This window comes from Jaculus jaculus, unplaced genomic scaffold, assembly GCF_020740685.1.
Source record: "Jaculus jaculus isolate mJacJac1 unplaced genomic scaffold, mJacJac1.mat.Y.cur mat_scaffold_53_1_689399_arrow_ctg1, whole genome shotgun sequence".
Lineage (NCBI taxonomy): Eukaryota > Metazoa > Chordata > Mammalia > Rodentia > Dipodidae > Jaculus > Jaculus jaculus.
In genome coordinates this window covers 8743-80831 of record NW_025423503.1, presented here as the reverse complement: position 1 = coordinate 80831, position 72089 = coordinate 8743, and positions in this window count along the sequence as shown.

Here is a 72089-nt window from a genome sequence, read left to right as displayed (position 1 = left end):
GAGGAGGGAACACAATTAATCCAATGGGAAATGACCACGTTGCAATATGCTTATATATTAAAGAGTTCAATTAAAAATATGAAAAGAGAGTCAGGAATGGGATGGAAGAGAGGAGGGGTGGGAGAATTCTTAATCAAATTTTTTAATATATTTTGAGGGCTGGAGAGGTCTCTTAGTGGTTAAAGCATTTGCCTGTAAGCCAAAGAACTCATGTTTGAATTTCCATGTGCCACATAGCCAGATACAGTGCCTCAGTTGTGCAATGTTGCACATGCACACAAGAGGGTGCATGTGTCTGGATTTGTTCACAGTGGCTGAAAGCACTGACACACCCATTCACACTGTCTCTCTCTCTCTCCAACTTTCTCTCTGTCTCTCTCAACAAATTTAAAAAGGTTATGAATAAGTTATATATAAACCTACTTCTTCACTAGCACATCTATATATGAACAATTTGGTTGGGTCAGAAGTTTCCTATGAAGGTACACAATGGTGTGCTGAAAAGCCAAAGATTACTATTAGAAACGCTTCAGTACCTGGAGTTGGATAATTTCTAGTGAGGTTTTTTTTTTTTTTTTTTTTTTTTTTTTTTTTTTTGCCAGGGAAGTGTCTGATGACTCCCCCGCCCCCACCGCCAGCACGGCAGGCTATGGCCAAGGTCTGTGGTTGCCCACCAGAATTAGGAGGCAAGATCCTACTGCTGAAGGCTCGATAAGCCTGTGCTGCACATAACTGAGAAATGCAGCTGCAGCTGACGTGAAAGACTTTTCTCTGTAGACTAGCTGTCAGGATGCTGGAAAGAGCTATGCACCTTGTTGGCGGAGAACTCATCAATGGTCTTATTCAACAGTGGACTCTGCAATCTTGATGACTGGCCAGGCAGGGCAAATGTACAACTGGTGCAATGGTGGCATATCTATTATGGGTGAGCCAATTGGTCTCTAATTGGACTTGAAAATTGTTCTAAGAGAAAGAATTCATGGCTAGTACTGAAAACTTAGTAAAAATCTACTGCTGGGAAGGACACAAACGCTCGAGGCAAAATTACTACTATTATCAGGTTAAATAGATATATTTTACTACCTTATGGTCTCTAGATATGTACCTTTATGTCCACATATTAGTGCTACTCTCACTTTTGGTTAGAGACACTTTTCTTTTCAGAGGGTGGTGACCACTGGGATGACTCAAATCTTACCAACATGATGAGAAGAAGTGACATTGGGGAGTTCAGTACTAAATGAAACATCTCTACCTCACCCTCCAAGGCTCAGGGACCACTGCACAAAGTATGGCAGAAAGAATTTAAGAGCCAACTGCCTACTATGCGGCCTTCCAGAATTAAAGTGGTTGTAATGTTCATGGCCTCACAGTGGTTGATGCTACCTGCATAAGACCTGCATAATAGGAGGAAAAAATTACTACATTAAAATAGCAGAGAGACTTGTTGGAAAAGAGATTCAGTGGAAGGGATATTTGGAAATGTGAATAGAAGGGTTTGTGAGAGGAAGCTGTGACCATATTGTCTACTTGTATGGTAGCTGTTAATAAAAAATTTAAAAAGACAAAAAAATAGGCAGCATACATAATGGAAGAAAATGCCATCCTATTGAAAATATGACTATGATATGTAAAGAACTCAAAAAAAGAAATAGAAAAACAATGAATATAAATGGGATAGGGAACTGAATAGAGAGATCTTAAAATAAATACAAATGGGCCATAAATATTTCAAAAAGCATTGCACATTTAGCCATCAGGGAAATGCAAATTAAAATGACTTGTGGTCTGGAGAGAGTTGTAAATGATTGCTCTCTGACTTGAGGTTTACTACATGAGAGTGAATCTATGCCTAACAATAAAAATCTATGCAAAACATCTATGATTTGGGGCTAGAGAGATAGGTTAGTGGTTAAGGTACTTGCATGTGAAGCCTAGGGATTCAAGTTTGAATCCCCATTACCCATGTAAGCCAAATTCACTAGGTTATCTCTTTGTCTGGTGCTAACTTTACACTCTGTTGGAGAACCTGCTTCTCTTTTTCAATAGATGCAGATCCTAAGGAGAGAGCCACCCCATCATACCTCAAAAGAGCTCCAGCTGAAACTAAGAACAATTGGCGGTGGCTGCGGGCTGGGACATGTTGACATCTGGCGAGTCCGAGGGCCACCAAGGGATCCCCGCGCGAGTCGCAGCGAGGGCTCGGTGGCTGCGGTGCACCCGGGGCTCGCCAGCCGCTCGGGCTCCGCCATGGTAGTGCACCCGGTTGTCGCCGGGGTGTCCGAGCGCCGCAGCCAGCTCCCCCGAGCGCGGTGCGTGGGTAGAGGCGCCCCGCCGCCCACGAACCCCCGCGCAGCGCCCAACATGTGGCACAACGTGGGCCTGACCCTGCTGGTGTTCACGGCCACGCTGCTCATCCTCCTGCTGCTGATGGTGTGTGGCTGGTATTTGGTATGGCATCTAATTTTGTCTAAATTCAAGTTCCTATGGGAGTTGGTGGGAGACACAGGATCCCAGGAAGGAGACCATGAGCCGGCAGGGTCTGAGGTGGAGGAGGACAACTCGGGGTCTCCGCGCAGGATGAGGCCCACCCAGAATGGCCTGTCCTGTTGGGGTGTGAGCAAGCCTTTGTCTGCAGAGATGTGGCTTTGGAATTGAGGAACGTTTGTGATTGGATTTATATCCAGTTCAGAAACAAAAGATTTCCATGTAAGCCATATAAAAACAAAGGGAATTCAAACCAAATCTGACCATTGCAAACTTCATCTTGAAGGGAGTGTCACCTTGCTGGGTCTCTAGTTTGTGCAGTTAATTTTTGGCTCTTGGTCTTATTTTGTCAGTTCAAGTTCTGTATGTTTTTAACCTTTGGTTCTCAAGACCTGGCCATCGCTCGTGCTCTGGAGGTGTGGGAGTATGTTTGATACCTCATTCTTCATGTTAACAGGTTTTGTTTGTTAGTGGTCCCCTGGCTCCGTCCCATGCTCTCTTCTCAATGAACTCCTCCACAGCCCGTGGGGCCCTCTGGAAATACTGAAAGGGAAGTTACAGGACAGAGCGTTTGTTGATGTGTTTGCTGGGAGAAGTTGCCCAGCAGTTGAGAGTTGGCACAATCCTGTCTTGCTTTCCTTATGGGATACAGTGTGATGACCGGGCATAAGAACCGGTGACATCATTTCTAGCATTGAACTCATGTGCTGCCCAAATACCTCTTTCAGATGGTCAGGATCAAAGCATCCCAGTACTGAGGGCGTTCACATTCAGTTTTTCCATAGTCCAATGTTTTGAGCTCTTTATTTGTGTTTATGGTGATACTTAACGTTTAGATGATAGTAGTTTTTGTGTTTTTAAACTGAGTTGCAGGTGAGCTTCCTGTTGTCAGTATTAAAGAATGTGGCTAATACAGCTCTCCCCTGAAATCCTTAGCCACACCCTTGCAGACCCCTGTAAAGCTGTATGTGTTGGACATTATTTACCGGCATTTGTTTCTGGCACGTCTAATTTGATAGAGCTTTAACGTTCTGCTGATGCTGGGAAGCCTTGCCCAGAAGCGTTAGTGACTCACCCATCATTGCTTCGCTCCTGGAAAGAGCACAGTTCCTCCTTCCTGGTCTATTGTAGTGCTTTGTAGCTGAGCTCACCAGCAGCACATCACGGCCACATTCAGCCTCAGTGGGAAGCGGGCTTTCCTGCAGTGAGTTGTTCAAGTTTAAAAGGCTCTGAGTATTAAGAGAGACAAATATGAGAATCTAGTCTGAGCTCTTCCAGCCGTGATTAATGGTGACCAGGTATGCCATCTCTTTGAGGACTGTTTCTGAGACTGAGGACCCAGCTAAGTAGATGGTCATTTCCTCCAGCCAGCTGCTCTCAAGCACATCTTTTCTTTTCTTTTCTCTTCTTTTCTTTTCTTTTCTCTTCTTTTCTTTTTTCTTTTCTTTTCTTTTTTGTGACCTCTGAAACTTTTTGTAAAAATTGTCGATGTGGTAGCACAGATTTAAAAGCCAGAAACATGACATATTTGTATAACACTGTGAGGTGTAAGTTATTTACTGGAAGACAGCTTTAGAATGGCATGGGTGTTCTTAATGGAGACAAATACTGTTTTTGTATAAGGTAGCCACTTCACAGATACACTGATCTGTTTCTTTAGGCCTTAGAAATATTTCAAAATGATATTTTGCTGAGAGTTTTGAATTATCTAAAGAAGTAGATTCACAAAATTTACATCTAAAGTGTGTTGGAAGATCTGAAAGTATTTTTTTCTTTTAAAAGCAACAATTTCTGAATTTATTGTAAGTCCATAATGTAATCTTTGTAAGTTTTTCTCAAAAGATATGTTTTACTGTAACCTGTCACTGATGTAAGTTGATTTTGGTAAACTAAGTGCTTTTACATTTGAAGTCGACGTCATAAAGCCAGTGAGCGGCCCTCAATGTTGTCGACTCTCAGGCAGCTACTAGAATAGGTTACGGCATCTAGAATTAGAGCACCTTGTATTGTCTGCTTTTAAAGTGCCCTGGAGTTTTAAACTTGAAATGTAGGTAACACATTATCTTGTCAGTAGAAGTGATGTTCTCCGTCTGTCAGTGTGTGTCTGGTCTATAGGACTATTGCAGTGTGAGCCTTCAAGTCAGTTCTATGCACAACCATTCACCAACCACTGCTGGGGTGGTTCCCCGGGGTCGCCCTGCTGTGCTCCGATGCAAGCTCACGCTGACCAGACAGGCCGCAAGGACAAACTAACTGCGCTCACAGACCCTCTGCCACCAGGGTCACATAGAGATGACCGCGCGGGGATCCGTGTTTGCTGCAAAACTGCTCCGTACTGCAAAGCTTCTGTGGCTGTGTGTTTAACTCTCAAACTTACAGAATACAGTAAAGTCAAAAAAGAAAAAAGAATAACTGGCAAAACAAGCAAGGGTGCTGTTTTCTTGGTGAAGCTGGTATCAGCAAAAGGGTGAAGGAGATCAACACAGAGAAAAATCAACTCCTACCAAATCAGGGATCCAGAGACACAGAGACTCCCAATACCTCATCACCGAAGCAGACCAAAAATGAAACCAACATGGCTCAGGGAAATTTTGCGGAAGAGGGGCAGAAAGACTGTCAGAGCCACACGTTGGGTCATGATATGCAGAGACATTTCTCCTACCCATAACTATGGGCTAAGTCCACAATGCATGAACCCGTATACCTCAACAAGGAGGGACCAGAGGGAGGAGGTAGGACATGGACGAGCCTAACAATGGTACCAACTTGACTATATTCACTGAGTACAAAACTAATTTAAAAAAATTAAAAAAAGAAAGTAACTACAAGAAACTTACTCAAGAACATGACTTATTATGGTGGTAGAAGCAGTAATTGTGCAACATTTAAGCTTAATTTTTAGAGGTTCAAATCTTCTCGTTGAATGAATAGATCTAATTAATGCCACAGCACTATCTGTCCTCGCCTCAATCACCGACATGAGCTACTGAAGTACACACAACTACAAACAGGGTCCGGTGTTGTCACAGATCATGTGCGCTTCTCCAACCATATTCTGAGCCATAAATTATTTATTAAGAATTCCTTCGCCCAAACTCCCTATTATGTCTCTTATTTATACTAGTTATGACCCTAGCTATAATTCTAGTACTTAGTTTATTGATCCCACTACCAATGCCCCAGCCACTTTCAGACATCAGTCTAGGAACTGTATTGATCTTGGCTACATCAAGTCTATCACTGTGTTCCATTCTATCAGTATCAAACTCTACATGTGCAAGATCACTTCAGCTGTAGCCCTGTCAATCTCATGTGAAGCGTCACTAGAGATCACCCTACTCTGTTCTCTTGTTGAATGGGTCATTTACTCTGTCCTCACTAATTCATACACAAGTTAAACATGCCTGATTTTACCTAACCGATCCTTAGCTATAATGTCTTTGGCAGAAACCAACCATGCCCTACATGATATGAGGGATGTCTGATGTAGTGTCTGGTTTTGATGTAGAATGAACTTCAGGCCCATTAAGAGCATTTTTATTGTTGAATATATAAATATTATTCTTATAAATATCCTAGTACTATCTTGTTAAGTACTTTTTTAACTCCCTTATTCAAGAATCATTAATCCTAGATTTTATAATTAAATGTTAAACTTGTCATTTATATATTTATGAATTTCAGCATCATACCCAAGGTTCCAATATACTCAATTAAGGAAGGAATTATTTTTAAAAATTTCTGCCCCTAGTACTAACTCTTTGAATATGATATATATAAATACTTATTATAACATTTTATAATACCCTTTATATACAGAAATATGTTTGAAAAAGAAGAGTCACTTTAATCAGGCCATGGAGGCACATGCATTTAGCCCCGGCACTATGGAGGTTTAACCTGGTTGGTCACCATGAGTTTAAGGCCAGCCTGAGCTACAGTGAGACTCTGCCTCAATAACAAAAACAGAGTTACTTTCATAGAAGAAATCAAAGAGGATTTTGACTTTTTATTTCTAGAATGTTAAGATTTGAACCTATTCTTAAATATATCTATACTACAAAGTCTGCTATAAGTGGAATCAGATAACTAAGCTGGCAGGCCCATCCACTGAAACTGTTGGTTTATATCCTTCCTGTACACAGAAAAAATCTGAGTAATGTCTACTATAACAACAGTAACCTAAGGGTCCCTATTCACCATCCTTAGCTATCATGCTATAGTTGTATGAGCAGGCTTTGAAAAGCACAAGTTAGTAATTACCACAATTCTAATTATAATATAAAATTCCATCCCCACATAAGTAGCAGGGGAATATTTTCTGATACATGCAACCACCTCAATCCTCTTACCAGCCACTTGAATCAACTTTAAACATTCAAGGCCATGGACTTTTGCATAAATCAGACAATGAAATTATACCCGTGATCACAATATTCACTATTGATGAAACTAGGCCTGTCACCATTCCACTTCTGAAAAGCAGAAGTTCTCAAGAGATATCACTAACAGATGTTAAAACTATTGCCAGCAGAAACTAATACCCTCTAAGCCCTACAATTTATCTAAATTTATTGGTGGCTGAAGAGGATTAAATCAAACACAATAATGAAAAATGCCATTTTTGGGGTTTTGTGTTTTTGTTTTGTTTTGTTTTCTTTTTGAGGGAAGATTTCACTCTAGCCTAGGCAGAGCTGGATTTCACTATGAACTCAGGGTGATCCTCCTACCTCTGCCTCCCAAGTGCTCAGATTAAAGGCGTGTGCCACCACACCCTGCTTGATAAATCCTAGTATTTATATCTAACACTCATATATAATGAATAATAGTCATCATTATTTGTGACATATCAATTATACTCTGACTTATTTATTTATAGTAACATCAGTAATATTTAAACTTACCATTAATTTCACTTTTACAACTGTATCTCCATTCCATACCCATACGTGCAATAAATCAGAAACTACAGTAATCTCTTCATTAATTTTATCAGTAGGTATATTAAAACCATTGACATGATGACAGAAAAATCTCATATCACCATTAACTAATCTTATGTTAATAATTATCCTTGTATCTGTAGCATTCCGATTTCTCCAAGGCTCTGACTGCATACTCATCAGGAAGTGGCACAGCCTAGTTATTGCAGTTACAATGCAAGTTCCATTAAGGTCCCTAGGACACAGCACAAACACCAGCTCTAATAATGTCCCCAAATACATTCACCACTTTACCTGGCCTGGCCCTCACTTCCCAGGGCGCTGAATGGACACAGAAGAGCGCAGACCTGTGCTGGCCCCCTCCAGGTATCCAGAGAACCTGGGGGTCCTCACCCAGGAGGCTCTGGACCGCCGCGGACGGACGGGGCGGCCCCAGCGGGTCCAGCCCAGGGGGCTGCGCGCACCTGTGAGGAGACGAAGGTCCGCCGTGTCCAGCCCCTGTCCATCCGTCCATCTGGTGTCTCCTGAGGGCAAAGGCCACGGACGTCGCAGGGCTCCAGTCCTCAGCCTCCTTCCCCTGCATCAGGCGGCAGCCTAGCTGGCTCGGGTTCTGGGTCCACAGGCGCAGGTCCCGCCCTGGGCGCGACCCCGTCTCCAGAGAGACCTAAAGACCAGGAGCAGTCGCGCCTCCCACTGCGCTGACCTCACAGTGCAGCCGTAAGCTGTGCGCATGCGCGCCCACCCTTCTAATAGCCCCGCCCTCCAAATCCGGCCTTCCCCCCCCCTGCATCCTCCGCGCATGAGCAGGACACTTTTTGAAACTTTTTTTTTTTTTTGAGAATGTTGAGAATGTTGGGGCTGGATAGATGGCTCAGGGCTTAAATAAGTTGCCTGTAAGGCTCAGCCACACAAGTATGGTTGCAACTTTACCAGCTCTAGCCCGGCTTACCTGGAATTCACCATGTTCGCTCAGGGTGGCCTCAAATTCACGGAGACTCTCCTATCTCTGCCTTCTGTCTGCTGGGATTAAAGGCATGCATCACCATGCCTCGCCTTAGCTTACAATTTTTAAATCATGACGTTTACATTGCATAAAACATTCAAGTATTGAGTGTAAAATATTTGTCATCTGTGTATATTTATTGTCATCAAGCACTTTTGCAGAAATGAAAACAATGAGAAATCAAAAGTGTATTCATAAGTGTGCAGGTGAAATAGTTGTGATGCTTTACCTATCTTGAAAAACCTCCAAGTCATCATCAGTGAGCCTTCCTTGGGAAGTGTATGTTTTATTTCCTTGGTTGCCTAAATTACTCCGAGGAGAAAATTGATAATGCATGTATTTTTTCTGAAATTATCAGCTTAGTGATTCATAGATGAGTAGAAAATATTACCTTGTGTTGTTGATATCCATGAGGTTCTTCTAAAAATGGAAAGGAAGTGATTATATATGCAAAATGATACAACATACTGAGTATTCCTTAGTTGTAAAATAGCTTTTAAGTCGCATGAGGTCCTACTTGTCAGTTGCCTGCTTTCCTGGCAACTGGGGTCCTATTCAGGAAGTCCTTCTCTACAGCTGCATCTGGAAGTATTTTTACATATATGGTTATGGGATTCAAGTCTTACATCAAGGTCTTTGATCCATTTGAAGTCTGTGATCTCCCTTGCTTCAGCATGGGTTGCCCCAGCCAAATTTGAACATGCATTCCTTCTGGTCTTGCCCGACTGTGCCTTGCCCCAGGCCTGGTCTGGTTTGCCCTGCCCATGCCCCCTTGTCTCTCTCGGCCTTGCTGAATTCCTTGCCTTGAATTGTACCTGGCATGAATCACAACCCATCACGCATGACCTATTCCGTGTTGCCGTCTGCCTGCTCTGCCTTGCCTTCCTCATCATCTTCCCCTCTGCCTGTCCTGTCCTGGCATTCCCCATTGCCTGTCCGGGTTTGCCATCTGCCTGTCCTTATTTTCTTCATTGATGTGAATTCCACCTTGCCTGACCATGCCTTTCCCTGACCTTAGCTGGCCCTCATCTTCCCTTAACTAGCCTCCTTGCTTTCCCCTGAATGCACCTAGTGCCTGACTTCACTCACCTGCTTGCCTTCCACCCTGCCTGGCCTTGTGTCACCCCTGGCTTGGCCTGGCCTTCCATGAGGCCTTGCCTTGCTGTCCTTCCCTTCAATCCCTTTGCCTTACACCTTGTCTGTTCTTGCCCAGCCTTGTCTTACCTCTATCCTTGCCTGGACTTGGCTTCTTCCTGTTCTTCCCTGCTGTGACTTGCCCCTTGGCCTTACCTGTTACTTATCCTAGCTTTGCAACCACCCCTTCCCCTACTCCCAACATGGCCTTGTTTTCCCCTTGCTTGGTGACCTAGTGTTGCCATACCCTTCTGCACTTGACTGGCTCCTGGCCTGGCCTGTCTTGGCTTCCCTTCCCTTTTGCCTGCCTGCCCTTTCTTTCCCTCTGGACTATCAGCCTAGCCTGACCTTGCCTTCCTCCCTTCCTTGCCTGGCCATGCCTTCCCCTTGCTGGCCTCGTCTTATCTTCCCCAGCCCTAGCCTGCCTTCTCCTCTTACTCTCCCTTGGGTCTGTGTTGCTTTACCCCGGCCTTCTGTCTGGATTTCATTCTCTTGGCATTCCACATCGCCTGGTCTTGGGACCTCTGTTTCTGTGCTTTGTCTCAAGTGTGGCCTTGTCTTCTCCTGAATGGATTTGCCTTCTGCCTTTCCTTTTCTTGTCTGGCCTGCTCTCATGTCCCTTCATCTTTGCACTTGCCCGTTCTTCTCCCTTGTCTGACCATGCCTTCCTCCTGTCTTTCTTGGGCCTCCTTCCACCTGCCCTTGCCTTCCTTGTGTCTTGGTTTAGCCTTGGTTCCCCCTGTCCTGGATTCTCCTTTGTCTTCCTCCTGGCCTGGCTTTTTGTGGCTCCTGTTTTAATTTTCATGTTCCTTGTCTACTTTTCTACCTTCTTGCCTACCTTTCTCATTGCCTGTTCTCGTTTGGACTTCTCTTCTCCCTTGCCATGTCCAGCATTGCTTTTTCCCCTTTTGTTGCATTTCACCTGTCCTGTTCTCACATTCTCAGGTCCTAGACTGACTGTGTTTTCACCCTTGCCTGGCACTCCATATTTCCTGGCCTTTGCTGGCTGCAGCTTGCCTGACGTTATTTGCTGTCCATCTTGCCTGGTCTCTCTTTTCCTTCCTGTGGCCTGGCCTGGCCTGGTTATTCATACAGACTGGGCCTGGCCTTGCCCATTCCTTTCCTCCCTCCTTTGCCAGGCCTAGCTTGCCTTCCTTTTGCCTGTCTTGGCCCATCCTTCTCGCTTGCCTGATCAGCTTTGTTTTCTCATGGCCATCATACTTGGCCTTGGCCTGTTTTCACTTTTGCTTTGCCTGGCATTTTCCTTTCCCCTAAGTTTGCCTGGTCTGTCTTCCTCTTTGCCTCGCTTCTCTTCCCCTGCCTGGGCTAGCCTTCTTCCTTGACCTCTTCCTGGCTTCCCCTCTGGCCATGACTGACTTCAATCCTGCCCTCACTGTGGATTTTCAACTTTTCTCATGACCTTGACTTCTCTCTTGACTTCACACTTGCCCATCTTCCCTGACAATTCACCCTTCTTTTTTCTTGGATTTGATTGCATCTTGTCTTATCTTAGGCTTCAAAAGTCATTGCTTTCTCCTTGGTCACATGCCACCATACCTAGCCTTGCCATTTCCCTAGCCTTCCTTACCCTTGCCTGCCCTAGCCTTCTACCTTGGCTTCCCCTGTATGTGGCCTACCCTTGCTTTCTCCTCGCCTGGCCTAGACTTGCCTTCAATTTTTCATGCCTGATCTGGAAATTGGTCTGTCCTCTGTCTCCTTCCCCCTTGCTTGGCTTGCCTGTTGCCATGCCTTTCCTTCTACCTGGCCCAGCCTTGTTTTCTACTTGAATGGATTAGGCTTCCAGCTTTCCCTGCCTTCCTTTTCCTATTTCTTGATCTGGCCTTCTTTCTCCCTGCCTTCGGCCATGACTGGTGTGTCTTCTCTTTTGCCACAAGTGAACATCATCTCCCCTGTTTAGTGGCCATAGTTTCTCTTTCCCTGAATGCTGTCGGCCCTTGCCCATCACTTGTACTTGCTTGGATTTGTCCTGGTTATTCATGGTGATTCTTTGTAGATAATAATTCTATGTGTTGCTGATGACTTCTCCAAGCATGTTGAGGAAGGTTTCTTCTGAGAATAGTGGTCTATACAACTTCCAAATCACTATTGCTTTGTAATGATCTTGGATGAATGGGAGATCAATTCTACTTGCTACTTTAGAGGTGTTTGATCCTTACTGCTTTTTTTTTAATGGCCTACCCTGGTTTTGCTTTACTCCCTGCCTCCCTTTGGCCTGGCGAGGCATGGCCTTACTCTACTGCCTACATGGCTGTTCTGTTCCCTAACTTTGATCCCCTCATGTTTCACTTAGCCTTGTCTTCCTCTAGGTCTGCATTTCCAACCCTCTTGCCTTCTTCCTGTCTTTGTCTTCACTTACATGGAATAGCCTTCCACCTTGCCTGGCCTTGTCCCTCCCTTATCTTTCTGCTTAGCTGGGCTTCAGATTCCATCTGGGTATTCATGCATGCTGAAGAATTGACCCTAAGCAGGTTTTGCAAGCAAGTACACTTCATTTCCCCAGCAACTGTTTGTTTTAACCAGGGTTTTAATCTGTAGGTCAAGTTGACATGTAACTCTGGGTGTAGGCTAGACTAGCCTCACAGCTGCCAGAATATTCCTACCCTAGGCTCCTGTAGCATGGGTTTACAAGCTTGATCTAGTATGCCCCATTTACTCTATCTCTTTCAGTCCTTTGTGTGTAAGAATATAAACTTGACATTGCCGCCTCATGTTAAAATGATTTTGATATCTTCTTTGTCTTTTGGAGACATGTAGCAATACCCACCTTATTTTTGGTTGTGACACATTGCTGGGGCAGTGTCTGGATGGTACATTGTAAGATATCAGGATACTACCAAGCTTATCCTATTCTGTGCAGCACAATCAAGATCAAAGTATTATCGAGGCCTAAATACCAGTACTAATGTGACTGAGAAAGGCCAACAGAAAATTTTAAAGCAGCTTATGTGAGTTGGTAAGAAAAACAACAAAAAAACTCCGAATTCTTTTTAGAAATTTTGTCAGAAAACACACTAGATTGTTTGAATGTCTGAATCCTTTGCACATTTTAAACTAGTGAATTACATGTAGTAAAAGACTTAGAGTAATATTTCTCCATCCTACCATTTTGTTGACACTAATTTACAATTAATTCTACTTTTTTAAATTTATTCTGTCTGTTTTATAACTTTATTTTTGAACAGTTATATATTTAAAAGTATACACTTTCTTATTTTCCATTTAGGTATATAGAGCTATAAGTGCTAAGTTACAAAGAATTATGGATACCAAAGTATTTATTTATTTTTGTTTTCTGACTCTAAATACAATCCTACAATGTTTTTCCCTTTTCCTAGCCTATCTGCTACACATGTTTTTGTTTGTTTATTTATTCATTTATTTATTATCTTATTTATTTGAGAGACTGATAAAGAGGCAGATAGAGAAAGAGAATAGGCAAGCCAGGGTCTTCCACCACTGCAAATGAATTCTAGAACCATGAGTTACCTTGTCCATATGGGTTACATGCTACCCGTGTTTTTGAGTATCCACGTTTTCATCTGTCAGGCTGCTGAGTGTTTCTTTAAAGGTGAGGAATATTTCATTTTTATGATGATTCATGCTTATGAAAATAGGTTGTTCATTTTTTAATAAAAAGATTTTGGCTTTGAAAACAAAAATGTTATCTTCATTCTCATTCTGAAAGATCTCATGATTTTCCTCAGAAAGTCATGACTTAACAGAGGTGAAATCAAATGGAATCATATGATTATTTAACTTAGGAACTGTGCTCATTCACAGTTTTGCTTTAGGAGTACCATATAAGTCATCCCCCATCCACATCTTTTTGAGACTAGTTCTTCATTCGCGCTAGAGCTCACCAACTCACCAAGTAGTAGGCTGGCTAGCCAGTGACTACCAGAGATCCTCCTGTCTTCTCATACCTGTGTGTTACACAAAAGCTTTTCTTCTATATCCCTATTCATGTACACAGAAATGCACGTACTACTTCAAATATGCACCCATGCATGAACACACACACACACGCGCACACACACACACACACACACATTCTCTCACTCTCTCTCTCTCTCTCTCTCTCTCTCAAGCTCACATCACACAAACACATTCCTCTTTCTCTTGTTCCTCTCATGCACCTGTTCCACCTTCTCCTATTTCTCTTTCTCTCCTTCTTCTTTCTGTTCCTTCTCCTGGTCCTTTGTATTTTCTTCCTTCTCATGTTTCTTCACTTCCTGTTATTCATCCATCCTTCTTTCTTCTTCCTCTGCTGATGCTACTGACCTGTGTCCACCTGTCCCCCTCTTCAGCTGCAGTCCCATACCCAACACTGCCACACCCATATCTCTACTCAGTATCTCTTGGGAAGTATATCATCATCCTGTCCTTTCTCCCCTCTCTCAGCCTGCCCTTCCTTCAAGACCTCCTCTTGGGTCCACATTGCCTTTGATTCTACTACAATGACACTACCTGCACTCAGCCCTATGCACTTATTCTGAGTTCACAGGGCCCCCACCCTGGTGATGATGGTATGAAAATCTTTTGTTAATAGTTTATTTTTATTTTTTACTAGTTATGTACATAGTGTGTATATAGCCATTATGGTGCCATTATTAGCATGGTCTCTGTTGTTCCTCCCCATGCAGATTGTGGGGGTGGCCATCAATTATGGGGGTGAGGCAATCAATGACTCTGTGCATAGTGACCCAACTTATGGCTCTAGCAATCTTTCTGCCCACTCTTCCTCGAATTTACCTGAGCCATGTTGGGTTTGTTTTAGGTCTATTTCAGTGATGGGGTGTGTTAGGAGTCTCTGATATCTGATTTGGTAGGAGTTTAGTGTTCTCTGTTTCTGTCTCCTTCACCCTTGTGCTGATACCAAGTTCACAGAGAAAGCATCTCTTGATTATTAACCCACTAACTCTGTGGCTTCAGCTGGTGCCATAGTGGGGTGTGATGGGCTGATTCTCTCCTCAGGTTCTATGTCCATCTGAAAAAGAGAAGCAAATTCTCCAATGAAGAATGAGATCAGTGCAAGATACATGAATACCCATTTTTATTTTAGAGAGAATTTAAGAAACCTCTTGAGGACTGGACTATAGGGATGTGGGGCAGGAGGGGAGGGTAAGGGTGGAGGGTACAAAAAACTAGACCCAAATGGAAATGGTGTAGGCTCTCTTGTAGCCCACTATTGGTGGGAGCTTGATGTTGGAGTACAGGCTTGCTTTTGGATATGGTTCTGACTTGTTGCCCCATTCCAGGTATGGGTTCCTTTCCAGTGAGCAGATCTGTTAGCCAAATCTAGAGCAGTTGGTAACCCACCATGGCTGTGTGCCACTATTACACTTGTGTGAGCATCATGTGAGATTGATTGCTGTTGAGTAGCTTAGATCCTGAGTTGCTTAGACAGATGTTGGTCATTTCCTCCCAGTCACTCATGTAACACCTTCTGGCCCTAGACAAGTTAACTGTCTGGGGATTGACTCTCTTCCAGCTTCTAGCCAGGTCACTCCATGTTCCATCCCAACAGCATATGGTGTCTTTGGCAGTAGGGTCTTACCATTAACCTTGGGTGGGTCATCAAGTACTCTGAAAGAATTTTGTCTTCTTTTTGGAAACCTTGTAGGTCTCTCTAATCAACAGGTAATTGTGATGTTACCCACATGCTGGCACTGGGAGTTACAGGTCAGTGCCAAGGGAGAAGAAGGAAGAAAAATATAGATATTATAAAAGAGAAAGAGAAGAAGAAAGAGAAAGAAACAGGAGAGGCTTGAAGATAGTTTTTATCATACCATCTCCAGGCCCCTGTGAATCAGGTGTTCTCTCTTAGTGCCTGATGCAGGCTTGACATTTTAGCATGTCTTTCAGGATGTGGGATTTTATGGTACCATTTCCATTTGGGTCTAGTTTTTTGTACCCTCCACCCTTACCCTCCCCTCCTGCCCCACATCCCTATAGTCCAGTCCTCAAGAGGTTAATTAGGTATGTCAGCCTCACAGGCAGATTCACGCTACAGGCCACAGGTGAGTAAGACCATGCGACAATTATCTTTCTGTGATTGGCTGAGTTTGCTGAGAATGATCTGTTACAAGTTTGACCATTTTTCCTTAAATTACATCATGTCATTTTTCTTTACTGCTGTGTAGAATTCCATCGTGTAAATATGCCACATCTTATTTATCCATTTGTCTACTGATGGACATCTGGGTTGATTCCAGCTCTTAGCTATTCTGAATTGAGCAGCTATAAACATGGTTGACCAAATATCTCTGAGCTGAGGTTTGGAGCTTTTAGGGTAAAGGCCCTGTAAGGGAATAACTGGGTCTGTTGATACTTTTATAGTCATCATTTTAGGGGTCTCCGTATTGCTATCCATAGTGGTTATACAAGCTTACATTCCCACCAACAATGAATGAAGGTTTCTATTTCTCCACAACCTCACCAGCATTTTCTGTCATTAGATTTTTAATGTCTGCTATCCTTACTAGGGTAAGGTGGAATCTTATACTTGTTTTAACTTGCATTTCCCTGATGATTAGGGATGTTGAACTTTTTCTTAAGTGTGTGGTTGCCATTTGTATTTCTTCCTCTGAGAACTCCCAGTGCAGTTCTCTGCCCCATTTTGTGAGTGGGTTGTTTGACTTTTTATTGTTTAGGTTTTTGAGTTCTTTGTAGATTCTAGAAATTAGTCCTCTGTCCTAAGTGTAATTGGCATAGATTTTCTCCCATTCTGTGGAAAAATCTATTGGCTCTGCTTATTGTTTGTTTGTCTGCAAAAAAAACTTTTGGCTTCCTGAGCTACTGGGGTCTTATTCAGGAAGACTTTTCCCATTTCTACATCATGAAAAGTTCCTCCTATTTTTTCTTCCAGTACTAGCAGAGTTTCCAGTCTTATATTGAGGCCTTTGATCCGTTTGGACTTGATTTTTCTGCATGGTGAAATAGCCATGCATTCTCTGCAATCAATACAGTGATTATCATGTACTATATGTAATTATTAAATCATATATTCATGGAGGATTGCATGGAAATTATACTTCATTCATCATATTATCATCATTTTATATACTGTATCATGAACAAATATATAACTTGTTATTTCTTTAATACTAATTTAAGTTTACAGAGTAGTGTTAGAAATATTCTTCCATTACTTTGTTTGTTAGTATTGGGCAGGGGCCTGATTTTCTATATCCTAGCTCCAAACTAATACTTACATAGCTAAGGGGATACCAGGGTCTGGTGCTAATGTGGACTCCCAGTGTTTACATTCCAATACTTTCTCCTTTTGAATCATCAGTTAATTAGCTCCAGGACTCCCTGAGTTCTAGAGCTATGAGGATGGTCTGGGGAATGGCAAGTTCTCAGTGCATATGCGTAGGTGGAGGCAGTCAGGAGCTACACACTGTGATCATGCCTGTATTATCTGCTTTGCCTTGAGCGTAGTCCAAAGGAACAATTGCTTGAGTGCGGCCAATGCCTTCACCCTGGATGACACCTGCAGGAAGAACAACATGGCCTATGTCAGCATGTGCATCATCAGTATGTCTCAGGACATCTGCAACCACCACAAATGCTACAAGGCCCTGAGGCAGTTCTGTGACCAGGACACAGCCATGCTCAGGTGTGAAATGCTCTTCTGCTCCTGCCAGGACACTGACTGCATGGAGCAGCAGCCACAGTCCATTGTGCCTGTGTGCTGCTGTGAAGAGTGTAAGAAACACAACTGCTTGACTTCATGGGACTCCTGCAAGAGGAAATTCATATGCAAGTAAGTGTGCTCGCAATGCTGAGGAAGAGGTTCGGGGGATCCATTGCCTGCTGCTCAGCTGCCAGGCTCCATGTTTCTGTGTGCTCTCAGAGGCAGCTAGACCAGTGATGATTCTGTGAAAGAGTTGATGACAGTTTGGCCTCTTCATCTGTAACATGCCTTTCCTAGCTGGCGTGTTCCTATACTTAACTAAAGGAATTTTGTGTCTATTGTTGGAAGGAGAAAATCCTATGACATACATAGGGTGGTACTTGATTGAGGCAGGTTTGTAGACATGAGTCTCCTCTTCAAGTCTTGGGAACTGCCAAGCCATGTCAAGTATTGGTAGGAGATGAGGGATTTTGTTCTTCAGAAATTTTGAAGAGTTGGTCAGTGGGTGTGCACTGTGTCTAGGACAGAGGACAACTTTGAGAATGCCCGGGTCTGTTCTGGTCAGTTCTATTGCCCTTCTTCTTGACCTCTGCCTTCATCAGAAATCCTGCAGAGCATGAGTGATGTTGAAAACACTTGCTTACTTGTCCTTTTTGGCCATTCATTGGTTTATTTTAATGTTTGAAAGAGTCTATGACACATTCTCCATGTTTAAAAAAAATCATAGGAAAAGAGGTGTAGATAGGTTTGATGGTATAGAGAAAATTTCCTTTACTCCCACTCAGCCTTAGCCTCCCAGTAATTACTGACAATTTGATAAATATGAGTTGTGAGAAAGACAGAGGAAGGGGAGTGACAGGAGTTATACACACATAAGGGTCAGATAGAGAACATTGGTAGGAAGGTCAAAAGAGTCCAGTGAATGTTTTTGTCCCTTTGTAGATATCAAGTGACTATGCATGTGTACTTTTATTTCTGGCTTCTCTATTCTGTTCCATATAACTATATGCTTTTTGCCAATACCATGCTATCATTGTCCAAATGTCTATAGCATACTTTAAAGTCACAAATTATGATACTGCTAGGAGTATTCTTTTGGCATATGCTTGGTTTGCCTATAGGAGGTCTTTTGTGACTTTATATGTATTGCTCAAATTTTGTCTTTGGAACTTTCATTGGAGTTGCATTGAATTTTTGTAATACTTTTTGTGGTGGTTTGATTCAGGGGTCTCCGATAAACAGGAATTCTGAATGGTAGGTTCACAGGTGATGATGGTAGTTTGGGAATGAAAGACTCTTGGAGGCAGTGTATTATTGGGGAAGGGTCTAGCAACTTCCTCTAGCCAATGTTTGTCACACTCTCCTGTTGCTGTTGTCCATCTGATGTTGGTCAGGGGGTGATCTACACCTTCTGCTCATGTCATTATTTTTGCCTGCACTCAAGGAGTTTCCCCTTGACTCTATAAACCAAAACAAGCTCTTTTTTTCCCCCATGATTTGCTTTTGGTAGGGTGTTTTCTGCCAGAAATGTAAACCTGATTGCAAAATTTTTTTGTAATATATCCATTTCAAAATATTTTTAGCAATCAAGAAGCTTAGAGTGTTTCCTTATAATCTGGTGTTTTGTCCATTTTTTTCAGTGCCTTGAAGTTTTCTGTATAAATAACTTTTATATCATTAATGAGGCTTTTTGATAGATACTTTTGATATTGGCTAGCTTCATAAAATAAATTAGGAGGTGTCCCTTCCATTTTCATTTGTAGAAGAGATTGAGAAATGTTGGCATTAGACTTTTCTCAAAAGTTTCATAGCTGAAGCTGGGGAAATGGTTCTATGAATAAACTGTCTGCCACAAAAACAGGAGTAACCAAGTTGGGGTTCACAGACTCCACATACAAACCAGAAGTCATGACTGGTTTCCATAATCACAGTGTGCTTTTGAGGAGGTCAAAGACCAGACAGGAGAATTTCCTGGAAGTTCTAATCTAGCAGATATAGCAGTGAACAATAATGGGTACAAGACTGAGTCCCTCAAAAGGAAGTAGAAGTTGAAGGTGAGCACCCGAATGTTTTCCTTAGACCTAAACACGTATGCAGTGGCACGCCCATGCCCACACTCCCACACACCAACACCCGTGCACACAAATGCACATTATGCAAATACAAGCACATCAAAAACTTTGATAGATTTCAACAGTGATTTGTTATGTCTTGGACTTGCCTTTCTGGGAGACATTGATTACTTTTTCCGTATCTGTTCAGTAGGGTTCTGTTTATGTTGTTTATCTTCATGCTTAATTTTGGTAGGTCATATGCATTTAGACACTTGCCATTTAATCTAGGTATTCCAGGATTTTTGTCATGTAAGTTTTCTGAGTATTTCCTAATGGTCTCTTAAATTTTATAGGGATCTATTTTAGCAACTCCTTTTCCTGTCTCTAATTTTCTTTTTTGGGCCCTCTATGTCTGTCTACCTGCGCCTCTCTGTCTCTCTTTCTTCCGTATTAGTTTGCATACGGATTTGTCAATGTTGTTAATTGTTTTGGAGAACCAACATTTTGACTGAATCTGTGTATTGCTCTGTTTTCTCTATTTTATGTATTGGTATTGTCTCTGTTTTGTTAATCTCTGATATAATTTTTACACCTCCTTGCAGCCTGGTTTGGTGTTGGTTTCATAATCATTTAATTTGCATTATTTTATTGCTACTCAAGTCAGTCTGAATGGTCAGTGTGCATTCTTATGAGTATACACTTTCCTGTTAGGATGACTGTGTAAATCCCAAAGGTCTGATAGGATCATTTTCATTCATTTCTAGGAACGTTTAAAATTTCCTTCCTTATGCCTTCTGTTATTTACCATTAATTCAAAGGTGCAGTTCAAAAATATCTATTGGGGTAGAGAGACTGCTTAGTGGTTAAGACCTGCAAATCCTAAGGACCCAGGTTCAATTCTTCAGGTCCCAAGTAAGCCAGATATGTTGGAGATGGCAAGCATGCTGTTTCAGGATCATGATGAATCGAGTGCCAAAGAGCTGCATGACACAGTTCCGGCCCAGCTATCTTTTCCTTGGAGTCCAATGTGGCCCTTCTATAGAAACATCTTTTGCTCTCTGTGCTCCAGATATCTATGGCTTTCTGTACCACATTTGTCTTCTTCTGTCTTTCACTTGGTGCACCAATATCTATGTTGACTTTTCCAGCAATAATTGATGTTAGTGAAGTGTTGGTCAATGTATCTGTGTTGGGAGTTATGAATCAAACCTTGGCCATGTTAACAGAAACTGCCACTTAGCAAGTTAAGTTTCTACTTCCTCACCTAATATTCAACTACCAGGGTATCGTACACTTGGCTGAATACTCTCCCATGCTGTCAGTAGCTGATGAAGAAACAAAGGCATTGCAGCCCACCGCTGAATAGCAGGCCTCCCCCTCTTTTGTATAAAAGAAGGCAGGAGATGTTGGAAGCCATAGAGCAAAAGCCTTTCCATTTTGCCTGGGCCTGCTCATAAGCTGACGCATTACTCAGAAAGCTGGTCCATCCAGCTTTCTGTTAGGTACTTCTGGAACGTCAGTCAGCAGACTGCTTACAGAATCTTATCTTTTGCAAAAGGCCAGTTTATGGTCAGGATGTGAAGCCTGGTGCAGTCAGGATGTTAAGCCAGTGAGGCAAGATTAGATGAACACCTAATTACATCCCCTCTAGGTTTCCTGACAACCACTTGCCCTGGCCTCGTCCCCTTCCCCCTACAACTCCTTGGCCTGGCCACGTCCCCTTCCCCCTACAACTCCTTGCCTTGACCACGTCCCCTTCCCCCTACAACCCTATATAAACCTACATGTAAGAATAAACTCTTGAGGCCGTGACAAACACCTAGCATGGTCTCCTTCTTGTGACTGTTTGCTTTCTTTCATTCAGGTTAATTTTCCCCTCATTTCCTTGTTTGACTCCCCGCTGGCCGGGGCATATCTGAAAGAAGCTCTGGCAAAGAACTGGAAAAATAAGAAAATGGGTCAAAAATAATTGTTTTCTTTAAAGGCCTTAAAGAAAGTCAGGCATGGAGTACAGTACACTTAGGAGGAAACAATGAACCTCTTGGAACAATGTAAAACTTGTTCTATGGCTAATTTTTCTGAATGGTGGCAATTGCAGCAAACTATGACTCTTTACCAAGAATCCTTATAGGAAAAACAACTGAGGTCAGAAAGAGTTCAATTGGTGTGTGTGTGGGGGGATCTCTAAGTATTGGGGAGACATCGGAAAGGAAAATTCAAAATAAATGGTTGGGGGATAAATGGGTTTATTGGATCAGTGATTAATGGAGGAAGCTCCCATTTTGTGGTTGTTTTGTCTCTTGTCTTTAACATAGTTATTGAGAGTAGGAGCTCAGGAAACTGCAAGTGCTTGACCGCACATACATGGGGAAAATGTGAAAATAGTTAATCATTATAGAGGCCTGACGACTGTACTTGAGGTAAATAATTATGGGATTGTTTGATGTAAAGAAATACCAAAAAATTTCTATGAATTCTGTGGAACTGTACCTTTCTTGAAGTTTGTTCTTGCATGACATGATAAGAAAGTAAAAGACTGAGTCTTCGAGCTGTGGCAGCAGAGCAGAGAACCAGAGAGAGAGACATGGAGAAACTCAGCTGCCTTCAGCACTAGCCTGTCAGCTTGCACCAGAACTTGACTTTGAGTGGTTATTGTGCCGTTCCCTTTACACCTCCCTTCACGGCCCTCCTTCAAGCCAGGGCTGGACCTCCACACAGATGCACCAGGTGGCACAGGTGTCTGGAGTTCATATGCAGTGGGAAGAGGTCCTGGCATGCCGTTATCTCTCTCTCTCCCTCTTTCTCTCTCTGTTTCTCATCTCTAATAATAAATAAACATTATAAAAATTATATATTTTCTCTCTCTCTCTCTCTCACTCTGTTGTGTGTGTGTGTGTGTGTGTGTGTGTAGCTCTTTTGCTGGTCCATTCAAATACCTCTACTGCACATGAAGTGAGTAGCTAAGAAATTGAATCTGAGCTAGAAGGCTTTACATGCAAGCACCTTTAACCACTCAATCGTCTCTGAAGGATCAGATGTATATTTTTAAAATATTTATTTACTTGTATATATATGCATATTTTTGTGTGCATGACAGGGCTTCTTTTTATTTTATTTATTTATTTTTATTTTTTATTTGAGAGCGACATAGAGAGAAAGATGATGGGGGGGGGGCAGAGAATATGGGCGCACCAGGGCCTCCAGCCACTGTAAATGAACTCCAGATGCATGCGCCCCCTTGTGCATCTGGCTAATGTGGGTCCTGGGGAATTGAGCCTCCAACCAGGGTCCTCAGGCTTCGCAGGAAAGCACTTAACCACTAAGCCATCTCTCCAGCCCTATGACAGGGTTTCTTGTTGCTGCAAACCAAGGTGAGATGCTTGTGTGAGGATGGTTGGGAATTGAATCTGGGTCAGAACTGCTGAATCAACCTCTCAGCTCCTCAAAGGTGTATTTTACAATGTCCATGTATTTGTGTGTTTTCTGAAGATTTTCTTGCTTTTGAGTTTTATCTTTATTCTTATGTGGTCTAATATGATGTAACATGACATGTATTGCTTTTACATTTGGAAGGCTTGCTGTGTGTTCTATGATGGGGTCATTCTCAGAGAAATTCCATGGTCTACCAAGAAGAAGGTTTATACTCCATCTCTCTGGTAGAATGTTCTGTAAATGTCTGTTAAATTCAGTTGGATTATGGTAGATTGCCCTTTTTAGTGAGTTTTTTTTTTTTTATTTTTTAGTAGAGTCTTGCTCTATCACAGGCTTACTGAGAATTCACTGGGTAGTCTCACACAACCTCCAGAGTGCTAGGATTAAAGGTGTATGCCACAACATCTGACAGAATGTCTTTGTCTTTGAAAAAAGAAAAAAATATATGTGTATTTAGATATGTATAGGCATGCAAGAGTCTCTTGCCACTAAAAATGCAACAGTGGACACTTGTATCATGTTTTTGGTCCATGTTTTATGTGGGTAACCTGGGAATTGAACCCTTTAATTCCTGCGAACCTGTCATTGGTGAGCCATATCCCCAGTTTCTATGTCACAATTTTACACATAAATATCTTCTTTAACTTCTTTTTAGTTTAGAGGACTTAGCTGAATTCATATCATGTGCTCCCTATAAAGGTCAACTGGTAAAGCATAGTCACTTTACTAATGGTAGGAGTTTAGTTATTATACATGCAATAGTTTGGTAGGAACCTTGTCACTTTTAATGAGTAAACCAAACACAGCCTAAAAATAAAGTGCTTTTTGAATGTATTTAACGTTTCATTTATTTATTGCAATTAGAGAGAGAGAGAGAGAAGGAGGGAGGGAGGATGCATCAGAGCATATAGCCACGGCAAACAAAATCGAGATGCATGTGCCATTTTCTGCATGTGACTTATGTGGATATTGGGACCTTAAGCTTTGCAAGCAAGTGCCTTAACTGCTAAGCTATCTCTCCAGCCCAAGAAGTGGCTTTTGAATAAAATGCTTTTCTAGTGAAGCACAGAGGTAAATGTGTGCATTACTAGTCCTCTATAGGCTGATAGATGAAGATTGCCATGAGTTAGAGGCCAGCCTGGGGCGGTTAGTGAGTTCCACTCTAACCCGAGGTAAAAGCTGAGATACAAAGACACACACACACACACACACACACACACACACACACACACAAAATAGTGCTACAGAGATGGCTTTGCAGTTAAGGAAGTTGACTGCAAAGCCTAAAGACTCAATTTCTATTCCCCAGTACCGAAGTAGGCCAGATGCACAAGATGGCACATGTGTCTGGAAGTTTGCAGTGGCCAGACAGTCTCGCACATCCATTCTCTCACTACTTCCTTTCCCTCTATATGATAAATAAGTAAATGAAATTTCTTAACTATGTATGTTTTTAAAGGTCCAAAATAAAGTATTTTGGGGGAGAGACTTCTAACTTGCAAGCCTCCTGATTGGCTGGGATTGAAGGCACAGTTACCCCACCTGACTTGAATATAAGTAATTGCCTGTCAGCAAATACAGCCAGAGTGACCGTATCAATGAAGCCTTGGACAGAATGCACTAAACGTGAACCTGTAATTTGTACAGAGAGGTATAACAGTGAAACTGGATGAGACAGAGCACCTGTACAGGCAACACTGGCAATACTCAGGTGAGAGATGACTGTGGGAGTCCAGGTGTTGGCGACAGCCTGGGCTAGTGAGAGAAAACAACCACACAACAACGTGGTGCACAGTGAGGAGTGAAGCGTGTCTCATTGTCTGCTGTGGTCCTTTACATCTTCTGAACAATACCACCGTGTGGCAGTTAGCAGTCCTACTAGGAAGACAGTTCAGCTCACATAGGCACATCCCAAGCAGATAAGGCATTTAGAGAGGATTTTTAAACACTTATTCTCAACATCAAGTTCATGAGTGAATGTTGACATTGAGGGACTCTCACACCAAAGTCCTAAAAGTCACTATAGGCAGAACATGATTGAAAAGTTTAGAAGTTTAAAATCATTTGTTATCATGTAATTATTTATTTTGATCTGGGGTTTAAGCTAGGAGCTTTCTCCTGAGCTGTTCCCTGAGGCTAAATAATTCTGTGAAAAAAAACAAAGAAATATATACAGTTGTTTTAGATATGTGGAATTAGACATGTAACCTTTGCCATTTTTTCATTCCTAGGAAGGTTTTTTTTTCTTTTCATCTCAGGTCTGAAATGCATTAATGGTTCTGACTGAGTATGTACTCTGAAAGCATATGAGTAGTCTTAGGAAGAATATGATTGCAAAGCCCAAAAGCCACTTTTACTTAAAACCTACTTCTGATGCAAAATAAGACATATCATTTTTGTTGAAAACCTTTTATTTTCAAGCAGAGAGAAAAAAAGGAGAGAGAATAAAAGAGCCATTGAGCTTAAACCTCCTGCTGAGGCAAATGCACATGCCACTTTGTGCATAGGTTTTATGTGGGTACTGTCAAGCTTTGCAAGGAAGCATCCTTAACACTGAGCCATGTCTCTGGCTCTTTGATATTTATATCAAAATCCATATACTTTAAAATTCAGAATGAATAATAGACTCAAAATTATGTGCCCAGCACTGTCTGTAACAACTTTTAATAGCATGGATATAACAAGAATACATTTTTTTAAATTTAATTTATTAGTTTTCATTTCAGCGAATACAGGCAGTTTGGTACCATTATTTAGGCTCATCTGTGATCTACTCCCTCCCATTAGACCATTCTTGTTAATGAAAATGGGTCGTGCATTGTGGAGTTAGCCCCCAGTTATTAGTATGATAAATGTCTCTGCAAATCATGACCCAACATGTAACTCTGACATTCTTTCCGCCCCCTCTTCCGCAAGATTTCCCTGAGCCATGTTGGGTTCATTTTTGGTCTGCTTCAGTGCTGAGGTGTTGGGGGCCTCTGAGGCTTTGGCTCTCTGATTTGGTAGGAGTTGATTTTTCTCTGTGTTGATCTCCTTCCCCTTTGTGATGGTATCAGGTTCACAGGAAAACATCACCCTTGCTAATTTCGCCAGTTGTCCTTAGTTTCAGTTGGGCCCCTTTTGAGGTATGTTGGGGCAGCTCTCTTCTTAGGATCTGCATGTATCTGGAAAAGAGAAGCAGATTCTCCAACGGAGAGTAAGTTAGCACCCGGAAAATTGAGATAACACTTACTTTTTTGATAGACAGTTTGATAGGTGTAGGCCCTCTTATACCCCGTGATTGATGGTAGCTTGATATTGTAGAGTGGGCTTGTGTTTGGGTATGGTTCTGACTTGTTTCCCAGCTCCAGCTAAGGGTCTAGTACCACTGAGTGGATCAGTTAGCCAAATCAAGAGCAATTGATTCCTCACCATGGCTGTGTACCACTATTGCACTTGTGTGGGCATCACATCAGGTTATTTGTTGCTAATTAGGTTAAACAATGTGTTGCTTGGACAGATCTTGGTCATTTCCCCCAGTCGCCTATGTAGCGCCTTCTGGCACTAGACATGCTGACTGTCTGGGGACTGACTCTCTCCTGACTTCCAGCCATGTCATTCCATTTTACACGTCAGCTGTGTATGGAGTCTTCAGCAATAGGGTCTTATCACTGGCCTTTGGTGGGTCATCAAGTACTCTGACAGAAGTCTGTCATTGTTTTTGGAAACCTTGTAGGTTTCTCTGATCAAAAGCTTATTGTGGATGGTAGGCCCAAGCTGGAAGTGGGGGTTACAGGTCAATGTCCACTAAGAAATTGAGGAAAAAGATAACTAATATACAAGAGTTAGAGAGGAGAGAGATAGAGGGGAGCGGGGGAGAAAGAATACATTTCTTTAAAATAAAAGGGTCTCATTTTGCAGCCCAGGCTGGCCTTATCACTACACACCCTAACTTGGGCTTGAACTCATGAGAGGCCTCCTGTCCAGGCCTCTATTGGAGTGCAATAACACATGTGAACCAGTACACTGCCCTAAGTATGATTTCTAAACTCTATTTCTAAAATGTATCCATTAAAACTGTTAGGAATCAATGGTTTTCACATTCAATAGAGAAAACACTGGGCCACAAAAGACTTCTCAGAGAAGCTACCTTTTTGAGTCATACCCTGCCTTAGCTACCTTCCTACTCCATTAATGTAATGTAAACAGTCACCAAATTCTGTCTTGTTTGTCTTACTGGGAGCAGATTTGACACTTGGGCCTTTATGTGTAGGCTTGAAATCTCAGGCTCCCTCCCCACTGTGCTCCATCTCCCTGTTTAGTTCCTAGAGCATCTTGATGCTCTCCATTTCTTTCATGTTTAAACCCACTTCTCCCTCATTTTAGGTTTCTTCTCCCTGTTTCTGTGGTCTGTGCTTCATGAAATCAGTCCCCAATTCCTCTTACAATCTTTGACTTTCTAGAGCCTAGTCCTTTCCTCTCTTTACCATCTTTCTCTTTTCATCTAGATGAAAGAAAATGTGCCAAAATATAAGAAAAACTACTACTTTTTTATACTTTACTTTGATATGTTTTTGAGAAAGAGTTTCCCATGTAAACCTAGGCTAGCCTGAAACACAGTATAGCCAGTGCTGGCCTTGAAAGCCTGCTTCTCCTGACTCCACCTTCCAATGCTTGGATTTAGTTCAGTTTGCCATGACCCCTGTGAAATTATTCTTATTATTATTATTATTTTTAATAGAATGAAATTCAAAACGCCAAAGTAGAAAGATCAGTGGCAGGAAACATCTAGGCAAATAATAATGGTTTTTTATTACTGTTTAACAGTCTCAAGAAGTCTGAGTTCATTCTGTACACACATGCCCTTCAAGCCTCGATACTAAAAAGAGCCCAGAGCTTTCTTCGTCTGTCAGGTTCTTGTGGCAGATAAAGCAACACAGTGTGAGAGAGTAAATGATATGTCCAAAATTACAAACCTAGTGAAAATAAAAGCAAAATCTAAGTCAGGACTCCAGATTTCTAGTTAAATACTTTCCCACATTATTAAATAAATGAATGACATTTTCTGGGCCAGAAAATGGTAGTTCAAAATTTTAATCCCAGCATTCATGAGGCAGTGGTAGGAGGGTTGCTTTGAGTTCAACGTCACCCTGAGACTATATGGTGAGTTCCAGGTCATCCTGAGCTTGAGCAGGCCTACCTTGAAATCCAAAATAAATAAATAAATAAATAAATGAAAACAATTACAAGTGCACATGGATTCCTAAATTGGAGCATGACAAATTTCTGTAATCAATTCATGAAAAAAATGTGTAGGAATATAATGACTTGATGACTCAGGCCTCTATGATGTGATATTAAATGCTTTGAACTTATATATATTTCTTTTCCTATGCTGTGTAAGTGTGGCTTTTACTAGATGAGGTTTTATATATAGTTTAATACAGAAAAATATGGCACAAGAGAGGATGGAAAGAATCTAATATTCACAGGGTGGGAACGTGTACTCTCATGCATTGTCCTTCCACCAGAAACAGCCTAGTGCACTGATGACCCCAGAGTGAAGACCGAAATCCCAAAGGAGAAGGGCCCACTGTGGAAGGTGTCTTATTGAGAGGGGACATAACCCAATGAGATTATGACCAATATGCACTAAGTTCATGCAATAAAGTTCTCCGTAAAAAACTCTTGTAAAACATAATCACACACAAGTATGTAGAACTGCTTTTAATTTTTAACATTATTTTCCTCAATTTTTATAACATTTTCTATGGTTATGAAAAATATCCCATGGTAATATGCTCCCTTGCCCCACTTTCCCTTTGAAATTCCATTCTCCATCATATCCCCTCCCTATCTCAATCAGTCTCTCTTTTATTTTGATGTCATGATCTTTTCCTCCTCTTATGATGGTCTTGTGTAGGTAGTGTCAGGCACTATGAGGTCATGGATTTGTCATCATTTATTTTGATGCAGAGTCTGTGTGTGTTCTTGTTTGTTTGAGTGAAGGTGCATGCATGTGGCCTCTGTGTGGAGGTCAAAGAATAACTGGTCTTTATCTGTCCATCTCATTTGTGGTATAGTTGCTCACTTTAAGTAGATTTTTATAAGATTTATTCTTACTTATTTATTAGAGGTAGAGAAAGAGAGAGAGTTAGAATGGGCACATCAGGGCCTCTAACCACTGAAAATGAACTCCAGATGCATGTGCCACCATGTACAAATGGCTTATGTGTGACCTGGTTCTTAGGCTTCACAGGCATGTACCTTAACTGCTAAGCCTTCTCTCCAATCCTAGTTGCTCACTTTAGATTTCACCTGCTGTTTTTTTTTTTCCTGTTATTGTTGCTGTTTGTTTGTTTGCTTTTGCTTGCTTGCCAGCCACTTCCATGAAGAAGACTTGTCTCAGCTTCCCATCTCCCACTAGCATCAGTATGCAGTGATTATAAAAGGTTGCTATGGCTGCTGGCTTTTTCCAGAAGTCCTTGGTGTTGAAATAGTGTACACCAGTTGGAGCACAAGCTCTGTATTAATTGAGGCATCTCAGCAGATAAAGCACTCTTGATTTCACATTGTATGCATGCATATGTGGTTGTGCATGTGGAGACCTGAGAACAACCTCCTGCATTCTTGGGAATGAGTTCCTACTCTTTTGCAACAGGATATCTCATTGGCTTAAACCCACAAATTAGCCTGGACTGGATGGCCAGAATAAAGTACAGATGTGCATCCATGCTGGACATTTTACAGAGGTCCAGGAGGTCAAGCTTAAGTCCTCAAACAATGTACTGGGCTCTCTCTCTTCAGCCCAATTACATGTGGTTTACAGAAATAAAATTTTTAAGTAATCCTTTGTTGGCCGGAGTGAAGCATGTTTTAAAATGTTTTGTTTGCTTTCAGTAAATTATACCCAGAAATTTTATTTCCAAGCCATGCTTTATTTAAGCACTAAAACTATGGTACCTATAAGAAGAACTTTAAGTGTCTGACAGCTTATAGTGTCATTATGAGATTCTGTGTATTCTTACTATATGAAAGTCATCTCATCTATTAGGTGTGAAATACAGGTGTTAAGTCATCTTATGAAATATGCATATGAGTAAGTATCTTGCCTGAGGATATTCATCCTCCAGGTTTATGTGCTAAGTTTGCAGAGTTAGTAGCCAGAAAAGGGGAACATATTGGCTTGAACTAGAGACTGTCAGTAATGTTGGTTTTCAAATAGTGTGAATGTTAAATATTGTCCTTTAATTTATATACAACTGCTTCTAAAATTTATTTTATCTTATCTATTTGAAAGAGAGAAAAGGCAGATAAAGAGAAAAATGGGTATGCCAGGGTCTTTAGCTGCCGGAAACAAACTCCAGGTACATGTAGCACCTTGTGCATTTAGCTTAATTGTGTCCTGATGATTCAAACCTGGGTCTTTTGGCTTTGTAGGCAATGCCTTGGCTGCTAAGTCATATCTACAGCCCTTAAACATGTCTTCTATAACATACATCTATACACCATAATTCTTACCTTCCACTGCTTTTACTTCATTTTTATCTGCTTCATCTGCAGCCCTCAGAGGAAACACTCTCAGAGACTACCTACAAAATTTTATATAAAAATGAGTTATATAATGTACTTCAATGGTATTAAAAACACATGTGAAATTTCCATTTTAAAAGCAATTATGGGCTGGTGAGATGGCTTGTCACTTTAGGAACTTGCCTACAAAGCTAAAAGACCTAGGTTCAGTTCCCCAGGACCCATGAAAACCAGATGCACAAGATGCCTCATGCATCTGGAGTTCTTTTGCAGCTGGGTGAATTCTTTGGAGTGCTGATTTTTTCTCTATCTGCATGTTTCTATCAAAATAAATGAATAAAATATTTAAAAAGAAGTTTTTTTCTAAGACACGAATACCAGTGGGGAATATTTCTTTTAATGGATATTAATGAAGAAATGACGTGAAATGCCAAGTGTTTCTATATGTTACCAACCTTCAGCTGGAGGTGAAACTGAGGAAGTCACTAAATGAGCTGTTATTATTATTACCAAGTGAAGACTTTCTTGTATGCAAGAATGAAAAGTAAATAAGGAAGAGGAACTGAGAAAGGAAATATTGAATGAGAAAGACAGGAAGACTGGAGCAAAAGGAGGAAAAATAGTGAAATGAACATTGTTGACGGTTAAAGCCATGCAACTTTCTAGAAAAAGATCTAAAGTGGAGAGATATGGAAACAGAGTTCCCAGAGACCTTCCCTGTGAAAATTTACACAAGTGTGGGGAGGGTGTTCAGACAGACAAAGTCATTCTTGAGCTCTGCACTTTTGCATTATCAGGCAATGACAATGTTTACACCACTCTCTGAGTAGCTATGTAATACTTCCTGCTCAAGGAATAACAGATAAAAATGACTCTGGGTCATCAGTCCTGAGAAACAATCAAGAGCAAGAAAGTATTCACTTCTGAGCATGTTTCTGGAGATGGTGGAAAGACAAATAGTGAAGGAGTCAGCAATCCCAACTGTGGACTGGGGAGATGGCTCAGCAGGGAAAGGTGCTAGCTTGCAAGGCCTGCCATCCCTCATTTGATTCCTTCTCAATCTAGATTCAAAACTGCTGCATCTCTGGATTTCCCTTGCAGTGACAAGAGGCGCTGGTGGTACCATTTTCTTAATGTCTCTTTCTCTATGAAATAAATTTAAAAAGTAGAAGTATTTTGCATATTATTTTAAAGAGAGAGAGGGAGAAAGAGGCAGACACATGATGGCCACACCAGGGCCATGGGCCACGGAAATGAGTTCCAGATGCACGCACCAGTTTGTATACCTGATTTTATGTGGGAACTAGAGAAATGGGCCTGAGCTTTGCCAGGAAGTGCTTTCAACTACTGAGTTATCCTCCCAACCCTACAAACTATTCTTTCAAAACATATTATACTTATAAGATAATATAGCTCAATAGTAGGAAATTCCTTGTGGTAGTAATCCACAAATTGTATGTAAGTATGAATACCACCAAGAGGAAGATTACTGTTTAAAAGCAGGGGAAAAGATGCCAGTACGTGTTAAAACAGCATTAGAAAAGGAATTAGGATATATAGAAACTAGTGATGAGGAAACATGAGGGATCTCACTTTCAATGGCTTCAATGGGCTTGTATTCAAGCCAAAGATGAGAATATTGCTTCTCATGGTTTTAGTGGCAGGCAGAAGAAAAGTGGGGACAGAGGTAACCTGAAGGGATTCAATTCTTTAATCCATAAAGATTAGGTATCATGAGGTTATACTTAATGGGCATTACTTATTAATAGTAGGTTAATCAAAATACTAAGCCATTGATTTTAAGGTTTAAATTATTATTATAATTTTATTGTTTTATCAAGCTAAGGTCTCACTCAGGCCCAGACTGACCTGAAATTTACTATGTATTCTAGGGCGGCCTTGAACTCAGGGTCATCCTCCTACCTCTAGCTCCCCAGTACTGGGGTTAAAGAAGTGTGGCACCATACCTGGCAGGCTTAAATTTTTTTAATAGTATGCACAATAAGCTCAATTTTGACCTTTTAATACACACATGTTGAGCTTTGTTGACATAGACCCCTGACATGTCTGACAAAGGATGCTGCAGTTACCTTCTCATGACTGGGACAAACACCTAACAAGAAATATCTTATGGGAGGAAATGCTTCATTACAGGCTTACTGACTCCAGGAAAGCTTCATCATGTTGGAAGAATTTGGCCCACCTCATATATCCACAGCACAGCAGAGAGAGAAACAACAGCCAGTACCAGCAAGGGAGATCTGATTCTGAACGCATCTTAGGACTGGACTCAAGATCTGCCGCCAGTAGGCTCCACCTGCTGGAGAAGAAATAGGCCCGTGGTGTACTTCAATCCCAGTACTCAAAAGGCCAAGATAGGATCTTTCTGAGTTTGAGGCTACCCTGAAACTACATACTAGGCCAGACTGGGTAGAAAAATCCCTTACCTCAAAAAACAAAACAAACAAACTAACTAACAAATAACAAGAACAACAACAACAAAAACCCAGAAACTAAGGGGTCATTAACAGTGCTCCAAAATGTAAACCTTGTTATTCCATGTCCTGGTACTGTTCTTTTCTACCCACGTTCTCCAAAGGTATATTTCTGCTTTCATGTGTTTTGGCTGTATATACATCTTTGTAGTCTCAGGGTGGCCTCGAACTCATGGCAAATCTTCTACTATGGCCTCCCTGTGCTGGAATTAAAGGTATGCGCCACCACTCCTGGTTTGTATGTACATCTAGTATCAAAATATGACAGTAAATATTTGAAATCTCCATTGCATACATTACACAATTAAATAAATTTGAAATATTAATTCCAAGTTGAGTACAAACTATTATCTCATGTTTTCATATCCATCAAAAATGAAAACAGAAATGATTAAATGTGTATAATTATGAAATAGTCTCTTACCATTTCACTGAGAATCCTTACATGAAATCTATTGTAGCTCAATTTGACAATGAAAAAATTTAGGTTTTCCCTGGATTACTATGAATTTGAGGCCACCCTGAACCAACATAGGGAATTCCAGGTAACCTGGGGATAGAGCAAGACCATATGTTGAAAGACAAACAAAAATATTGTAAGCTAAAACATGAAATTAAAGTACATGAAAACTAATTTTTCAAGATTTGTTTTCATTTATTTATTAGAGACAGAGAGAAAGAGTGAGAATGGGCATGCCAGGGCCTGTAGTAGTGTAAACAAACTATACACGCATGCATGTGCCACCATGTGCATCTGGTTTGTGTGGGACATGGAGAATGGAACCTGGGTCCTTAGGCTTCGTAGGCATGTGCCTTAACTGCTAAGCCAAATCTCCAGCCAGTAAAAACTAATTTTTAACATATCGTTATTAAGCTGATAGGTGTGTTTAGTTATGTAAGGCTGTGTAATCTTGCTTTGAAGATTGGTAAAGACTGTTATGACTTTATTCTTTTATTAGGAATTAATTGCTACAGTGATTAAGAAAGGTATAGATAAGTTAGTTTCCAAGTTGGCAATATTTGCATAATAATTCCTAGTGCTTTGTTTAATTTCAGGTGTATGTACAAATATAGATTTATGTGTTTTTTGACATTTAGAGTCCTGCGTATCATTTTTAATACAGATATAAAAGAACAACATAAATTAATTATCATGCCAAAAGTGGAATTTTCTTTGCTAAAGTAAAATCTGATGATGATCTCATATACCAGTATTAAGGGAAATGCTATGAAAATATTTCTTCATTATGCCTATATTATTTTTTCCTTTTTCCAGTTTTGGATGAAATTGATGGATACCAACAATATGAGGAAATAGTTCCTACTTATCTTTGATTCAAAATGCAGGTAGAGTTGAAAATATAAAACAAGGGCTGGAGAGATGGCTTAGCGGTTAAGCGCTTGCCTGTGAAGCCTAAGGGCCCCGGTTCGAGGCTCGGTTCCCCAGGTCCCATGTTAGCCCATTCTCTCTCTCTCCCTCTATGTGTCTTTCTCTCTGTGTCTATAGCTCTCAAATAAATAAATAAATAATGAACAAAAAAAATTAAAAAAAAAAGAAAATATAAAACAAAGTTCTATCAAAACAGAGTTCTATCATTCAGGTTTGAATATTTAAATTTTTTTTTATTTATTTATTTGAGAGTGACAGACAGAGAGAGAAAGACAGATAGAGGGAGACAGAGAGAATGGGCGCGCCAGGGCTTCCAGCCTCTGCAAACGAACTCCAGATGCGTGCGCCCCCTTGTGCATCTGGCTAACGTGGGACCTGGGGAACCGAGCCTCCAACTGGGGTCCTTAGGCTTCACAGGCAAGCGCTCAACCGCTAAGCCATCTCTCCAGCCCCAGGTTTGAATATTTAGAACTAATGCTCTTTCCATTGAATTTTGCATTGACAGTTTGGTCAACACTGTGGCCTGATTTTTATGGCTTATTAGCAATTATTTTGCTCTAATACAGAAGGTCATAGTGGTAGGGTGTAGTGATTCCCACCATTAATCCCAGAACTCAGGAGATAGCAGTAGGAGGATTGCTGTGATTATGAGGCCACCCTGAAATAGATAGTGAATTCCAGGTCAGCCTGGGTTAGAATGAGATGCTACCTCAAAAACCAGCCAGGAACGGTGGTGCACACCTTTAATCCCAGCCCTGGGGAGGCAGAGGTAAGAGGATCACTGTGAGTTCAAGGCCACCCTGAGATTACATAGTGAATTCCAGGTTAGCATGAGCTAGAGTGAGACACTACATCAAAAAAAAAAAAAAAAAAAAAAAAGAAGAAGAAGAAAAAAAGAAACCCACAAAAACAAAGCAAACAAGTCACAGTAATACTGAATTTACACTTGCGTTTAATACTCACTTGTGTTTCAGTAAGTTTCAGTTGTCCTCCCAAGTATAGATTTACATTTTGACATGTAGAGTTCTACTATTTTGTTTTCAAAACAATCATTACACAATCACACAAATTAGATACCCAGGAAGCACCTTAATTTTTTTTTCATTATTGTGCTATGATCATAATTTCCTATGTTAATTCTGAGTTAAATCATAACAGGCTATGTCATCATCATGCCTATTCAATCATTTCTGTTTATATTTTTAGGCTATCGTATTGGACATCAGAAACACCAGGTAAAACTTCCTACCCCACTTTGAATGACCAAGCTGGTAAAAATGAAACCATACTTGGGTGGTTGAACTTTACAGGCAAATGATTTTACCACTGAGCCATCTATCTATCTATCCAGTCTCAACATTCTTAAAAAAAAAAAAAAAAAAGGGCTGGAGAGATGGCTTAGCGGTTAAGCGCTTGCCTGTGAAGCCTAAGGACCCCGGTTCGAGGCTCGGTTCCCCAGGTCCCACGTTAGCCAGATGCACAAGGGGGCGCACGCGTCTGGAGTTCGTTTGCAGAGGTTGGAAGCTCTGGCGCGCCCATTCTCTCTCTCTCTCTCCCTCTAACTGTCTTTCTCTCTGTGCCTGTCACTCTCAAATAAATAAATAAATAAAAATTAAAAAAAAAAGTGTCCTGCGCATGCTCGGAGGGTGTGGCGTCTGTGAGGCAAGATTTGGGGGCGGGGCTATTCGAAGGTCCGCGCATGCGCACCGCTTGCAGCGTGCATCGTGAGGTAGGTGCTGGAGGCTCCTCGGCTCCGCATCTCAGTCGCTGTGGAGACAGAGCCCCGCCCAGGGCAGGACCGGCGCCCGCAGACTCAGGAGCTGAGGCGGATCCGCAGCGCTGGATGCGGGTAATGGAGGCTGAGCAGTGGATCCCCGCGATGTCCGCCCAGGAGACACCAGACGGACGGGTGGACAGAGACTGGACGCGGCGGACCTTCATCTCCTCACAGGTGCGCTCAGCTACGCAGTGCTGGACCGACTCGGGCCGCCCGTCCCGTCCGCGGGCGTCCAGCCCCTGTGTGGCCAGCGTTGGGCGAAGACCCCGGTTCTCCGCAGACCCGGAGGGGCCGAGCACAGGTCTGCATGTTTCTGTGTCCAGTCAGCGCCCTGGGAAGTGCGGGCCAGGCCGAGGCTTCTAGAAGCAGAGGCTCAGGTAAAGTGGAGAATGTCATGTGGGGACATTATTAGAGCTGGTGTTTGTGCTGTGCCCTGTGGACCTTAGTGGAGCTGCATTGTAACTGTGCCACTTGCTGATGAATATGCAGTCAGTGCCTTGGAGAAGTCGGAATGCTGCAGATACAAGGATAATTATTAATATTAGATTAGTAAATAGTGGTATTCTGAGATTAATCCATCATCCTGGCAAAGGTTGTAATATATTTACTGATAAAATTAATGAAGTGATTACTATAATTTCTGATCTATTGTATATATGGGATGGAGATAAAATTGTCAAGGTGAAATTAGTGGTAAGTATAAATATTACTGGTGTTAATATAAATAAGTCAAAGAGTATAATTGATTAATTGCTGTGTCATAAATAATGATGACTATTATTTATCATATATGAATATTAGATGCCAAAACCAGGATTTTTCAAGCTGGCTGAAGCACTTGGGATGAGAGTTAGGAGGAACACCAAGAGATGGAGACCACCCTGAGAATATATAGTGAATTTTAGCTCAGCCTTGGTTAGATGAAACCTACCTAAAAAAATAAACAAATGGGATTTTTCATGATTGTGTTTTATTTAGTCTTCCTCAGCCACCAATAAGTTTAGATAAATTGTAGGACTTATTAGTTTCTGTGATGCTGGTAATAGTTTTAACATCTGTTAATGCTACCTCTTGAGTACTTCTGCTTTTGAGAAGTGGAATGGTGACAGGCCTTGTTTCATCAATAGTGGTAATGTTATGTTCAGGGGTATAATTTCATTGTCTGATTTATAAATATTAATAAATAATATATACAAATAATCTTATATATAATAATAGTCTTAGTGGGCCTGAAGTTCATTCTACATCAAAACCAGACACTACTTCAGACATCCCTTAGGCGTGATGTTTCCTGTCAATGATATTATAGCTAAGGGTGGGTTGGGTAAAATTAGTCATGTTCATATTTGTGTATGAGTTAGTGAGGACAGAGTAAATGACCCACTCAACAAAAGAACTGGGAGTAGGGTGCTTTCTAGTGATACTTCACATGAGATTGACAAGGCTACAGCTGAAGTGCCCACGAAGAAAATGCAGAACAAGATAACTAGTATAAAAGAGTTAGAGAGAAGAGAGACTGAAAGAGAGGGCGAGAAGCTGTAGAAGATTAAGGTCAGTCTTCATTATACCCTCTCCAGTGTCTTGTGGCTCAGGTGTTGTCTCTAAGGGCCTGGTGAAGGTTCAGCCATTTGGTCTGCCTTTTATGATGTAGAATTTTATGGTACCACTGCCATTTGGGTCTAGATTTGTGTCTCCCACCCTCTGCCTTGCAGTCCCCTCTCTCCCCACCCACCCTATTGTCTAGTCCTCGAGGTGTTTGATGGATATGTCAGCATCTTGGGTAGATTCAGGTTAGGTGCTGTAGATGAGTGTGACTATGTGGCGATTTTCTTTCTTCGATTTGGTAAGTTCACTGAGAATGATCTGTTCCAGGTTCAGCCATTTTTCTTCAAATTTCATTGTGTCATTCTTTCTTACTGCTGTGTAGAATTCCATTGTGTAGACATACCACATCCTAATTATCCATTCTTCTAGTGATGGGCATCTGGGTTGATTCCAGTTCTTAGCTATTACGAATTGAGCTGCAAAAATATGGTTGAGCAAATCTCTCTGGACTGTGGTTTAAAGGTTTTACTGTACATGCCTGGTAAGGAAATAACTGGGTCTGTTGGTAATTCTATAGTCACCTTTTTCAGGAGTCTCCATATTGCTTTCCAAAGAGGTTGTACCATCTTACATTCCCACCAACACTGGATGAGGGTTCCTAATTCTCCACATCCTCACCAGCATTTATTTTCATTTGATTGTTTGGATGTTTGCTATCCTTACTGGGGTAAGGTGGAATCTCGTAGTTGTTTTCATTTACATTTCCTTGATGATTAGGGATGATGAACATTTTCTTAAGTGTGTGTTTGCCATTTGTATTTCTTCCTCTGTGAATTGCTTGTCCTGCTCCTTGCCCCATTTGGGGAGTGGGCTGTTTGACTTTTTATTTGTAAGGTTTTTTAGTTCTTTGTACATTCTAGAGATTTGGCCTCTGTCAGCTGGATAATCAGCAAAAATTTTCTCCCATTCTGTGGGTAATCTATTGGCTTTGCTTACCATATGATTGCCTGTAAATAACTTCTTCAGCTTCATGTGAATCCCATTGGTTGAGTTACTGTTTAAGATTGTGAGCTACTAGGATTTTTTTCAGGACGTCTTTTTCCATTACTATATCATGGAAAGTTCTTCCTATATTTTCTTCCAGTAGTAGAAGAGTTTCTGGTCTTATATTGAGGTCTTTGATCCACTTGGACTTGAGTGTAGTACATGGCGAGATGTGTGGATCAAGTTTCAATTTCCTGCATATGGTTATCCAGTTTGTCCAGCACCATTTGTTTTTCTTTTTAATTTTTATTAACATTTTCCATGATAAAAAAAACCCATAGTAATACCCTTCCTTGCCACCCACACTTTCCCCTTTGACATTCCATTCTCCATCATATTACCTACCCATCTCAATCATTGTACATACATATATACAGTACCAACCTATTAAGTACCCACCTCCCTTCCTTTCCCTTCCCTTTATATCTCCTTTTTAACTTACTGGCCTCTTCAATTAAGTATTTTCCTTCTCATGCAGAAGCCCATTCATCTGTAGCTAGGATCCACATATGAGGGAGAACATGTGTTGCTTGGCTTTCTTGGCCTGGGTTACCTCACTTAGTATAATCCTTTCCAGATCCATCCATTTTTCTGCAAATTTCATAACTTCATTTTTCTTTACCGCTGAGTAGAACTCCATTGTATAAATGTGCCACATCTTCATTATCCATTCATCAGTTGAGAGACATCTAGGCTGGTTCCATTTCCCAGCTGTTATAAATTGAGCAGGGATAGGGGGTTATCTAATCCCAGTTTTGTTTCCTAGCTACAATACGGTCAAGCTTCTTATTACTTTAGAATGTAATCTCCAGATTGGAGCCTTTATGTGAGGTAGAGGAGGTGTGTTACTAAGTGCTGATCTCGATGTTAATTGCTTCAGCCACACTGGGTACTCAAAGCTCACTCTCTACTTCTATCATGCTGTGATGACGTTATGACTAACTGCTTGCTCTTGACATGTTTTCCCCACCATGATGAAGTTTCTTTTCAAAGCATCCAGCAGCAGGGAATTACCATGGCATATTGTTCACAATCATGGAAGTTGTTAATTATAAGAAAGAAAAACATATAAATATATATACTTGTTTGTGTTTAATATATATTAAATAAATAAATTATATATGTATTTTAAATAAGAGAGCAATGAAGAGAAACAACAAACAAGTAAACAAAGAAAAACTGCCAGTTGGAAATAAACCTTGTCTTTCCATAAGCTGTTTTGAAGTAATAAGGTAAATAGTACAGAAAGTTGTTACCAAGATGCTGATGCTACAAAAAGCACAAACATATGACTTTGTAAAGTTTTAGTTTCAGAGAGAGAGAGAGAATAAATATGGCCATGGAAGGGCCTTTATCCACCACAAATGAACTCAAGATGCATGCACCACCTTGTGAATCTGGCTTATGTGGGTGGTGGTGTATTGAACCTGTGTCCTTAGCATTTGTAGGCAAGTGCTCTAATACTAAGCAATCTCTCCATCCCCCAACCATGTGATTTTTAGTCTTTTGGAACGAAACTTAAGGAGGAATATGCAAGGAATCTGGCACTTTGGACTAAGAAAGTGTAGGATTGTAAGCAGAAGTTAATTTGCTATTCACATGAGAATATGAAGGACCAAAATGCAGAAAGAGATATGAATTGTGTAGACTCCTGAGTTTTCAGAGAGGAAAGATGTCTTTGTTAGGATCTGGGCTAAATGTAATTTGTTTGATATTCTCACTGTTCTCCTGTTGTCCTTTGACCTTGAGTAATGATGAATTTAGAAGTAATGTACTGATTTGTTTGGTGGAGAATAATGTAGAGCAGAATATATGAAGGATATAAAGATTGGCAAGAAGGAAGTATGTACAGATAAGTTTTAGGACCCAGAGTGTTTAGCCACCTTAGTTGCATTTGTTAAAGGCTTACCCTGTTGAAGGGTGGTCCAGCTCCTGTGAATGGGGGAAATAGCTACTATGCACTGCAGGTGAGACTCAACCCAGTGTAGGCTCAAAGTAGAAGGTATGCTTAAAAGGGGGCCCTGAAGTAAGAATGCTGAAAGTGTTTCTTGGTCCTTGGAAGTCTGGCTTCATTTCAGCCTGGAATGAATTTTTCAGCATCACCCACTTGGCATTGGTGTTTTGAAGTATTACAGATGCAGAAAATTCATGGTCATGGAGTGTCCTCATTGTTCTGGAAAGTTTGGGTCTGGAGAGTGTTTGGATCAGGTGTTGTGTCCCAGGAACAAGAAGACAACTGCTACAGAAGTATTTAAACATAGATAGCCAAAGCTAAGTCTACCCTTTTATCCAATGTAAAATTTGATTTCCTGTTTTGTAAAGTGGCAATAAGAGTATATAGTCTCATAACAATATTGTAAGTCTCTTCATTGTGTATGTTGTCAAGCACAGAGCAACAGTTCTTTGAAATTGATAGTTTTGGGTGGGAGGTAATGTCACTGTATTGCACATGTGTGCACATACTTTAAAGTAGATGATGTAATTAATATGACAAGAACACAGGCATTGGTCTTAAAGATGAATCATTATTTGGCATGGGCAAGTTTTCAGTGGTTTGATTCCTGAACCACTGGGCACATGTTTATTAATTACTTTTGTTCATTTACTGGAAGTTCATTCAGTTGAAGGTCCATTGAAGCAGAGGTTACTATTTGTGTATGTTTCTCAATTTGTTTTCTAGATGGGGCCTCATTCTAACACAAGCTGGACTGGAACTTACTTTCTCGACCAGGGCTGACATTGAACTCACAGGGATCCTTGTACTTTTGCCTTCCTAGTTCTTGGATTAAAGGTGTGTGCCAGTGTGACTAGCTGTAGAGTCTGGATTTATTAAAGATACCCAGCAGTAGTTACTTCCTGGATATTTCAACATTAAAGCTATAAAATCACTATGAATGTAGACCAAATATTCCTTTTATGTATGAGCCAACTCATAAAGTCAGATGCTCTGTGTTTATTCTCTAAATGAAGCTTTAATCCTAATCAAGAAATATTTCTGACCTATATGGTCTTTGTGCCTTTTTTTTTTAGGATGATAAAGGCCATAAACATATTGAAAATATATTTTACATGTTAATTTGGAAGTAGAGGAGAGAGAGAGAGATGGAGGGCAGGAGGGTGAGAAAGACCGAAATGGACATGACAGGGACTCCTGACACTGCAAACGAATTCCAGATGACTGTGCCAGTTTGTGTACGTGGTTTCCGTCAGTACTCTTGATTTGAACTGGGGGTGCCAGTTTGTGTATGTGGTTTCCATCAGTACTCTTGATCTGAACTTGGGGTGACAGTTTGTGTACGTGGTTTCCATCAGTACTCTTGATTTGAACTTGGGGTGCCAGTTTGTGTATGTGGTTTCCATCATTACTCTTGATTTGAACTGGGGGTGCCAGTTTGTATACGTGGTTTCCATCAGTACTCTTGATTTGAACTGGGGGTGCCAGTTTGTGTACGTGGTTTCCATCAGTACTCTTGATTTGAACTTGGGGTGCCAGGCTTGGCAAGCAAGCACCTGTACATTTGAGCCGTATCTCCAGCTCCTGGTATATGTTTTTTATGAGAGATTATTTTCTGTGGCAATTAGGTAACATAGTTGTAGGGGATATGCTTCTGATATAATTGAGAGTTATGTACACAGGAGATGGGTTAGTTTTAAGTCTAATCAACTAAGCATTTATGTGCAAATAGGTTAGGTTGTAACTAGATTCTTTTGAAAAAATATTTATTTGCAAGCTGAGGGGTAGAAGAGAGACAGCCAGAGAGAGAGAGAGAAAGAGAGAGAGAGAGAGGGAGAGGGAGATAATGGGCACACCAGGGCCGCTAGCCACTGCACATGAACTCCAGACACATGTGCCCCCTTTGCATTTGGCTTACATGGGTTCTGGGCCTCTATCCACTGAAAACAAACTCCAGATGCATGAGCATCTGGCTTACATGCATAACAAAAAATCAAACCTGAATCCCTAGGCTTCATATGCAAGTGTGTTAACTGCTAAGCCATCTCTCCAGCCCAAAATCATAGATTTTTTTGAATAGGTGTTTATTATCAGATACATTCCCTCTCATGTAGTAAACCTCATTTGGAATCAGACAGCAATCAGTTACAACTCTCTCTAAACCACGAAGTCATTCAAATTTGCATTTCCCTGATGGCTAAAATGTGCAATAGTTTTTGAAATATTTTTGTCCATTCATATTTTGTCTTTTGAGAACTTTCTGTTCAGTTCCATATCCCATTTATATTCATTGTTTGATTTGGGATTTCTTTATTTTGAGTTCTTTACATATCATAGTCAATTTTTTTTCTTCCAAATTTTTATTAACAACTTCCATGATTATAAAAATACCCCAAGGTACTATCTCCTCTCCCCCCACTTTTCCCTTTGAAACTCCATTCTCCATCATGCCCCCTTTCTTCTCAATCAGTCTCTCTTTTAATTTTGATGTCATGATCTTTTCCTCCTCTTACGATGGTCTTGTGCAGGTAGTGTCAGGCACTGTGAGGCCATGGATATGCAGGCCATTTTGTGTCTGGAGGGAGCACGTTGTAAGGAGTCCTACCCTTCCTTTGGCTCTTACATTCTTTCCACCACCTCTTCTGCATTAGACCCAATCACACCTTCCAAGGTGTGATTGAGATGTTACTTGGTACTCTAGTCATTTCTTTCCATCACCCTGATACCTTCTGAGTTGTCCCAAGGTCACTGCCATCTGAAAAGAGAAGATTCTATAACCAAAGTGAGAGTAGCATTAATATAAGGGTATGAATATTAAGAGAAGTGCATACTGGGCAGTTTGATAAGCATAGTATATACATTTATCCAGACATCAGCAGATGTTACACCCCTAGTGTTCATGACTACCCCTGTTTTAAGTTTTCAGTATCAGGGTTGTATTCCCTCCCACGGAATGGGAGTCCAGTCCCATTGGAGGGCAGTTGGTTTCCACCATCATAGACGTGCCACTATTGCACCTGTTGGCTCATTTGGCCTGGCTGGCCAATTGTAAGGTTTGCAGTGTCCACTGTTGATTATCTTCATTGGTGATTTCTCTTTTTCCCATTGAACTACATGCAGAATGGCTTCTTCAAGCATTCTGTCAGCTGGTATACATAGAGGAAGTTTTTACCTCAGTTCCAGCAGGATTTCTCATTGGCCTTGCAGCCCAAGTATATGGAGTCTTCAGCAATAGGGTCTTACCATCTATTCAGGGTGGGAATCCAAGGGCCTCAGCAATGGCTTCTAATATTTTGGGGGCATCGGGCACCTCCCTGGCCAACAACTCACTGGAAGGTATCCCATCCCTGGTCCTGAAAATTTTTAGCAATCTTGTATGTTACCTGAGTGTTTCTTTGTCCAAAATGTAGGATTCCATATGATTTATATATATCCTCTTAAATTCATAGTCAAATTTTAATAGGTGGACATTTTCTTCCATTATGTTTGTAGCCTATGTTTTGTATTTAATAAATTTATTTCCTTAAAGTTTTTAAAAATTATTTATTTATTTATTTAAGAGTGACAGACACAGAGAGAAAGACAGATATAGGGAGAGAGAGAGAATGGGCAGCCTCTGCAAATGAACTCCGGATGCGTGCGCCCCCTTGTGCCTCTGGATAACATGGGACCTGGGGAACCGAGCCTCGAACCGGGGTCCGTAGGCTTCACAGGCAAGTGCTTAACCGCTAAGTCATCTCTCCAGCCCTCCTTAAATTTATTAACATTTTCTAGGATTATAAAAAATATCCCATGTTAATACCCTCCCTCCCCCCATTTTCCCCTTTGAAATTCCATTCTCCATTATATCCCCTCCCCACTTCTCAATCAGTCTCTTTTATTTTAATGTCATCATCTTTTCCTCCTCTTATGATGGTCTTGTGCAGGTAGTGTCAGGCACTATGAGGTCATGGATATCCAGGCCATTTTATGTCTGGAGGGAGCACATTGTAAGGAGTCCTACCCTTCCTTTGGCTCTTACATTCTTTCTACCACCTCTTCCACAGTAAAGACTGACCCTTGGAAGTTGTGATTGAGATGTTACTCAGTATTCTAGTCATTTCTTTCCAGTACCATGATACCTTCTGAGTCATCCCAAGGTCACTGCCATGAAAAAATAGAAGATTCTCTATCCAAAGTGAGAGTAGCATTAATATATGGGTATGGATATTAAGAGAAGTGCTTACTGGGTAGTTTGATGAGCATAGTATATAAATTTATCAAGCAGCAGCAGATGTTACACCCCTAGGGCTCATGACTCCCCCTGTTTTCGGTTTCCAGTATCAGGGATCTATTCCCTCCCATGGAGTGGGCCTCCAGTCCAATTGGAGGGCAGTTGGTTTCCACCATGACAGACGTGCTGCTATTGCACCCTTTGGCTCATTTGGCCTAGCTGACCTATTATAAGGCTTCGGTGTCCACTGCTGAGTATCTTCACTGGTGGTATCTCTTTCTCCCATTAAACTACATGTAGAATGGCTTCTTCCCGTTTTCTGTCAGCATATTTTTAAATTTTTTTTTTTAAGGGAACAATTTGCCAATGAGGCATTACAATTCTTTTTTTTTTTTTTTTGGCTTTTTTAAAATTTTTATTAACATTTTCCATTATAAAATATATCCCATGGTAATTTCCTCCCTCCCCACCCCCACACTTTCCCATTTGAAATTCCATTCTCCATCATATTACCTCCCCATTACAATCATTGTATTTACATATATACAATATCAACCTATTAAGTATCCTCCCCTCTTCCTTTCTCTACCCTTTATGTCTCCTTTTTAACTTACTGGCCTCTGCTACTAAGTATTTTCATTCTCATGCAGAAGCCCAGTCATCTGTAGCTAGGATCCACATATGAGAGAGAACATGTGGCGCTTGGCTTTCTGGGTCTGGGTTACCTCACTTAGTATAATACTTTCCAGCTTCATCCATTTTTCTGCAAATTTCATAACTTCATTTTTCTTTACCGCTGAGTAGAACTCCATTGTATAAATGTGCCACATCTTCATTATCCACTCATCTGTTGAGGGACATCTAGGCTGGTTCCATTTCCCAGCTATTATAAATTGAGCAGCAATAAACATGGTTGAGCACGTACTTCTAAGGAAATGTGATGAGTCTTTTGTATATATGCCTAGGAGTGCTATAGATGGGTCATATGGTAGATCAATCTCTAGCTGTTTTAGGAACCTCCACACTGATTTCCACAATGGCTGGTCCAGATTGCATTCCCACCAGCAGTGCAGAAGAGTTCCTTTTTTTCCACATCCCCGCCAACATTTATGATCATTTGTTTTCATGATGGTGGCCAATCTGACAGGAGTGAGATGGAATCTCAATGTAGTTTTAATCTGCATTTCCCTGATGACTAGTGACGTAGAACATTTTTTTAGATGCTTATATGCCATTCGTATTTCTTCCTTTGAGAACTCTCTATTTAGCTCCATAGCCCATTTTTTGATTGGCTTGTTTAATTCCTTATTATTTAACTTTTTGAGTTCTTTGTATGTCCTAGATATTAATCCTTTATCAGATGTATAGCTGGCGAAGATTTTTTCCCATTCTGTAGGTTGCCTCTTTGCTTTTTTCACAGTGTCCTTTGCGGTGCAAAATCTTTGTAATTTCATTAGGTCCCAGTGGTTAATCTGTGGTTTTATTGCCTGAGCAATTGGGGTTGTATTCAGAAAGTCTTTGCCAAGACCAATATGTTGAAGGGTTTCCCCTACTTTTTCCTCTAGCAGCTTCAGAGTTTCCGGTCTGATGTTAAGGTCTTTAATTCATTTGGACTTAATTCTTGTACATGGTGAGAGAGAAGAATCTATTTTCATCCTTCTGCAGATATATATCCAGTTTTCAAAACACCATTTGCTGAAGAGGCTGTCTCTTCTCCAATTAGTATTTTTGGCATTTTTATCGAATATCAGGTGGCTATAGCTACTTGGGCTTACATCTGGATCCTCTATTCTGTTCCACTGATCTACATGTCTGTTTTTGTGCCAGTACCATGCTGTTTTTGTTACTATGGCTCTGTAGAATAGGTTAAAATCAGGTATGGTGATAACACCAGCCTCTTTTTTGTTGCTCAGTATTATTTTAGATATTCGAGGTTTTTTGTGATTCCAAATGAATTTTTGGATTGTTTTTTCTATTTCCATGAAGAAAGCCTTTGGAATTTTGATAGGGATTGCATTAAATGTGTAGATTGCTTTAGGTAAGATTGCCATTTTCACAATATTGATTCTTCCAATCCAGGAACAAGGGATGTTTCTCCACTTTCTAGTGTCTTCTGCAATTTCTCGCTTGAGTGTTTTAAAGTTCTCATTGTATAGATTCTTTACTTCCTTGGTTAGGTTTATTCCAAGGTATTTTATTTTTTTTGATGCAATTGTGAATGGGAGTGATTCTCTGATTTCATCCTCTGTGTGTTTGTTGGTAGCATATATGAAGGCTACTGATTCCTGTGTATTTATTTTGTAGTCTGCTACATTGCTGTAGGTTTTGATCAGCTCTGACAGCTTGCTAGTAGAGTCTTTAGGGTCCTTTATGTATAGAATCATGTCATCTGCAAATAATGATAACTTGATCTCTTCCTTTCCAATTTGTATCCCTTTTATGTGTGTCTCTTGCCTTATTGCTATGGCTAAGACTTCCAAAACTATATTAAATAAAAGTGGGGACAGTGGACACCCTTGTCTTGTTCCTGATTTTAGTGGAAAAGCTTCCAGTTTTTCCCCATTTAGTAATATGTTGGCTGTAGGCTTGTCATAAATAGCCTTTATTATATTGAGATATGTTCCTTCTATTCCCAGTCTCCGTAGGACTTTTATCATGAAGGGATGTTGGATTTTGTCAAATGCTTTCTCTGCGTCTAATGAGATGATCATGTGATTTTTGCCCTTCAACCCGTTTATGTAATGTATTACATTTATAGATTTGCGTATGTTGAACCATCCCTGCATCTCTGGGATAAAGCCTACTTGGTCAGGGTGAATGATATTTTTGATATACTCTTGTATTCTGTTTGCCAATATTTTGTTGAGAATTTTTGCATCTATGTTCATGAGGGAGATTGGTCTGTAATTTTCTTTTTTTCTTGTTCTATCTTTGCCTGGTTTTGGTATCAGGGTGATGCTGGCCTCATAGAAGGAGTTTGGTAGAATTCCTTCTTTTTCTATTTCCTGGAAAAGCTTAAGAAGCAATGGTGTTAGCTCTTCCTTAAAAGTCTCGTAAAATTCAGCAGTGAATCCATCCGGGCCTGGGCTTTTTTAGTTGGGAGATTATTGATAACTGTTTGGATCTCCATGTTTGTTATAGGTCTATTTAAGTGATTAATCTCATTTTGATTTAATTTAGGTAAGTCATATAGGTCAAGGAAATCATCCAGTTCTTTCAGATTTTCATACTTTGTGGAGTATATGCTTTTATAGTATGTCCCTATGATTTTTTGAATTTCTCTGGAATCAGTTGTGATGTTACCTTGTTCATCTCTGATTTTATTAATTTGTGTCTCTTCTCTCTTTCTTTTGGTCAGATTTGCTAAGGGTTTATCAATCTTGTTTATCCTTTCAAAGAACCAACTCTTTGTTTCATTAATTCTTTGGATTGTTCTTTTTGTTTCTATTTCATTAATATCTGCCCTAATCTTTATTATTTCTTCCCATCTACTACTTTTTGGTTTGCCTTGTTCTTCTTTTTCCAAGGCTTTAAGGCGAAGCATTAGGTCGTTTACTTGCGACTTTTCTAATTTCTTAATATAGGCACTTAAGGCTATAAATTTACCTCTTAGAACTGCCTTCATTGTGTCCCAGAGATTTTGGTATGTTGTGTTCTCATTATCATTTGACTCTATAAATTTTTTGATTTCCTTTTTGATTTCTTCATTGACCCACTCATCATTTAGTAGTGTATTGTTTAGTTTCCATGATTTTGTGTATGCTCTATAGCCTTTCTTGGTACTGATTTGTAGTTTAATTCCATTGTGGTCAGATAGAATGCAAGGAATTATTTCAATTTTCCTGAATTTGTTACGATTTGCTTTGTGTCCTAATATATGGTCTATTTTAGAGAATGTTCCATGTGCTGCTGAAAAGAATGTATATTCTGCAGCCTTTGGATGAAATGTCCTGTATATATCAGTTAGGTCCATTCCTTCTATGACCTCATTTAGTCCAGATGCCTCTCTGTTTATTCTTTCCCTGGATGACCTGTCAATTGATGAGAGTGGGGTGTTAAAGTCACCCACCACCACTGTGTTTGGTGTTATCTGTGACCTTAGTTCTAATAGTGTTTGTTTGACGAATTTGGGAGCCCCCATGTTAGGTGCATATATGTTTAGGATTGTAATGTCCTCCTGTTGGAGTGTGCCCTTAATCAATATAAAGTGACCTTCCTTATCTTTTTTGACTAACTTCGGACTAAAGTCCACCCTGTCTGATATTAGGATAGCAACCCCTGCTTGTTTTCTAGGCCCATTTGCTTGAAACACCGTCTTCCAACCTTTCACCCTAAGATAATGTCTATCCTTTGTAGAAAGGTGAGTTTCTTGGAGACAACAAATTGTAGGATCCTGCTTTTTAACCCAGTCTGCAAATCTATGTCTTTTCGTTGGGGCATTGAGACCGTTGATATTAAGAGATATTATTGAAAGGTGTGTATTTATGTTTGCCATTTGTGTGTGTGTGTGTGTGTGTTACTTGTTCTACCTGTGCTCTCTTCTGTTAACTGGTATTTGAGTATAGCTGGTTTTTTCTAGGTTTCTTATATGTGTGCTTTTCCTTTTGTTCAGCATGGAGGATTCTATCAAGTATTTTCTGTAGAGCTGGTTTTGTCTTCAGATACTCCTTTAACCTGCTTTTGTCATGGAATGTCTTTATTTCTCCATCTATTTGGATGGATAACTTTGCAGGATAAAGTAACCTTGGTTGACACTTGTTATCTTTCAGAACTTGGAATATATCACTCCAAGCCCTTCTGGCTTTAAAAATTTGTGTTGAATAATCTGCTGTAATCCTGATGGGCTTGCTTTTGTAGGTAACTTGATTTTTCTCTCTAACTGCTTTCAATATTTTTTCTTTGGTTTGTGTGTTTGGAAGTTTGAGTATAATGTGGCGAGGAGAGTTTCTTTCTGGGTTTTGTCTGGCTGGGGTTCTAAAGGCTTCCTGTATCTGTATTGGCACCTCTTTCCCAATTTGGGGAAAATTTTCCTCTATGATTTTGTTGAAGATGCCTACTATGCCTCTGGAGTGGAGTTCTTCTCCTTCTACTATGCCCTGAATTCTTATATTGGATCTTTTCATAGTGTCCCGAATATCTTGAAATTCCCACTCATACTTTTCTATAAGTTTGTCTTTCTCTTTGTTGGACTGCATTAGGTCTGCCACCTGATCTTCTAGCTTAGATATTCTGTCCTCTCCCTCATCCATCCTACTGGTGAGATTTTCTACAGAGTTTTTTATTTCATTAACTGTGTTCTTCATTGCTAGTAATTCTGACTGGTTTTTCTTTATTATTTCTATTTCTCTATTTATGTCTTGTATTGCCTTCTTTATTTCATTAAATTGGTGTCCTGCCTCTTCTTTGATTCCTTTGATTTCCTCTTTGATTTCCTCTTTGATTTCTTCTTTGATTGTTTTCATGTGTTCTTTGACCTCTTTGAACATATTTATAATTATTCTTTTGAACTCTTTCTCAGGCATTTCCTCTAACTCTTTCTCACTGGAGGACATTTCTGATGCATTAATACTTTTAGGTGGATTTATATCGTCTTGCTTTTTAGTGTTTCTTGTGTTATAATGTATATATTTTTGCATCTTGGATTAAGTTAATGCTTGGATTTTCTAGCTAGCTGTGTATTCTTAGCTGTATCAATTGATTTGATGTAATATATTTTCAGGGTAGGACCTTAAGGTATTAGGTGTGGCTCTTAAGACTCTCAGAGTATCTACAAAGATGTTCTTAGGGGTTGAGTTTCCCTGCTATAGGAGTATTCAAGCAGGCTGAGTGGAATAAAATACTGGTAGATTCTAAAATTTAACTAAACACTGTACAGATTCAATCAAAAACAGCCCCGAGTATGTATGCAAGAGCAGTTATTATAATGACCAGATCCTCTATCAACAAAGAGGTTTAGATTTCTGGTCTGTTGAGGTATCCAAGTCAGCTTGTGACCAAGTGAGACCCTTCCCTGGTGCAATCCCAGTTACCTTGGGTGATTGTGGTCTCAGTCAAGTTGCTGCCCGGGTCGTCGGGCTGCTGTTCTGATTTCTGGAGCTGGGCACTTGCTTTTCCTACGGGGCAAACTGAGCCGCTGCTGCTGCCTCTGCTGCTGTTGTAGCTGCCACCCCCGGAGCCACCACCGCTGCTGAAGCTGCCGTTGCCGTGTCCACCGCCGCTGCTCACCCCGAAGCCGCTGCTGCGGGATCTGCCGCCGCTGCCGCTCCTGGGTCCGCTGCTGCTGGGGCCACTGGTACCGGTGCTGGAGCCGCTGAAGTTGCTGCCGAATTCTGCTCCTGCTTGGGTCCCGCCGTCAGCCCAAGTTGGCGTGGCCGGTCCCGGGCTGCTGCTGTGTTCGCTGGAGCTGGGTTCAGGCGGCGTGGGAGGGGAGGGAGCCGCGGCTGCTCTGGTTGTATCGCTTCTCCACGTGTGCTTTTACCTCGCGGTCTGCTCCTCCCTCCGTTGCTCGCTGCCGCTCTCCCCTCACGTTTCCCGAGTTGCGGAGAGCGCGGTGTGAGGGGAAAATCCCGCACCTGGCTTGTCCTGCGGCTCGAGCCGAGAGTCCGGCGGCTTTCTGCCGCTCCGCGGCTGCGGCGGGTGGCCGAGCTGTCCCGGAGCCGCTGTTCCCGCCTGTGCAGGCTCTGGATGCTCTGGAACTCTTCTACTTCTCCGCTGCCGCCTCAATTTCCTATACACCTCACTTTTTAGTAAAAGTGTGTATTTTGCTGAGTTTTTTTGGTCTTTTTCCCCCCTAGGCTGCTTTGGCGTGGTACCTACGCCGCCATCTTAACCGGAAGTCTGTTTATGTTTAAAACCATGCCACTTTCTAGAAAAAGATCTAAAGTGGAGAGATATGGAAGTAGAGTTCCTAGAGACCTTCCCTGTGAAAATTTACACAAGTGTGGGGAGGGTGTTCAGACAGACAAAGTCATTCTTGAGCTCTGCACTTTTGCATTATCAGGCAATGACAATGTTTACACCACCCTCTGAGTAGCTATGTAATACTTCCTGCTCAAGGAATAACAGATAAGAATGACTCTGGGTCATCAGTCCTGAGAAACAATCAAGAGCAAGAAAGTATTCACTTCTGAGCATGTTTCTGGAGATGGTGGAAAGACAAATAGTGAAGGAGTCAGCAATCCTAACTACGGACTGGGGAGATGGCTCAGCAGGGAAAGGTGCTAGCTTGCAAGGCCTGCCATCCCTCATTTGATTCCTTCTCAATCCAGATTCAAAACTACTGCACCTCTGGATTTCCCTTGCAGTGACAAGAGGTGCTGGTGGTACCATTTTCTTAATGTCTCTTTCTCTATGAAATAAATTTTAAAAGTAGAAGTATTTTGTTTATTTATTTTAAAGAGAGAGAGAGAGAGAGAGAGAGAGAGAAAGAGGCAGACACATGATGGTCACACCAGGGCCATGGGTCACGGAAATGATTTCCAGATGCACGCACCAGTTTGTGTACCTGATTTTATCAGTGAACTAGAGAAATGAGCCTGAGCTTTGCCAGGAAGTGCTTTCAACTACTGAGTTATCCTCCCAACCCCACAAAGTATTCTTTCAAAACATATTATAGTTATAAGATAATATAGCTCAATAGTAGGAAGTCCTTGTGGTTGTAATCCACAAATTGCATATAAGTATGAATACCACCAAGAGGAATATTACTGTTTAAAAGCAGGGGAAAAGATGCAACTATGTGTTGAAACAGCATTAGAAAAGGAATTAGGATATATAGAAACTAGTGATGAGGATACATGAGGGATCTCACTTTCAATGGCTTCAATGGGCTTGTATTCAAGCCCAAGATGAGAATATTGCTTCTCATGGTTTTAGTGGCAGGCAGAAGAAAAGTGGGGACAGAGGTAACCTGAAGGGATTCAATTCTTTAATCCATAAAGATTAGGTATCATGGGGTTATACTTAATGGGCATTACTTATTAATAGTAGGTTAATCAAAATACTAAACCATTGATTTTAAGGTTTAAATTATTATTATAATTTTATTGTTTTATCAAGCTAAGGTCTCACTCAGGCCCAGACTGACCTGAAATTTACTATGTATTCTAGGGCGGCCTTGAACTCAGGGTCATCCTCCTACCTCTAGGTCTCCAGTACTGGGGTTAAAGAAGTGTGGCACCATACCTGGCAGGCTTAAATTTTTTTAATAGTATGCACAATAATGAGCTCAATTATGACCTTTTAATACACATATGTTGAGCTTTGTTGACATAGAACCCTGTCATGTCTGACAAAGGATGCTGCAGTTACCTTCCCATGACTGGGACAAACACCTAACAAGAAATACCTTATGGGAGGAAATGCTTCATTACAGGCTTACTGACTCCAGGAAAGCTTCATCGTGTTGGAAGAATTTGGCCCACCTCATATATCCACAGCACAGCAGAGAGAGAAACAACAGCCAGTGCCAGCAAGGGAGATCTGATTCTGAACACATTTTAGGGCTGGACTCAAGATCTGCCGCCAGTAGGCTCCACCTGCTGGAGAAGAAATAGGCCCGTGGTGTACTTCTTCAATCCCAGTACTCAAAAGGCCAAGATAGGAGGATCTTTCTGAGTTTGAGGCTACTCTGAAACTACATAGTGAATTCTAGGCCAGCCTGGGTAGAAAAATCCCTTACCTCAAAAAAACAAAACAAAGAAACAAACTAACATATAACAACAACAACAACAACAACAACAAAAACCCAGAAACTATGGGGTCATTTACAGTGCTCCAAAATGTAAGTCTTGTTATTCCATGTCCTGGTACTATTCTTTTCTAACCACGTTCTCCAAAGGTATATTTCTGCTTTTATGTGTTTTGGCTGTATATACATCTTTGTAGTCTCAGGGTGGCCTCGAACTCATGGCAAATCTCCTAATATGGCCTCCCTGTGCTGGAATTAAAGGCATGCGCCACCACTCTTGGTTTGTATGTACTTCTAGTATCAAAATATGACAGTAAATATTTGAGATCTCCATTGCATACATTACACAATTAAATAAATTTGAAATATTAATTCCAAGTTGAGTAAAAACTATTATCTCATGTTTTCATATCCATCAAAAATGAAAACAGAAATGATTAAATGTGTATAATTATGAAATAGTCTCTTACCATTTCACTGAGAATCCTTACATGAAATCTATTGTAGCTCAATTTGACAATGAAAAAATTTAGGTTTTCCCTGGATTACTATGAATTTGAGGCCACCCTGAACCAACATAGGGAATTACAGGTAACCTGGGGGTAGAGCAAGACCATACGTTGAAAGACAAACAAAAATATTGTAAGCTCAAACATGAAATTACAGTACATGAAAACTAATTTTTCAAGATTTGTTTTCATTTATTTATTAGAGACAGAGAGAAAGAGTGAGAATGGGCATGCCAAGGCCTGTAGTAGTGTAAACAAACTATACACGCACGCATGTGCCACCATGTGCATCTGGTTTGTGTGGGACATGGAGAATGGAACCTGGGTCCTTAGGCTTCATAGGCATGCGCCTTAACTGCTAAACCAAATCTCCAGCCAGTGAAAACTAATTTTTAACATATAGTTATTAAGCTGATAGGTGTGTTTAGTTATGTAAGGCTGTGGAATCTTGCTTTGAAGATTGGTAAAGACTGTTATGACTTTTTTCTTTTATTAGGAATTAATTGCTACAGTGATTAAGAAAGGTATAGATAAGTTAGTTTCCAAGTTGGCAATATTTGTGTAATAATTCCTAGTGCTTTGTTTAATTTCAGGTGTATGTACAAATATAGATTTATGTGTTTTTTGACATTTAGAGTCCTGCATATCATTTTTAATACAGATATAAAAGAACAACATAAATTAATTATCATGCCAAAAGTGGAATTTTCTTTGCTAAAGTAAAATCTGATGATGATCTCATATACCAGTATTAAGGGAAATGCTATGAAAATATTTCTTCATTATGCCTATATTATTTTTTCCTTTTTCCAGTTTTGGATGAAATTGATGGATACCAACAATATGAGGTAATAGTTCCTACTTATCTTTGATTCAAAATGCTGGTAGAGTTGAAAATATAAAACAAAGTTCTATCAAAACAGAGTTCTATCATTCAGGTTTGAATATTTAGAACTAATGCTCTTTCCATTGAATTTTGCATTGACAGTTTGGTCAACACTGTGGCCTGATTTTTATGGCTTATTAGCAATTATTTTGCTCTAATACAGAAGGCCATAGTGGTAGGGTGTAGTGATACCCACCATTAATCCCAGAACTCAGGAGATAGCAGTAGGAGGATTGCTGTGATTATGAGGCCACCCTGAAATAGATAGTGAATTCCAGGTCAGCCTGGGTTAGAATGAGATGCTACCTCAAAAACCAGCCAGGAATGGTGGTGCACACCTTTAATCCCAGCCCTGGGGAGGCAGAGGTAGGAGGATCACTGTGAGTTCAAGGCCACCCTGAGATTACATAGTGAATTCCAGGTTAGCATGAGCTAGAGTGAGACCCTACATCAAAAAAAAAGAAGAAGAAAAAAAGAAACCCACAAAAACCAAGCAAACAAGTCACAGTGATACTGAATTTACACTTGGGTTTAATACTTACTTCTGTTTCAGTACGTTTCAGTTGTCCTCCAGAGTATAGATTTACATTTTGACATACAGCGTTCTACTATTTTTTTTCAAAACAATCATTACACAATCACACAAATTAGATACCCAGGAAGCACCTTAATTTTTTTCATTATTGTGCTTTGACCATAATTTCCTATGTTAATCCTGAGTTAAATTATAACAGGCTATGTCATCATTATGCATATTCAATCATTTCTGTTTATATTTTTAGGCTATTGTATTGGACATCAGAAACACCAGGTAAAACTTCCTACCCCACTTTGAATGACCAGGCTGGTAAAGATGAAACCATAGTTGGGTGCTTGAACTTACAGGCAAATGATTTTACTGCTGAGACATCTATCTACCCAGTCTCAAGATTCTTTAAAAAAAAAAAAAAAAAGTGTCCTGCGCATGCTCGGAGGGTGTGGCGTCTGTCAGGCAAGATCTGGGGGCGGGGCTATTGCAAGGTCCGCACATGCGCACCGCTTGCCGCGTGCATTGTGAGGTCGGTGCCAGAGGCTCCGCGGCTCCGCGTCTCTCAGTCGCTGTGGAGACAGAGCCCCGCCCAGGGCAGGACCGGCGCCCGCAGACTCAGGAGCTGAGGCGGATCCGCAGCGCTGGATGCAGGAGATGGAGGCTGAGCAGTGGAGCCCCGCGATGTCCGCCCAGGAGACACCAGACGGACGGGTGGACAGAGGCTGGACGCGGCGGACCTTCGTCTCCTCACAGGTGCGCTCAGCTACGCAGGGCTGGGCCGACTCGGGCCGCCCGTCCGCGGGCGTCCAGCACCTGCACGGCCAGCGTTGGGCGAAGACCCCGGTTCTCCGCAGACCCGGAGGGGCCGAGCACAGGTCTGCATGTTTCTGTGTCCAGTCAGCGCCCTGGGAAGTGCGGGCCAGGCCGAGGCTTCTGGAAGCAGAGGCTCAGGTAAAGTGGTGAATGTCACGTGGGGACATTATTAGAGCTGGTGTTTGTGCTGTGCCCTGTGGACCTTAGTGGAGCTGCATTGTAACTGTGCCACTTGCTGATGCATATGCAGTCAGTGCCTTGGAGAAGTCGGAATGCTGCAGATACAAGGATAATTATTAATATAAGGTTAGTTAATAGTGCTATTATGAGATTAATCTGTCATCCTGTCAATGGTTGTAATAATTTACTGATAAAACTAATGAAGACAGTATAATTTCTGATCTAATGTATATATGGCATAGAGATAAAATTGTCAAGGTGAAATTAGTGGTAAGTATAAATATTACTGGTGTTAATATAAAAAAGTCAAAGAGTATAATTGATTAATTGCTGTGTCATAATGATGACCATTATTTATTATACATGAATGTTAGATGCAAAAACTAGGATTTTTCAAGCTGGCTTAAGCACTTGGGATGAGAGCTAGGAGGAACACTATGAGATGGAGACCACGCTGAGAGTATATAGTGAATTTTAGCTCAGCCTGGGTTAGGTGAAACCTACCTAAAAAATAAAAAAATGGGATTTTTCATGATTGTGCTTTATTTAGTCTTCCTCAGCCACCAGTAAGTTTAGATAAATTGTAGGACTTAGAGTGTAGTAGTTTCTGTGATGCTGGTAATAGTTTTAACATCTGTTAATGCTACCTCTTGAGTACTTCTGCTTTTCAGAAGTGGAATGGTGACAGTCCCAGTTTCATCATTAGTGGGAATGTTATGTTCAGGGGTATAATGTCATTGTCTGATTTATGTCTCTGGCCTTGAATGTATAAAGTTGCTTTAAATGGCTGGTAAGAGAAGGGTTGAGGTGGTTGCTTGTGTCAGGAAATATTCCCCTGCTACTTATGTTGGCATGGAATTTGCTATTTTAATTAGAATTGTGATAATTATTAAGTTGTGCATTTCTAGTCCTGCTCATATAACCTAAGCATGAGACCTAAAGATGGTGATTAGGGACGCTTAGATAACTGTTATAATAGTAGAAATTAGTCAGAATTTTTCTGTGTACAGGAAGGATATAGACCAACATTTTCAGTGGATGGGCCTTCCAGCTTAATTATCCAATTTCACTTATATCAGACTTTGTTGTATAGATATATTTAAGAACAGGTTCAAATCTTAACATTCTAGAAATAAAAAGTCTTAATCCTCTGTGATTTCTTCTATGAATGTAACTCTGTTTTTGTCATTGAGGCAGAGTCTCACTGTACCTCAGGGTGGCCTCAAACTCACGGTGACCAACCAGGTTGAACCTCCCTAGTGCTGGGGCTCAATTCATGTGCCACTATGGCCTGATCAAAGTGACTCTTCTTTTTCAAACATATTTCTGTATATAAGGTGTATTATACAATGTTATAATAAGTAACAATACATATCATATTCAAAGAGTCAATGCTAGGTGTGGAATTTTTTAAATAATTAATTCCTTAATTGGACATATTGAAATCTTTGGTATGATGCTCATATTCATAAACATATAAATGACAGGTTAATATTTAATTATGAAGTCTAAGATTAACCATTCTTGAATAAGTGAGTTATAAATGTACCTAATAAGCCAGTAGTAGTAGTTAGGACATTTATAAGAATAATATTTATATATAAATAATATTTATAAATAATAATAAATAATATATACAAATAATCTTATATATGATAATAGTCTTAGTGGGCCTGAAGTTCATTCTACATCAAAACCAGACACTACTTCAGACATTCCTCAGATCAGATAAGGTATGATGGTTTCTGTCAATGACATTATAGCTAAGGGTGGGTTGGGTAAAATTAGTCATGTTCATTTTTGTGTATGAGTTAGTGAGGACCGAGTAAATGACCCATTCAACAAAAGAACTGGGAGTAGGGTGATTTCTAGTGATACTTCACATGAGATTGACAAGGCTACAGCTGAAGTGCCCACGAAGAAAATGCAGAACAAGATAACTAGTATAAAAGAGTTAGAGAGAAGAGAGACTGAAAGAGAGGGCAAGAAGCTGTAGAAGATTAAGGTCAGTCTTCATTATACCCTCTCCAGTGTCTGGTGGCTCAGGTGTTGTCTCTAAGGGCCTGGTGAAGGTTCAGCCATTTGGTCTGCCTTTTACGATGTAGAAATTTATGGTACCACTGCCATTTGGGTCTAGATTTGTGTCTCCCACCCTCTCCCTTACAGGCCCCTCTCTCCCCACCCACCCTATTGTCTAGTCCTCGAGATGTTTGATGGATATGTCAGCATCTTGGGTAGATTCAGGTTAGGTGCTGCAGATGAGTGTGACTATGAGGCGATTTTCTTTCTGCGATTTGGTAAGTTCACTGAGAATGATCTGTTCCAGGTTCAACCATTTTTCCTCAAATTTCATTGTGTCATTCTTTCTTACTGCTGTGTAGAATTCCACTGTGTAGACATACCACATCCTAGTTGTCCATTCTTCTAGTGATGGGCATCTGGATTGATTCCAGCTCTTAGCTATTACGAATTGAGCTGCAAAAATATGGTTGAGCAAATCTCTCTGGACTGTGGTTTAAAGGTTTTAGTGTACATGCCTGGTAAGGAAATAACTGGGTCTGTTGGTAATTCTATAGTCAGCCTTTTCAGGAGTCTCCATATTGCTTTCCAAAGAGGTTGTACCATCTTACATTCCCACCAACACTGGATGAGGGTTCCTAATTCTCCACATCCTCACCAGCATTTATTTTCATTTGATTTTTTGGATGTTTGCTATACTTACTGGGGTAAGGTGGAATCTCGTAGTTGTTTTCATTTGCATTTCCCTGATGATTAGGGATGATGAACATTTTCTTAAGCGTGTGTTCGCCATTTGTATTTCTTCCTCTGTGAATTGCCTGTCCTGCTCCATTTGGGGAGTGGGCTGTTTGACTTTTTATTTGTTAGGTTTTTTAGTTCTTTGTACATTCTAGAGATTTGGCCTCTGTCAGCTGGATAATCATCAAAAATTTTCTCCCATTCTGTGGGTAATCTATTGGCTTTGCTTATCATATGATTGCCTGTAAATAACTTCTTCGGCTTCATGTGAATCCCATTGGTTGAGTGACTGTTTAAGATTGTGAGCTACTAGGGTTTTGTTCAGGAAGTCTTTTTCCATTACTATATAATGGAACGTTCTTCCTATATTTTCTTCCAGTAGTAGAAGAGTTTCTGGTCTTATATTGAGGTCATTGATCCGTTTGGACTTGAGTGTACTACATGACGAGATGTGTGGATCAAGTTTCAATTTCCTGCATATGGTTTTCCAGTTTGTCCAGCACCATTTGTTAAAGATGCTATCTTTTTTCCAGCCTATATTGTTAGGACCTTTATCAAATATCATGTTGCTTGACCCAAAGTCCAGGTCCTCAAGTCTATGCCATTGGTCTATACTTCTGTTTTTATGCCTGTACCATGCTGCTTTTTATTACTGTGGCTCTGTAATATAGCTTTAGATCAGGTATGGTGATACCTCCAGAGGTAGTTCTTTTGCTGAGGATATGTTTGGATATCCGAGGCCTTCTCCCTTTCCATGTGAAATTTGACAGCGATTTCTCTGTCTCTGTGAAGAACAATGTTGGGATTTTTACTGGAATTGCATTAAATCTGTAAATTCCCTTTGTTAGGATTGTCAGCTTCATAAAAGGAGTTGGGTAGCTTTCCCTGTTCTCCAATTGTGTGGCACAGTTTGAGGAAGCTTGGTTTGAGTTCTTCCATGAATGTTTGATAGAATTCAGCTGAGAAGCCATCTGGTCTTGTAGTCTTCATTTTGGGGAGGTTTTTTTTTTTTATTATTACTTTTTCGATTGCAATGAGTGTGATAGGACTGTTTCGGAGATAAGTCTGCTTTGAGTTTAGCTTTGACAGATGGCATGTGTCCAGGAATTTATCTATCTCCTCCACATTACCCAGTTTTGTGGAGTAGAGGATTTTGAAATAAGTCCTGATAATTCTCCCAATTTCACTTATGTCTGTTGTGATATCTCCTTTTTCATTTAGATCTTTTTTCATTTGAAGCATCTCTTTTTTTTTTTTGCTTGATCAAATTGTTCGTGGGTTTGTCAATCTTGTTTTCTTTTTCAAAGAACCAGCTCTTTGTTTTGTCAGTTTTCTTAATTGCTTTCTTAGTTTCCAGTTCTTTAATTTCTGTTCTGATCTTTATTATTTCTTACCTTGTGGAGATTTTTGGGTTTGATTTTTCTTGTGTTTTTAGTGCCTTTAGGTGAATGGTTAGGTTATTGATTTGGGATCTCTCTGTCTTTGTTATGAAGACATTTAGTGCTATGAATTTTCCCCTGACAGCTGCCTTCATTGTGTCTCATAAGTTTTGGTACGATGTGTTCTCATTGTCATTTATTTCTAAAAATTTTGCAATTTCATTTTTTATTTTGTCCATTATACATTTATTGTTTAAATGTATGCTGTTCAGTTTCAAGGTGCTGATGGGATTCTCGGTGGGTCTTTTGTTGTTAATTTCTAGCAATATGTCATTGTGATCTGAGATCATGCAAGGAATTATGTCAGTCTTCCTGAGTCTGTGGAGGCAGGCTTTGTGGCCCAGTATATGGTCTATTTTAGAGAATGTTCCATGGGCTGCTAAGAAGAGTGTGCAATCTGTGGATTTGGGATGGAATGTTCTGTAGATGTAGGCCTAAATGCTCTATGGTTTTGTTGACCCCTCTTACTTCCTTGTTGTGTTTCTGTTTGGATTATCTGTCTATTACTGATAATGGTGTATTGAAGTCCACAAAATGGTGATGTTGGTGGTTATTTCTGTTTTATTGTCAAGTAGGTTCTGCTTTATGAACTGTGGTGCCCTTGTGTTTGATGTCTACAAATGCATGATCATAATTTCCTCTTGGTGGATCATTCCCTTGTTAAGTAATGAGTTGCCTTCTTTGTCTTTTTGATTATTTTTTGTTTGAAGTCTATTTTATCCAATATTAATATAGCCATGCCTGCTTGTTTCTTATTTTCATTTGATTGGAATATTGTTTTCCACCCTTTCACCCTGAGGACGTGTCTGTCTTTAGTGGTGAGGTGGGTTTCTTGAAGAAAACAGATTGAGGTGTCTAATTTTCTGATCCATCCTGTTAGCTTATGTCTTGATGGGTGAATTAAGGCCATTTATATTTAGGGTAATGACTGTGAGGTTTGATTTGATCCCTGCCATATTGTGTTGGTGTATGTGGTTTGGTTTTCATGGACTTTGAAGTTTTTGGTGCGTTCTCTGAGTTTGGTCAGGGAGGTGCTTGCACCTGAGCTCGGGTAGGCTAGGCAGGTGAAATGGACCTGGGCTTTCACGTGAATGGGCACCAGCTGTAGCAGTAAGTGAGCAAATGGGCAGAGGGAGCAGGCTAAGCTTGCACAAGCGGTTATCAGCAGTGTCTGTGGTGGGAAAATGGAGCCTAATTTTCTTAGGTAATTGTTGTTTGGGGCTAGGGATAGTGGGTTGTCTAATCCCAGTTTGTTTCCTAGCTATAATATGGTCAACCTTCTTATTGCTTAAGAATGTAATCTCCAGATTGGAGCCTTTAAGTGAGGTAGAGAAGGTGTGTTACTAAGTGCTGATCTCGATGTTAATTGCTTCAGCCACATTGGGTATTCAAAGCTCACTCTGTACTTCTATTATGCTGTGATGATGTTATGACTAACTGCTTGCTCTTGACATGTTTTCCCCACCATGATGAAGTTTCTTTTCAAAACATCCAGAAGGAGGGAATTAACATGGCATATTGTTCACAATCATGGAAGTTGTGAAGTATAAGAAAGAAAAACATATAAATATATATATTTGTTTGTTTGTATTTAACATATATTAAATAAATAAATTATATATATGTGTGTGTGTATATATATGTATATATATATATATATTTTTTCATTTTAAAGAAGATAGCAATGAAGAGAAACAACAAACAACTAAACAAAGAAAAACTGCCAGCTGGAAATAAACCTTGTATTTCCATAAGCTGTTTTGAAGTAATAAAGTAAATAGTACAGAAAGTTTTTACCAAGAGGCTGATGCTACAAAAAGCACAAACATGTGACTTTGTAAAGTTTTAGTTTCAGAGAGCTAGAGAGAGAGGGAGGGAGGAGGATAAATATGCCCATTCAAGTGCCTTTATCTACCACAAATGAACTCCAGATACATGCACCACCTTGTGAATCTGGCATATGTGGGTGGTGGTGTATTAAACCTGTGTCCTTAGCATTTGCAGGCAAGTGTTCTAATAGTAAGCTATCTCTCCATCTCCCAACCATGTGATTTTTAGTCTTTTGGAACTAGTCTTAAGGAGGAATATGCAAGGAATCTGGCACTTTGGACTAAAAAAGTGTAGAATTGTAAGCAGAACTTAATTTGCCATTCACATGAGAGTATGAAGGACTAAAATGCAGAAAGAGATATGAATTATGTAGACTCCTGAGTTTACAGAGGGGAAAGATGTCTTTGTTAGGATCTGGACTAAATGTAATTTGATATTCTCACTGTTCTCCTCTTGTCCTTTGACCTTGAGTAATGATGAATTTAGAAGTAATGTACTGATCTGTTTGGTGGAGAAAAATATAGAGCAGAATATATGAAGGATATAAAGATTGGCAAGAAGGAAGTATGTACAGAGAAGTTTTAGGACCCAGAGTATGTAGCCACCTTAGTTGCAATTGTTAAAGGATTACCCTATTGAAGGGTGGTCCAGCTCCTCTGAATGGGGGAAATAGCTAATATTCACTGCAGGTGAGACTCAACCTAGTGTAGGCTCAAAGTAGAATGTATGCTTAAAAGGGGGGCCTGAAGGAAGAATGCTGAAGGAGTTTCTTGGTCTTTGGAATATGGCTTCATTTCAGCCTGGATAATGAATTTTTCAGCATCACCCACTTGGCATAGGTGTTTTGAAATATTACATATGCAGAAAATACATGGTCATGGAGTGTACTCATTGTTCTGGAACGTTTTGGGTCTGGACAGTGTTTTGATCAGGTGTTTTGTCCCAGGAACAAGAAAACAACTGCTACAGAAATATTTAAACCTAGATGCCAAAAGCTAAGTCTACCATTTTATCCAATGTAAAATTTGATTTCATTTCCTGTTTTGTAAAGTGGCAATAAGAGTATATAGTCTCATAACAATATTATAAGTCTCTTCATTGTGTATGTTGTCAAGCACAGAGCAACAGTTCTTTGAAATTGATAGTTTTGGGTGGGAGGTAATGTAACTGTATTGCATATGTGTGCACATACTTTAAAGTAGATGATGTAATTAATGTGACAAGAACACAGGCATTGGTCTTAAAGATGAATCATTATTTGGCATGGGCAAGTTTTCAGTGGTTTGATTCCTGAATCACTGGGCACATGTTTATTAATTACTTTTGTTCATTTACTGGAAGTTCATTCAGTTGAAGGTCCATTGAAGCAGAGGTTACTATTTGTGTACGTTTCTCAATTTGTTTTCTAGACGAGGCCTCATTCTAACAGAAGCTGGCCTGGAACTTACTTTCTCGACCAGGGCTGACGTTGAACTCACAGGGATCCTTGTACCTTTGCCTTCCTAGTTCTTCGATTAAAGATGTGTGCCACTGTTACTAGCTGTAGTGTCTGGATTTATTAAAGATACCCAGCAGTAGTTACTTCCTGGATATTTCAACATTAAAGCTATAAAATCACTATGAATGTAGACCAAATATTCCTTTTATGTATGAGCCAACTCATAAAGTCAAATGCTTTGTGTTTTTTCTCTAAATGAAGCTTTAATCATAACCAAGAAATATTTCTGACCTATGTGGTCTTTGTGCCTTTTTCATAGGATGATAGAAGACCATAAACATATTTGTAATATATGTTAATTTGGAAGCAGAGGAGAGAGGGAGATGGAGGGCAGGAGGGTGAGAAAGAACGAAATGGACATGACAGGGACTCCTGACACTGCAAACGAATTCCAGATGCCTGTGCCAGTTTGTATAAGTGGTTTCCATCAGTACTCTTGATTTGAACTTGGGGTGCCAGGCTTGGCAAGTAAGCATCTTTACATTTGAGCCATATCTCCAGCTCCTGGTATATGTTTTCTATGAGAGATTATTTTCTGTGGCAATTAGGTAACATAGTTGTAGGGGATATGCTTCTGATATAATTGAGAGTTATGTGCACAGGAGATGGGTTTTGAGTCTAATCAACTAAGCATTTATGTGCAAATAGGTTAGGTTGTACCTAGATTATTTTGAAAAAAATATTTATTTGCAAGCTGAGGGGTAGAAGAGAGACAGCCAGAGAGAGAGACAGAGAAAGAGAGAGAGAGAGTGAGAGAGGGAGGGAGGGAGGGAGGGAGGGACGGTGGGAGGGAGAGAGGGAGGGAGGGAGGGAAAGGGTGGTAATGGGCACACCAGGGCCTCTAGCCACTGCACATGAACTCCAGACGCATGTACCTCCTTTGCATTTGGCTTACATGGGTTCTGGGTAATTGAATCTGAGTCCTTTGGCTTTGCAAGCAAGGGCCTTAACCGGTAAGCCGTCTCTCCAGCCCATAACTAGATTCTTTTTTTTTTTTTGGTTTTTCTAAGTAGGGTCTCACTCTAGCCCAGGCTGACCTGGAATTCATTATGGAGTCTCAGGGTGGCCTCGAACTTATGGCGATCCTCCTACCTCTGCCTCCCGAGTGCTGGGATTAAAGGTGTGCACCACCATGCCTGGCATCCATAACTAGATTCTTAACCTCACTAATTTTCTTGTACTTTAAGGACTATGTGTGTTATTTATTCATTATTTATATATGTAGGAGAAGTATGGGTGCAGAAGGTCTCTTACTGCTGTAAACATGTGAGATTTTATTTTTCCAGTGTTTACATCTGCTTATATTTGTGTGACTTGAGAATTGAACACAGTTTATAGCCAACCACCTTTAATAGCTGAGCCATCTCCTCAATACACTTTTTGTACTTTTTCAAAAGAGTTTTATTGACAATCTTCACACAGATCCATAATTTTGTTTGATCATTATTCTCTTCTCTTTTCATCTTCAATCCTTTCTTCTGCAATGTCCTTCTACTGAACCACTTCTTTATCTTGCTTGTCCCTCTTCTATTTTGATGCCTTTTTTACCTCCCTCGTCATCCACCTGAAAATGTTGATGTGTCCAGTATTGTGTAAGTCCTGTGCAAGTGATGACACCTGCTGTGAAGTCATGAATACAAAGGATGCTTATGAATACAAAGGATGCAAGGTGTCTAGGAGATAGCTTTCCAAAGGCCTTTTAGCACCCTCTTCAGTGTTGTTACTGAGCCTTGCATTAGGTGGCATCAATGTCTAATTTAGTGTTAAGAACTCAGCAGTCACCTTTTCTTTTTAAGATATTTTTATTTATTTATTTAAGAGAGAGAGAATGAGAGAGAGAGAGAGAGAGAGAGAGAGAGGGAGGGAGGGATAGAGAGGGGTAGAGAGAGAAGGAGAGAATTGGCACCCCTGGGATTCCAGCTGCTGCAAACACATTCCAGATGCAAACACTACCTTGTACATCTGGCTTATATAGGTTCCAAGGTCTTGAACCTGGGTATTTGGCTTTATAAGCAAAGACCTTAATGGCAAAGCCATCTCTCCATTCCAACAGTCATGTTTTCATTGATCTTTGATGACTTTTGAGCCTTCTTAATAGTCACCACCATCTGCAAAAGAATTTATCTGAACCTAAGTTAGATCATCACAAATCTATGGGCAAAGATAAATCTTTAGAGAGAAATTTGATAGGTACAATGTTTTCATTTAGCCAAATTATGCTAATAGCTTCCCTCAGGGACTGTATCTTTCCAAATCATAATTTTTTAAAATACTTAATTGATTCATTTGAGAAAGAATAAGGCAGACGGGGGTGGGGGTGGGGGTGGGAGAGAATTGGCATGCCAGGGCCTCTATCCACTGAAAACAAACTCCAGATGCATGAGCATCTGGCTTATAGCATAACGAGGAATCAAACCTGAATCCCTAGGCTTCACATGCAAATGTGTTTACTGCTAATCCATCTCTCCAGCCCCAAAGCATATATTTTTTGAATAGGTGTTTATTATCAGATACATTCCCTCTCATGAAGTAAACTTCATTTGGAATCAGACAGCAGTCAGTTACAACTCTCTCCAAACCACAAAGTCATTCTAATTTGCATTTCCCTGATGGCTAAAATGTGCAGTACTTTTTGAAATATTTTTGCCCATTCATATTTTGTCTTTTGAGAACTTTCTGTTCAGTTCCATATCCCACTTATATTCATTGTTTGATATTGGATTTCTTTATTTGAATTCTTTATATATCATAGTCAATTTTTTTTCTTCCAAATTTTTATTAACAACAAAAAAATACATATATTTTTTTTTGTATCTTGTCTGACTATTCGAGGCATGTTACAATGACCATCATCCTTTGCAGTTGTGATAACTTACTGGGGAGTCTGTAGGTGGTGCCTGGTAAGAAGTCAGGATGCTACCAATTCTACCCTATTCTGTGCAGGGCAATCTAGAACATAGTATTATGGCGACCTGAATACCATCACTAATGTGACCAAGAAGAGACAATTGATACGTGAATATCAGTTTGTGTGGATTGGAGAAAAAAAATAAATAACTTGGAAATTTGGTAGAAATTTGGTTGAATATCTAAATATTTGCACATTTTTAAACATGTTAATTGCATGTAGTAAAAGACTTAGAGTATGATTTCGCCATTATACCATTTTGTTGAACCTAATTTACTTTTTAATTCTACATTTCTTGCATTTATTCTGTGTTTTATAACTTTTCCTTTTAAACAATTAGCATTTTCAAATTTTCCACTTTTTTGTATTCCCTTTTAGTATCTATAGCCAGAAGAGTTAAGTTACAAAGAGTGATGGGTATCAAAGCATCTACTTTTTGTTTTCTGACGTGAAACACATTCCTACAATTTTTTTCTTTTTCAAAATCTGTTTGCTACATGTGTTTTTGAGTATCCACTCTTTCATCTGTCTGCCTACTTAGTATTTCTTTCCTAATATATATACATACATACATACATATACATATATATACATACACACACACAAACGCATACATACACATATACATATATATATATACATATATATATACACACACACACACACACACACACACACGTACATATACATATATATATATATATATGTGCAAGAAGAAGAGAGACAGAGAGAATGGGCATGCCAGGGACTCTTGCCACTGTGAACAAACTAGACACATGTGCCCCTTGTGCCTTTGGCTTACTGGGTCCTGGTGAATTGAAACTGGATCCTTTGGCTTAACTACTAAGCTACCTATCCAGTCCTGTTTAGTATTTCTTCATAGGTGAGTGATATTTCATTTCTGGGATTATTCTTGGTTGTTGTAAAAAAAAATAGTGTTTTTTTTTTTTTTAAGAAAAAGGTTTTAGATAAGAAAACAAAAATGTTAACCTGATTCTCATTATGAAAGGCCTCATGATTTGTTTCTTCAGAAAGTCATGACTTAACAGAAGTGAAATCAAATGGAATTATGTGATTATTTAACTCAAGAACTGGCCCTATGCTTATTCACAAGTTTGCTTTAGGAGAACTGTATAACTCATCCATCATCCACCTCTCTTTAAGACTAGGTCTTCATTTGCACTAGAGTTCACCACCTCACCAAGTAGTAGGTTGGCTAGCCAGTGAAAAGAGTAAATGATATGTCCAAAGTCACAAAGCTAGTGGATATAAAAGCCAAAACTGAAGTCAGGACTCCAAATCTCTGGTTCAATACTTTCTACTTTCCTTCATTATTCCAAACATGTGAGGTATTTTTTGTTTTTGTTTTTTGAGGTAGAGTTTCACTCTAGGCCAGGCAGACCTGGAATTCACTATGTAGTCTCAGGGTGGACTGGGATTAAAGGTGTGCACCACAACACCCAGCTTTAAGCTTCCAGACAGTTTTGACTGTACATAACTTTGTGGGGGTGGGAGGCCATCTAATAAAGGTGAACTGATAACTTTTTTCCCTCACCTGTCAGAGAGAAGTAGTTACATCACACTAAGGCATACAAGAGATTTCAACACAGTACCTGGACATTTTACATGTCTGAAATCAGCATTGTGTACCTAATATGAAGGATAATGTTAACTCGTCACTGCCCAGTTGACAAATTTGTTTAGAGACAGCTCCATGGAAACCCCAAAATGCTACCAGGTGATGGTTAGTTGAGAGGAAGAATGATGTCATAAGCAGGTAGTAGCCAATAGGAAGGTCAGCTTCCCAACGGAAACACAGGATTGGATAGAGAAACTGGCAGGAGAGTTAATAGCAGCCCTGAGTGGCTGAGACCTTGGCAGGGGAAAGCCTGCAAGACAGAATTCAATCCTTCTTAAACCTGTCTCCTATCTTAGAGGTGACATCTTTGTGGTTCTGATGAGTGTTCATGGGAAAAGTTGTCTGTACCTTACACAGGACATTTCACATTCCTATAGATCATCACCGTTAGTATATGTTAAAAGTATAGTTGTCATCCTTGGGCAGGAAGGAAAGAGACTCTAGGTTGAGGTATCATGGTTATTCTGAAACCATTAACTTGACCTGATTGAAGCAGTGACAGCAGCCTTGAAGACAAAAGAGGGATTAAAGAGCACTTCTTACTGGTTTGAAGAGGACAGTGAAGGTCATTGTGAACATCGTCCATGATTATGTGGTCCAGTCTTGACTCTTTTAGTTTCCTCCACTTCTCACTCCCTTGGGCTGTCATGGGCCCATGTGGATTCACATCTCTCCTCTGTTAGCCCTTAACCAAGATAATTGTGTTTGCATAGGCCTTGAATTTGCATTTCTATATTCATAAATGTCATTTTCTATGAACTTCCAGAAACAGTATTTTCTACTGCCCAAATTTATTTTCAGCAATGAATTCTGAGCATCACAACCAATAACAGACTTCTAGAAGATGCAGCTGATGGCAATGTTTCCTTTATCACAGTGTGTATGTCATTTTTCTACCCATCCTTCGTTATATGTGCAATAAGTTCTTTTTCTCATCTTCTTCCTCTTTTTCTTCCTCACCTTCCTGCTCTATCTCTTCTTTATCTTGCTGAGACTTTCATAGCAGCTTCTCACTCTATAGCTCTTGATGACACCTCTCTTTGTAGCCATAGCTGGCTTTGAGCTCATGGGCAGTCTTCCTGCCTCAGCTTCCCAAATGCTATTTTCCTAGCTATGATCTACTGACCGCAGTTGCTCTCTGTATTCTCACATAGTGAAATTTATGTGACAGTTGTAGCTTCCTCCTCTTGCTACTGTCCCTGTGGAATTTGTACCTCTAGCATTTCTGTCAGGCTAATGTATGAGGTAAGGCACAACGGAGAAGAAAAGTAAGTAGACAAGGGAGTTAGAATAAAATAAGACATTATCGTAGCTCTGGGAATATGGGTTCAGGAAAGTCAGATCCACATACATGTTTTGGTTTCTTTGGAAACTAGTCAATAAACCATTAAATATATAAATACTTTTAATTAGATAATCTAAATTGGCTATGTATATCTTTTCCTTAAGAACAAAATGTAAATGTGGCTTTTCCTTTTGTTTTATGGAATAACTCTTTTGTGTTCGACCAACAGTGTATTTGTGGACTGTATATTGCTTTTTAAACTTTATTTATTTATTTGTTTGTTTGTTTGAGAAAGAGAGAGATACAGAAATAGGCAGGTAGAGAAAGAGAGAATGGGTACACCAGGGCCTCCAGCACTTCAAACAATCTCCAGATGCATGCTCCCCCTTGTGCATCTGGCTTACATGGGCCCTGGGGAGTTGATGCAGGATCTTTTGGCTTGCAGGCAAGCACCTTAACCACTAAGCGATCTCTCTAGCCCTGTACATTACTTTTTATGCTTCACACTTATAAACTTATGTACTTATAAATATTTCATTGCTAACTTGCCTCCCTGTGGTACTTTGAATGTAAAACACACCCCAGAGCCTCATCCTCCTGCTCAGTGTCTGGCTGGTGGCAAATGAGGAGGAGGAGCCTTGAGTCACTGGGGTGGACCTTGAGGTTAAGTAGCCAAGCACCAAGCTCAGTATTTAGATTACTTCTACCCAGATATGTGACAGCTCATTTTCTTGCTGATTTCTACTTCCTGCTTCTGGCAAGATGTGATGCCAACCTTCTATGATAAACCCTCCCTTGGAGACTGTAAGATGAAGTGAACCCTTTCCTCCATTAAGCTGGTTCTGGTCAGGTGCTTTGTCCCAACAATAAGAAAGGAATTTCAGCTCTCCACAAAGCACTAATAATAGTAACCATGTCTAGATTTCTGTTCTAAAAAATCAACAGTCAAGCTGGTCAACTGGACAATTAAACAGTAATTTGAGGTGCTAAAGATTGAACCAGGGTCTTGTATACCTACAACGCCATGTCAAGCAAAATATTTTACATGAAAATATCACTTAATTGCATAGAAGTGGACTATATATATTGCACACAAAATCTTGACTGCCTTCATCTTTAATATGTTGAAATTCTTTCATGCCATAACCTATCTACGAAGGCTATTGTCTTAGTCACTGTAACTTGCATTGACAATGTACCAGAGGAACAAATCAAGGAAAGAAAAGCTTATTTTATCTCCCATGTAGAGGTTTCTGAATATTCACTGGTACCATCCGTTCACACTAAGATGAAACAGAATCATCAGGAATATAGATTGTATGACCTGACTGCAGAGAGACATGGGCCTGCTCTGTACTTCATTCTGCCAGTGTGTTTCGGTCTCTGTATATTTTAGCTTTGTTGATCTTTTAAAAAATATTTATTCGGATAGAAAGAGAGATTGGGCACGCCAGGACCTCCAGCCACTGCAAAGTAACTCCAGACACAGGTGCCTCCTTATGCATTTGGCATATGTGGGTGCTGGGAAATCAAACCTGAGTCCTTAGACTTTACATGCAAGTGCCTTAGCCACTCAGCCATTTCTTTGGCCCCCTTAACTGTTTTCTTAAAATAAGTAATTTCTTGAAAATTTACGTATCAAATATAAAATACATTAAAGTGAATCATGGTATCACTAGCTAGATATAATCAGCATTCTTTTAGATTTAGATTTTTTTCCTAATCTCTGTTTATATACATTTTCTAAACTAAGAATAAAAATATGTTCAACATGATATCCTGTTTCCATACCTAGTATTTGTTTTCCTTTTTGTGTGTGTTGCAAACATGCATGTGCAGATTTGTGCATGTAGTGCCCATGCTTGCAGACGCCAGGGGAGCAGGTCCAATGTCCTCCTCTGCTGCTCTTCTCTACAATTCCCATGTCAGAGTCTATTATTGGGCTGGCAGCTTGCTGCTTTTAGGTTATGCTGGCTATCCAGGTAGCCCCAGCATTCCTCCTGCCTTGGCTTTCCCCAGCACTAGTCCTATGGTTTTGAACGGTCATGTTGTAACCTTTTATGTGGATCCTGGAGATGTAACTCAGATCCTCATGTTTTCAAGACAAGTACTTTATTGCTGAACTATCTCTTCAGTCCCCAGTTTACTCATAGCTGGCAGGTATTTTGAATATCACTGCTGAGACTCAAACCAGATTCTTCTGTATGATAAGAAAACAGCTCTACCATTAATCTACATCCTTACCTCAAAGACAGAACTTAACAGCTTTTAATAATTCACATGGCTGTGCCTTTAATACTGTTTCTTAATTTCCTTAATCGTTTAGAAGTGAATCACTCTGTAGAAAAACTTCTTTTTAAAAAACTTTTTGCTTGTGTTTTCTGAGTGTATGGTGTGTACATGTGTATTCCTCTAATGAATACCCATATGCTCCTGAGGAAGGGTGCTGACTTTGGTCTTAGTTGAACTTGGTGCCCTGCACCA